Source organism: Phocoena phocoena, chromosome 19 (genome assembly GCF_963924675.1).
Source record: "Phocoena phocoena chromosome 19, mPhoPho1.1, whole genome shotgun sequence".
NCBI classification, from domain to species: Eukaryota; Metazoa; Chordata; class Mammalia; order Artiodactyla; family Phocoenidae; genus Phocoena; species Phocoena phocoena.
The window spans coordinates 46526420-46587367 of record NC_089237.1 but is presented as its reverse complement, the minus strand read 5'-3'; the positions used below and the strand labels follow the sequence as shown (position 1 = coordinate 46587367).

The window sequence follows — 60948 nt, the reverse complement described above, 5'->3', positions numbered from 1 at the left end:
CTCCGCGACGGGAGAAGCAGCAGCAGTGAGAGGCCCGCGTACCGCAAAAAAAAAAAAAAAAATCCTACTTGGTCTTTTAATTTTAATATGCTGCTGAATTTAGTTTGCTATTATTTTGTTGAAGATTTTTGCATCCGTATTCATAAAGGATATTGGCTTGTAGTTTTCTTTTCTTGTAGTGTTTTTGTCTGGCTTTGGTATTAGAGGCCAGGTAATGCTGGTCTAACTAAATGAAGTAGAAAGTTTTCTATTTTTTTGGAAGAGTTTAAGAAGGATTAGTGTTAATTGTTTATCGTGTTTTGTAGACACATTCACCAGTGAAGCCATATAGTCCTGGGATTTTCTTTGTTGGAAGATTTTTTTTTCTTTGATTGTGGTAAAGCATGCATAACATAAAATTTACTCTTTTAATAATTTTTTAGTGTATGGTTTAGTGGCATAAGTACATACATTCACATTGTTGTGCTGTTGGGAAGTTTGTTTTTTTTTTTTTTTTTTTTTTGCGGTACGCGGGCCTCTCACTGTTGTGGCCTCTCGCGTTGCGGAGCACAGGCTCCGGATGCGCAGGCTCAGCGGCCATGGCTCACAGGCCCAGCCGCTCTGTGGCATGTGGGATCTTCCCGGACCGGGGCACGAACCTGTGTCCCCTGCATCGGCAGGCGGACTCTCAACCACTGCGCCACCAGGGGAGACCGGTTGGGAAGTTTTTGATTACTGATTCAATCTCCTTATTTGTTATACATCAGTTCAGATTTTCTATTTCTTCTCGAGTCAGTTTTGGTAGTTTGTGTGTATAATAATCTGTTTTTACACACAACATTCCTGCTACCAAGTGTGTGTGTTTTCCACATCAAGCAGTTTTCCAATTCTCTGTGGATACCAACTGGGTGTTCTATAATTTAATTCATTTTTGACACTACCTGGAGTTAATACAACCAATTATACATTCAAATTAGGGGGAAAAAAAAGTGCTGCTGGAAAATGGCACCAGTAGACTTGCTTGATGCAGGGTTGCCACAAACCTTCAATTTGTAAAACAACCCACAGTATCGGGCTTCCCTGGTGGCGCAGTGGTTGAGAGTCTGCCTGCTGGTGCAGGAGACATGGGTTCGAGCCGTGGTCTGGGAAGATCCCACATGCCATGGAGCAACTAGGCCCGTGAGCCACAACTGCTGAGCCTGCTCGTCTGGAGCCTGTGCTCTGCAACAAGAGAGGCCGCGACAGTGAGAGACCCGCACACCGCGATGAGGAGTGGCCCCCGCTTGCCACAACTAGAGAAAGCCCTCGCACAGAAGCGAAGACCCAACACAGCAAAAATTAATTAATAAACAAACAAAACCACAGTATCTGCAAAGTGCAATAAAGTGAAGTGCAACAAGACAAAGTATGCCCGTACAAGAGTTTTAGGAGCTCTCTGTTAAGAACCAAGGACAAAGACCAAATATATATTTCTTATTGTATCATGATATCAGTGTGTTTCTAGGAATTTGTTCATTTCATTTGTTATCCAATTTATAAAACTCTTACACTCCTTATTTCGGTAAGGTTGGTGATAACGTCCTTACTTTCATTTCTAATTTTAATAATTTGAGTCTTCTTTTTTTCATAGTCAATCTAACTACAGGGTTTTCAGTTTTGTTAATCTTTTCAAAGAACCAACTCAGTTTGTTGATTTTCTTTTTTTTCTGTTTTCTATTTTACTTATCTCCACTTTAATATTTTTTATTTATTTCCTTATGTTGTACTTCTTGTAGTTCCTTAAGTTGTACAGTTAGGTTATCAATGTGAGAGCCTTCTTTTTAAAAATCTGTTTAACACATATATGTTTTAATTGAAGTATAGTTGATATACAATATTTCAGGTGTACAGCAAAGTGAATCAGTTACGTGTGTGTGTGTGTATATATATATATATATATATATATGTATTCAGATTCTTTTCCATTACAGGTTATTACAAGGTATTAAATATAGTTCCTTGTGCTATGTAGTAGGTCCTTGTTGTTTATCTGTTGGTTTTTTTTTTGGCTGCGCCACACGGCTTCTGGGATCTTAGTTCCCTGACCAGGGATTGAACCGGGCCCTCGGCAATGAAAGTAATGAGTCCTAACCACTGGACTGCCAGGGAATTCCCATTGTTTATCTGTTTTATATATAGTAGTGTGTATGTGTTAATTCCAAACCGAAATTCCCAATTTATACCCCCCCCACCGCTTTAACAAGTGTTTATTGAACACCGGAAGTGTGAGTGCTGAGATCTGATCCCCAACTCCTACCTCCTACGCCCTAATTGAGATATTTACTCCTCACTCCCTCAGGTTTCCTAAGGATGAGACTGCTCAGTGAGACTGACTGTACGTGCTGCATCACAAAGATCTACGCAGAGCACGATGGGCATGGGGGCTGAGGGAGGAACACCCATGTAGGCAGTGTGGATCTCACCAGGTATATTTATTCATGCCAGCAGGTCAGTGGCAGGTTCCCATCTGAGACAGCTTGCTGAAATCTACAGCCAGACTGACGTTCCCTCCAAGTAAAGCTGGTTAATGATGACCATGAGCAGGCGCAGGACTGCTCACAGTCATCATGAGCAGTCAAATTGCAAAGCTTTACTTCTTTTATCAGTACTCCTGATTTTGTTTGTTTTTTTTGCAGTACGCGGGCCTCTCACTGTTGTGGCCTCTCCCGTTGCGGAGCACAGGCTCCGGACGCACAGGCTCAGCGGCCATGGCTCACAGGCCCAGCTGCTCCGCGGCATGTGGGATCTTCCCGAACCGGGGCACGAACCCGTGTCCCCTGCATTGGCAGGCAGACTCTCAACCACTGCGCCACCAGGGAAGCCCAGTACTCCTGATTTTATAAATGAAGCCCACCAACTCCATTCCTACCCAAACGTCTTGGTAAACTTGTGTATAGCAGGGCTTCACAGGGATCCAAATATTTTTAATAAAGCTTTGAAGCATATGGGAGTAGGACCAAAGACTCAGGCTGACCCAACCTGCAAGATCCTCCTGCTTTTTAAAAATTTTTTTTAACATTTTTTTGTTTGTTTTTCTGCGTTGGGTCTTCATTGCTGTGCGTGGGCTTCCTCTAGTTGTGGCGAGCGGGGGCTACTCTTCGTTGCGGTGTGTGGTCTTTTTGTTGCTGTGGCTTCTCTTGTTGCGGAGCAGGGGCTCTAGGTGCATGGGCTTCAGTAGTTGCAGCATGTGGGCTCAGTAGTTGCGGCACGCAGGCTTAGTAGTTGTGGCTTGTGGGCTCTAGAGTGCAGGCTCAGTAGTTGCGGTGAACAGGCTTAGTTGCTCTGCGGCATGTGGGATTTTCCTGGACCAGAGATTGAACCCATGTCCCCTGTGTTGGCAGGTGGGTTCCTAACCACTGCGCCACCAGGGAAGTCCCCTTCTTTTTAATGTAGACATTTACAGCTATAAATTTCCCTTAGCAGGATTTTTGCTGCATCTCATAATTTTTGGTATAGTGTATTTTAATTTTTATTCATTTCAAGGTATTTTCTAATTTCCCTTGTATTTTCTTCTTTGACCCATCAGTTAGTTAACAGTGTTATTTAATTTCCACATATCTGCAGATTTTCCTAGTTTTCCTTCTCTTACTGATTTCCAACTTCATTCCTTTGTGACAAGAAAAGACACTTTGTATGATTTCAATCTTTTTTTTTTTTTGCGGTACGCGGGCCCGTCACTGCCATGGCCTCTCCTGTCGCAGAGCACAGGCTCCGGACACGCAGGCTCAGCGGCCATGGCTCACGGGCCCAGCCGCTCCGCAGCACGTGGGAACCTCCTGGACCGGGTCACGAACCCGCGCCCCCTGCACCAGCAGGTGGACTCTCAACCACTGTGCCACCAGGGAAGCCCTGATTTCAGTCTTTTAATATTAAGATTTGTTTTGTGGCCTAACATATGGTCTCCGGTTAACTTTACAGATGAACATGAAGCTCAGAGGTGAAATGACTTTCTGAAGGTCACACATTTGTTTAGTTATAGAATTAGGGCTAGAGCCCAGGTCTTTTGATTCTTAGTCATTTATCATTGACATTTGATAAGGTGTATTAAAAGTGTGAAGGGGCTTAAGGAGCCAAACTTTGCTGGCTCTTCTGCTTTCTCCTATCACTTGAAAGTAAGTATTCTCCAAGGTTTTGTTTGTCCACCTACCTCCACACATTCTCTAGCTGCTTCCATTGCAGCCTCCCTCCAGCTTGGAATGCCAGTCCCCTTTCCCAATTCCATGCCTGTTATTTCTACTTTAGTGATATGTGAGAACCTTAGAACCAACATGTGATAAAAGGAACTCACGTTTTTCTCTGCATTCCGTCGTCAAATTTTCCTAGCATTCCTTTTTTTGTTGTTAATGGTACTGCCACTCATTATCCCAGTGACTCAGGGTGGGAAGACTGAAGGTCAATTTTAATTTTTTTCCCTTCACAAGGTCTTCAAATCTGATTAGCCGGAAACTGTTGTGGTTTCCCTCTGTAGTACTATTCCTATGTATCCTTTCTTTCACATTTTCACTGCTATTCTATTACCTTTTGCCTGTATTATTGTAATAACCTGATAATTCATGCTGCTCTTTAATTACTGCTGTACAATATTTATAATCTTTTTAAAGAATAACTATGACGGTGTCATCCTCCTCGCAAAATCATCAAACAATAGCTTCCTTGCGCCCACTGAATAAGGTGCACACTGCTCAGCTTGCCATCCAGGGCTCCTCATAATTTTGTTCCAAGCTTTTTATTCCACATTTATTGCAGACTTTACCACACGGCATATGCTCTAATTACCTAAGCCTTAGTCTTGCAACACATACTGTACTGAGTACAAGGTGCTGCGAATCCACTGGGAAGCAAAACAGACCAGGTCCTTTCCCATTCTTGCCTCCTGGATCTCAGTCTGATCTTGGACATACTCTTCTGCACCTTGCACTCCAGACCAGGTTCCTCTAAGAACTTCCCTGTTCCTACCCATGGTGGGCCTAAAGGGAAAAAGGCGGCTGAGGGAGAGGAACAGGAAAAGACTGCAAAGTGCGAAGGTCAGGTGTGAAATCTGCAGCCCTCCTTCCCCTATCAACTACAGCAGGGCCCAACTCTTTACCCCGGAGTTAAACGAGTCTGAATAAGGGCCAGGACTGGGCTTGGCTGAGAAAACAGGGGCAATGGGAGAGAAGTTGGTTTCGGAGAGGAAAGCTTGCGATTTCAAAAACCGTTACAGCCTCTCGTTTCTCAGTCCGCAGTACAAGCTCTCCTGCTCACTCTCTCCTGGAGCAGTCCAAGCTGGCCTCACCTGGCCTCCCTCGCTCCCTCGTGGCGCTCTCCCTCCCCGCAGTCGTAGTTCCCGCCTAGAGCAGCCGCTGAGCCCACGGAGGAGGGGCGTCTAGCTGGTTCCAGCCTCTTCGGGCACTTAGCTCGCGGACCCGCCCCCCGCGCCAGTTGCCAGGGAGCGGTTGCCATAGAGCTGAGCAGTTGTCCGCGTGCGCAGGCGGAAGTCCCGGATTGAGGCGCCGCCATTTTTGCAGCCCGGGCGCTGAGCGAGAGGCTGAGAGTTGGAGACGCTATCCGCTTCCATCCGTCGCGCAGACCCTGCCGGAGCCGCTGCCGCTATGGATGATCGGGAGGATCTGGTGTACCAGGCGAAGCTGGCCGAGCAGGCTGAGCGATACGACGGTGAGTTGGCGGGGCAACGGGGGGCTGGAATTCTCGGACCCTCTGCCGCCGCCCACAGAGGCCGGGAGCAGGAGACAAAATGGCGGCATCGTCTCCAAGCCTAGCCCGGGGACGTGGATTCGGGAAGCAGGAAATGGCCTCTGGGCTCCCGGAGCGGTAGGAGGCTCCAGGCTCAGGAATTTGACCTGTTCGGAGTCCTCAGCTGCAGACATTCGCGAGCCGAGGAGACCAAGGCTGTAGGGTGGAGGAGTTGGTTGTAAAATGGCGGCTGGGGGGAGGGCGAGTCCCGGGGCGGGGGCGGGGGAGGAGATGGCGGGTGCTGTTTCCTGGCGAGCAGTCCCCAGGGGAGTTTCTGGGCCGGTTTTGGGACGTGGTGAACAATTTGGTGGCGTGATGAGGGAAGAAACACCCGCCACATGGGGGAGAGTGGCGACTCGGCGCTGTAGCGCGGGCGCCTTTCAGGGAAATATGGCGGGTGGGGGCGGTGGCTTTTCCCCGGAGGCCCAAAGTGGGGCGGCGGCTGTGGAGTCTCACAAAGGAGAACCCTTGCAAGCGGAGGGCTTCTCTGGTCTTGTGGTGGGGGGCCGTCTTGGATGAGGGTGGGGGAAGGGGGGAGAGAGTGGGAATCACTGCAGTTCATCCTTGGGCGGAGGCCAGCTGAGATGCTACGGTCGGATTTCCTTCCCGTAGGCCGGCACACCTTGTAGCGGGGTTTTTTAGGCTTTCCTTTCAACCTCGCTTTTTTCTAGGGAGGCCTAGAAAAATCTCTTTCACGTTCCCTGTCCTCAGACTTATCCCAGAGAGCTCGAAGTTTCTGTAATCATTTTCTGGCTCCATAAGTTGTGGGTTCTGCTGGATAGAACATTGAACAGGAAAAAAGGAGATCATGACTCTTAGTCTCTTTTCCATGCCTGTGCTTCAATCTACCGGTATTTAAAAATGATGACTTTCCTGTTTACACGCAGCGTTATGACAAATGGAAGGACCTGTTGAAAAATAAAGTTTTTTCAAATAACGTGTAGTAACTATTTTGGTTGACTCCCCTGGCTTGGAATGCGTGTTCGTACTTCATTGGGGATATTCAGTTATTCCAAAGCACTCAGCAGAGGCTTCGGTTTTTGTATTAAGAACATAAGGGATCCCAGCAGATCCTGTTTTCTTTTCTCCAGTTTTAATAGACGGCTTTATGTACAGATTGGAACAGTTCTTCTTTGTTCATTGCTCCTTTGTCCCTAAAGGTGCTATAGTCATTTTTCAGAACTTTATCGAAGTGGCCATTGTGTCTGTTTGCTCAGTCCCAAAGTGCTGCTTTTTTTAATTGCCCCTCCCGGCCTGGGTCCCTCCCTTCCCCCATTTTGGACCTAGGTATTTGAATTACCCCCACATCCTTTAAACTAGTATTATCAAAACAAAAAATCATATGTATGCTTTTTGTGTTTTTAATGCTGTTGTGGGGTGAAACATGGTTGGAATCAAGTGTCAGTGATCTTTAGATTTTGCTTCATTAAACCATTTATTTTTCAACATTCTGTGTGGGAACCTTGCTTTCCTTGAATGCCTGTTTGGTCATGTGAATAGCTTCAGGGCTAGTCCCAGTGTGTCATCATACCTTAGGATTCAGGAATTTGAAAATTAGGAGAAAAGACCTCGAACTCAAATTTAGGAAAGATCACTAAATTTCGTTTTGTAAATCCTTAAATTGCTGTTTGTATTGAACAAGATTTCTCTTGGGAGGAGGAGGGGAATAAGATGGGGAAATACAGCTCAAGGTCAGACTTGTCTTTATTTCAGTATTTAAAAGTCAAACAAATGTAGGTGTGCTTGTAATGGAAGTTGTTTTCTTCTTCCCCTCTCCTGCCCCAAATAGGTTCCCCTCTTAATCTACCAGTGCCCTTGGGAAGAAACTCTAAATTGTATTTGAATGTTTTTTGTTGTGTAGGGATTTAGGCTTTGAGTAAACCTGCTGTGATCACCAAAAAGGACATGGAGGAAGGTTTTTTTAAGAACTTATTTTAAAAACTGATTTGGAAGCTTGTGATTGTAGCTTCCAAGTAAGTGACAGTTTAGTGTGAAAATCATATTTTTGGAATTGGGTGTTGAGGATTTTTGACCAAAGGCTTAATTGGTTATTCATCACAGGACTATAGAGCCACATCCTTACTGTTGTTTAAACATTAGGGTTGTCCTTCAGGATCTAAGGGTGGGGGGTATATAGGATCTCCCAGGTGGACAGGATCTCTTGTGACTTTTGGGCACAAAATTGGGAGGGAGTCATTGGAAAGGAAGAAGAGGAAGACAGTCATTAGGAATCATCCTCTACCTTTGTCCACTCCTTTATTGGGTGCAAAAAATGACCCCATAGTTATAAGTTGCCAAACAATTTATCAGGTATGGGGAAGGTGAAGAGTGCTTTTGACGATTTGGTTTGGTGTAGTTGGATATACATATTGGCTTTTTTCCTTGTTCTTGCAGTACCTTTAGCTTTTATCTTGCATGTTATGTTGAACCTAGTACTTCAACTTTTTTGTGGCATCATTTAACTTTGTCCTGGTGAATTGGAATCAATTGATGCAGATTATTTAATGGTACTGGAGGACGAGCTAAGCTGTGTTCAGGAAAAGGACAGTTTGTGTTGCAGATGGGAAATATTGAAGTTTGGGGCTAGGACTGTTCACTTTGAAGATCAAATCTAGCATCTTATCATGTAACAACAGTAGTCTAAGGGATGGTTTTTATATCATTCATAACCATATTAAGCAACCCCATCATCTTTTAGCATTTCTGAAGTCTTAACTTCTCGTGTATATGAACCATATTAGTATGGGAAAGTGGGGAATATAGAGGGGGGAAAATGAGTACTTTCTACATTTTTTGAGAATAGAGCGGTCACCATAGGCTACATTTGGGTTGCGGGGTAGTGCTGGTTTTGGCCTGTTCTCACTTTTCTTCTCCATGTGATGATTAGCTCCACATGAGGTAGGGGTAACATTTTGATGGTCGAGTTTGATTCAGTCTGTGAACGGAACACCAGGAATGCATCTGTTCTGTGTCACTTGAGAGCTGTCCTTTTAAGACACCAGAGCCTCATCTCTGGCTTATTTTGGTAGTCAGTGAGGGGTGGGGGGCATGTTTTGAATTACCTCCTTAATATACATCTTGTTAGGGGAAAAAAAAAATGGATAAGAGTAAATTGACTTTAGTAATGAGTTTAAAAGCAAGGTTAATTATCAGTTCTTTGACTATAGGCCAGTAATAATTTTTATTGTTGCTATTTCACTTAAGGCTGAAATTGCTATTTCAGTTAATGGAGTTAAATTTATTGAATACATTTCTCCTATCTAAACATAAGCAGAGTTGGATAATGCAATTTAAAAATTCCTCCTACAAGTAGCTTTTAGTCTTTGTGTTTAAGGTAGATGCTCTTTTGTGTATATTTTAGTGCATATACACAATATATAGTTCAGTCTATTCTGTTGGCTTACAAAACTATAGAATATAATGAAATCATGAATCATTGCAATTTGAGGTGGTGATGGGGTAAATTCTTATTGTGGACATTTCTAGGCACCCTTTTCATCTTTGAATTCTAGTATGGGGAAGAACACAGATACTAAACTGAGCAAATTTTGGATTCATTAAGTACAAGCAAACCCACTGAAAGTCCATACAAATAAGCAGGCTTTTCATAATTGTTTTATAGCTTGGTCAAGGGAATATGAAATATTCAGAAAATTTCTTGACTTTAACCTGGTATATAGCAAGTGAAATTTCAGCACAGTGAATTAATGTATCTAATTTTACAAATGAATGTCAAATACTTTAAGAAGCTGATCTGAAAGCATGATTTTTTTTTTAAAGGGCTGTAAGGCTGATTTTCCAGCAATTTTTTAGCCTTATATTTAAGTAAAGTGTATTTAAACAGTAGTGACAGGCATAGGATATAGGTTAAAATTTTAAACTTTGTTATATAATTTCATATTTATATAGAACTTCACATTTCACAGACCACTTTCAGAAAATTTTTTACTTATTTCATGTGATATTGAAGTCGGTAGTGTTAATTCCATTTTATGGTTCAGGAAAGTGAGAAGATTTAGTGATTTTTTTGTTTTGTTTTGTTTTTTAATTTTCCTGTATCACATGACTAGTTGGCAAGTACATGGCAAAGCCAGAACTTGTCTGTCTGATGACCTTTAGACTGGTACTCTTATTTCTCCTGAGCCACTCACAAAAGACCCATGTGTAACTAAATCAGATGGTGCCTTGTGGGAGGAGGGGTATGCTTATTTTTTTAGCAGTTACTTCACATAATATGTTTTGGTATTTATGACTTGACTCGTATCCATTGTAAATAGGTAAGATATCTTCATACTTTTCTAGAGAAATCTCTTGTTTTCTTTCAAAAACAAGGCACAGTGAATGAAGTTAGAGTGATGAATTTTAGGTAGTCTCAGAGTGTGTTTATATTTAGGTTTTTTGCTTTATCACAATTTCTGTATTGGGATATAACTTAATGCCATGCATTTCTGTAAAGTACTTCTAAAACGTTTCTGCCCCTCACCTTAGTCTTAATGAATGCAGCCCTTAAATTAATGATATAGTCATAAAAATTTGGGGGGCAGGGAGGTTGGCAAATGATTCTCAAATGTTCCAGATAGTAGCCTAGCTAGCTGTTAAGCAGAATCTCTTAAGGGGTAGTGGGGAACAGAAACAAAATTGTTTTCACGGTTTTTGAAATGGTCAGTTAACAGTTTGATACAGTTAAATACAGATACATCCCAGTTGACAGATTGGTTTGCCAAGATAACATTACTTTGAGCTCATTAACTAAATATTCATGCAAGTCCTAGGAACAATTTCAGAAGCTCGTGTAAGTTTACTAAGTTGTAATAACAACTGCCATAATAATAGAAGGGTCATCATAATTTATTCAAGTCAGGATACCTTGAAGTGAACGGGTGCCAATTCATAATTGTGCTGAAACTGCAAATTTGCCCTATGGTCGTCCTACTTAAGACCATTTGTTGCTACTAGTTGTCTCATTTAGAAAGTTTCCTAAGCTTTGTCCATCCCTCTACCACCAAGATATCTTAGATCTGAATCCCCAGAATATTGGTTTTCTTCTTTCAAATGAAGTTATTATTTGGCAGAACATAAGATGGATCAAAGGCAAAGTGAAAACTTTCCTCCTCTCACTCCCCTTTCCCCCAAATGGGAGCTGGAAAAGTCAAGAATACAGTAGTTGCTGAAAATAGAGCTCGTACTGGCATACTAACTAGTCAATCAGACTGATAGTGTCAAAGCCAAGTATGTTTTATGTATGTTTACCTTGAGTTAGATCTGTGTTTAAAAATACTTGACTTAGGGCTTCCCTGGTGGCACAGTGGTTGGGGGTCTGCCTGCTGATGCAGGGGACACAGGTTCGTGCTCCGGTCCGGGAAGATCCCACATGCCGCGGAGCGGCTGGGCCTGTGCCCCATGGCCGCTGAGCCTGCGCTCCGCGGTGGGAGAGGCCACAGCGGCGAGAGGCCTGCGTACCGCAAAAAAAAAAGAAAAAAACTTAGGTGCAGACCCTTAGCAGCAGGGTCTGTCTTAAGTTTAGAACTTTCCAAATAATATTTTTAAAGTCTCACCCACGTCTTGTTATGATCATTATGTTTAGAACACTGAATCCTGAATAGTTTAGAAAACATATGATCATGATGCTGGTTTATCTTTTTGAAATTTAATCTTGAATTTATTGCCCTTCTTTCAGTGATCGATCCATCATAGTAGCTGGGCATATCTGTCATTGGTAGGCTTCATTTGTGATCAGGACAGGATTTTATCTAGCTAAAGCAATATGAAATGTGTTAAGCCCTTCTCTTCACATATAAAAATTTGGAGGAGACACGTTACTATGAGTAAGAATTAATGACTTTTGGACTTCCCTGGTGGCGCAGTGGTTAAGAATCCGCCTGCCAGTGCAGGGGACACATGTTCGACCCCTGGTCCGGGAAGATCCCACATGCCGCGGAGCAGCTAAGCCCGTGCGCCACAACTACTGAGCCTGCGTTGCGTTCTAGAGCCTGCGAGCCACCACTACTGAGCCCGTGTGCCATAACCACTGAAGCCCGTGCGCCTAGAGCCCGTGCTCCGCAACAAGAAGCCAGCGCAATGAGAAACCTGGGCACCTCAACGAAGAGTAGCCCCCGCTCACCGCAACTAGAGAAAGCTGGCGCGCTCAACGAAGACCCAACACAGCCAAAAATAAATAAATTTATAATAAATAATTACCTTGTTAAATTTGCTTGTTAGGAAGTCAGAATACTTTAAAAAATGACTTTCATACTTTGGTGGATGTAATGTAGTGCAAAGGCCTTGGAATCATTTGGATTCCTCATCTATAGAATGGGAATTAATGATATCTACCTTGCTTGCTAATTTCAAGGGTGGTTATGAAGTTGTGGGCTTTTGTAAACTGCAAAGTATAATTATCAGGTAGTAGTCTTAATTGTGAAAATTTCCTTTTACCCATTGTCAGAGATGAAGTAAATGTTTTTGCTGTTGATCTACATTCATATTAGAGGATAACGTACCTTTGTTTTTTTTGGGGGGGGTGGGTACGCGGGCCTCTCACCGCCGTGGCCTCTCCTGTTGCTGAGCACAGGCTCTGGATGCGCGGGCCCAGCCGCTCCGTGGCATGCGGGATCCTCCCGGACCGGGGCACGAATCCACGTCCCCCACATCGGCAGGCAGATTCTTAACCACTGCGCCACCAGGGAAGCCCTGACATACCTTTTTTGAGTTATTCTTAGCAAGTGTACTGTCATGGGTTTAGTGTCCAAGTTAGATTTGCATAAAGGTTAGTTCCCAAAACAAAATCCTTAATCTTAACTCATCTGTAAAATTGCATATCCAGAGGATGAAGGTTGTCCAAATTTATTCCCAAGCAGTTTAACCTATACTTTGGCCACGTTGAGGTATGTAGTACTTGATTTTTTTGGCTGCACCTTGTGGCATACAGGATCTTAGTTCCCTGACCAGGGATGGAACTTGCGCCCCCTGAAGTGGAAGCGCGGAGTCCTAACCAGTGGACCGCCAGGGAGTCCCTGGTATGTAGTTCTTCCTTTTTTCTTTTTAAATTTATTTAATTTATTTATTTTTGGTTGCATTGGGTCTTTGTTGCTGCATGCGGGCTTTCTCTAGTTGCGGCAAGCAGGGGCTACTCTTAGTTGCAGTGCATGGGCTTCTCATTGCAGTGGCTTCTCTTGTTGCAGAGCATGGGCTCTAGGCACGTGGGCTTCAGTAGTTCTGGCACTCGGGCTCAGTAGTTGTGGCTCTTGGGCTCTAGAGCGCAGGCTCAGTAGTTGTAGCACATGGGCTTAGTTGCTCCATGGCATGCAGTATCTTCCCGGACCAGGGCTTGAACCCATGTCCCCTGCATTGGCAGGCGGATTCTTAACCACTGCACCACGAGGGGAGTCCCTGTAGTTCTTTTGATATTAATTCCAGGTTAATATTCAGGAGGATATACTTATCTCCCTAGCAGATATAACACCTGATGTCTATGGGTTTGGGATGAAAGGTTCCATAGTACAAAAGCGTAAAAGTAAATCAGTGTTAAATATTTGCACGTTAGCAGTCTCAGGTTACTGACTAGGAAAAAATATTATGTGTAACCAGTATCGTGAGATGTGATTTTAAAGGCTTAGTGTAAGCCTTGGGCAGTGAATGGGTTCTGATTAAAGAAAGCTACCAATTATGAGCTTCCCTGGTAGGGCAGTGGTTAAGAATCCACCTGCCAGTGCAGGCGACATGGGTTCGAGCCCTGGTCCGAGAAGATCCCACATGCTGCAGAGCAACTAAGCCCATGCGCTACAACTACTGAAGCCTGCGCACCTAGAGCCCATGCTCCACAACAAGAGAAGCCACTGCAATGAGAAGCTCGCGCACCACAACAAAGAGTAGCCCCTGCTCGCCACAACTAGAGAAAGCCCACATGCAGCAATGAAAACCCAACGCAGCCAAAAACAAATAAAATAAATAAATTTGTATGAAAATAAGCTACCAATTAATACTACGTAGTCCTTGGTGGTTAGTCATTTGAAGATTTAAGGACCTTGGAATGGTGGTGGTGAATACTTTTGTGTTGTAGAAATGTGTCCTGCTTAAGAGTTTATGTGATTGATTGATTTTGTTTGCTCATAATGGGCTAAATCATAAATTAGTAAAAATTTATAATAGGATTACCATGAGAATTTCGACACATTTTTATGCCCTTTGACTATAAAATATCACTTAGGACAGTTATAATTTTGCTTTTATAAGTTTTTCAAAAGGTATTCATTAATACAAATTTTTTTTTGTGCAGAGTAAAGTTTTCCCTCCACAACTTTAAAATACGTTACTATGAAAGTGCTGCAATTTTGATGAGAGTTTCTTGGCTGTTCAAAGACTTAGGAAAATAAATCAGATTACTAAATCTGAATAAGAAGTATAACTCTTCTCCTGAATCAGTGCATGGGTTATTTCTTGTCATTTTACCTCTCATGTGCTCCAAAACAAAATTTTAAGGTTTTTTAATTTCAGTATCAAATTCTACAGAAATTATGAAAAGAGATTGACTTTAAGCTCTTTTTTTCCCACTCCCATATGTACCTTAGGTCATTTACTTCCCCAATCTTTTACATTTTTTTTGGTTCTAGTACAGGTAAACATGTTTGCATGCCTGAGGGAGTATCTTCGTAAATTCTAAGAGGAGAAATCTCCAGTTCTGATGGAGTAAGAGGGATCTTTTTTTCCCTCTCAGTATTGAGACTCGTGGGCGAGATACCTTTCTGGAGTCAAAATTGTAGAGTCGTTGTAAAAGGATGTCTGTTTTCTACCTATCAGAAGCTAATCAGGAACGTTTAAAAATTTTTTTTATATAAATTTATTTTTGGGTGTGTTGGGTCTTTGTTGCTGTGCGCGGGCTTCTCTAGTTGCGGCGAGCGGGAGCTACTCTTCGTTGGGGGCCGCGGGCTTCTCATTGCGGTGGCTTCTCTTGTTGTGGAGCACGGGCTCTAGGCGCGTGGGCTCCAGAGCGCAGGCTCAGTAGTTGTGGCGCACGGGCTTAGTTGCTCCGTGGCATGTGGGATCTTCTCGGACCAGGGATCGAACCCATGTCTCCTGCATTGGCAGGCGGATTCTTAACCACTGCTCTATCAGGGAAGCCCTAAAATTTTTTTAAGGCTAGATTTTTTTCTGGCCGGCTGAGCAGCTTGTGTTATCTTAGTTCCCCAACTACGGATCGAACCTGGGCCCTCAGCAGTGAAAGTGTGGAGTCCAAACCACTGGACCACCAGGGAATTCCCAAGGCTAAAAATTGTTTTACTCTTTTTTAAGGGAAGGTATGAGTTAATTTTAGAGTGAGAGGCTCCTCTGTTTAGGCTGGTGCATGAAGAAGAAAAATGGTACATATTTGAGTGTCAAGATTATTGTTTTGAAAAGCCTTAGTATTCAGAGTATGTACCAGGCACTGTTCTAAACAACTTGGGATTCACCAGTAAACAAAACAGACAAAAGTTCTGTTCAAGGAGCTTATTTTGCAGTGAATGCATAAATGCTTTTAGAATTACTCTTCTGTTAGTATGTGTAATTAAGAGTTAATTTGAGGGTGGGAGGGAGGGAGACGCAAGAGGGAAGCGATATGGGAACATATGTATATGTATAAATGATTCACTTTGTTATAAAGCAGAAACTAACCATTGTAAAGCAATTATACTCCAATAAAGATGTAAAAAAAAAAGAGTTAATTTGAATTAGTCAATAACAACAGTGGTGTTTGGTACAATGTAAGGCATTATACCTGGTGCTGGTCCCTGTCCCATATCAAATTCTTTCTTCATTGACTACTAGTGTTAAGTGGTATTAACAAACAAAAGTTTTCTCAAAAAATTATTTTCATTGACTCTGATAATAAAACCCTGTAACAGTACCATCTACAATTTATTGAAAACTATTCCAGGTGCTTAACATTCCCTCAATCCTCAAAAACAACCCTGCAGAGTAGGTACTTTTACAGATAAGGATTAAGAACTTTAGGAAAGGTGACCGCAGTAGGGATCACCGGGATTCAGTTAGTCTATTTCATTCCCATTAGTCCAAACCACTTGAAGCTCTATTTCTGTTCCTTACGTTAAAAAAAAAAGAAAAAAAAATTTTTTAATTTGTTTCTGGCTGTGTTGGGTCTTTGTTGTGGCATGTGGGCTTCTCTCTAGTTGTGGCGTGTAGCTTCTGTAGTTGTGACACGCGGGCTCACTAGTTGGGGCTTGTGGACTTAGTTGCCCTGCGGCATGTGGGATCTTAGCTCCCTGACCAGAGATCGAAGCCGAGCCCCCTCAATTGGAAGGTGGATTCTTAACCACTGGACCACCAGGGAAGTCCCTGTTTCTTAGTTTTTTTTTTTTAATATATATAAATTTATTTATTCTTATTTTAGTTTTTTGGCTGCACTGGGTCTTCACTGCTGTGCCGCGCGGGCTTTCTCTAGTTGCGGCGAGCGGGAGCTACTCTTCGTTGTTGTGCGTGGGCTTCTCATTGCGATGTCTTCTCTTGTTGCAGAGCACAGGCTCTAGGCACGTGGGCTTCAGTAGGTGCACCACGCAGGCTCAGTAGTTGTGGTGCATGGGCTTAGTTGCTCCGTGGCATGTGGGATCTTCCCGGACCAGGGCTTGAACCTGTGTCTCCTGCATTGGCACGCGAATTCTTAACCTCTGCGCCACCAGGGAAGCCTTGTTCTTTAGGTTTTAATTTTATAACTTAAAGGTTATTTTGAACAGTCTTTTGGCTTAATTTGTGTTTTCTTTCATATATGAATAAGGCAGAAGGGTATGTAGGTTTGAGTATATTTTTTATTGAAGAGAGAGATGAGATAGGAGAATGAGCACTGGACCAGAAATCATTAAATTTAGGGGAGGTCTTTCATGTCCATGTTTTATTTCTGATTACTGTCCCTTCAGACATGTAACTTAGTCTCAGGGCCTGTTTTTCTCATCTGTGTAATAGACTTCTTTTATTATTATTATTATTTTTTTAATTGGAGTATAATTGCTTTACAATGGTGTGTTAGTTTCTGCTTTGTAACAAAGTGAATCAGTTACACATATGTTCCCATATCTCTTCTCTCTTGTGTCTCCCTCCCACCCTCCCTATCCCACCCCTCTAGGTGGTCACAAAGCACCGAGCTGATGTCCCTGTGCTATGCGGCTGCTTCCCACTAGCTATCTGCCTTACGTTTGGTAGTGTATATATGTCCATGCCTCTCTCTCGCTTTGTCACAGCTTACCCTTCCCCCTCCCCATATCCTCAAGTCCATTCTCTAGTAGGTTTGTGTCTTTATTCCTGTCTTACCCCTAGGTTCTTCATGACATTTTTTTCCCCTTAAATTCCATATATATATGTGTTAGCATACGGTATTTGTCTTTCTCTTTCTGACTTACTTCACTCCGTATGACAGACTCTAGGTCTATCCACCTCATTACAAATAGCTCAATTTCGTTTCTTTTTATGGCTGAGTAATATTCCATTGTATATATGTGCGACATCTTTTTTATCCATTCATCTGATGATGGACACTTAGGTTGCTTCCTTCTCCGGGCCATTGTAAATAGAGCTGCAATGAACATTTTGGTACTATTATTATTATTATTACTATTATTTTTATTATCATTTTTAGGTCACGCTGTGGGGCATGCGGAATCTTAGTTCCCCAACCGGGGATCGATGCCCCCTGCATTGGGAACATGGAGTCTTAACCACTGGACCACCAGGGAAGTCCCTGTATAATAGACTTCTGAAAGCTGTATTATACAATTTGCAGGCAGAAACTTTAAAAAAAGTAATCTTTGCCTTGTGACCAGCAGAGTGGAGGGCTATGAAAGAAATCTAAATTCAGCTGTGGATTGTGTCTACAACTTTGGGTTTTACTCCAGTCAGCTAAGCTACTGGTTCATTTAATAGAGGAACTCCCATTTGCCAAGTTTTCATATATATTCCTGCTTGTGTTGAATGAATTACAAGGTTCAACTATATGAAATTGTCAATTTCAGCCATTTTTGACCTACAAAAATGATGATTTTATATGATTTAATGTAATGTTAAGTTGTGGTTGGAAGGTCTGGAAGATGAGGCTTCAGTATACCCCAAAAGGCATCAAGCTTTTAAGGAAGCACCAGGATTAATGAGGGACTGTGCCACGAATACTTTCCCTCAGAGGCTGGTTTAGCTTTTTTACTTACCTTGCTTGAGTTGACCTATTTTCACTTTGTAGGTCTGTTCTCTGTTTTTTGTTGGTTTTTCTTTTCTCAGAATAATGGATTCGCATTTGCTGTATTTGCAATTCTCTCTTTTTTTTTTGGCGGTACACGGGCCTCTCACAGTTGTGGCCTCTCCCGTTGCGGAGCACAGGCTCCGGGCGCGCAGGCTCAGCGGCCATGGCTCATGGGCCGAGCCGCTCCGCGGCATGTGGGATCTTCCCGGACCAGGGCACAAACCCGTGTCCCTTGCATCGACAGGCGGACTCTCAACCACTGCGCCACCAGGGAAGCCCTGCAATTCTTTTAATGCAGCACTTTCAGGGTCACTTTGGCATGATAAACTTCTCTTGGAACTGTGCAACATAGGGACCCCAGATACTTTGATCATTTTGGGGAAAAGGTGCTGCATAAAATACTGTTTTTTCTCCCGAATAACATGAATGGAATTTCATCCTGTTTTACTAGTTGTCAGGATAAAGAGAATGTACAAGGCTACTACCCTCATTGTTCTTTCCAGAGGAGAGTTGGTCTCAGTATTATACTTTACAGTTGGTAAAATGCAGTTGTAAGAAAATGTTTGGATTTATTAGATTATGTAGTATTAATATGGTTCCTTAAGTGTAACCAGTAGAATCCCACTTATTAATGTGGAATTTTTCTTACTGTTTTATATTTTAAATTACTGTTGTCTTTCTCCTTTCCCCTTACGCATTGTGAGATTCTTTGTTGCTTTCTAGCTTTGAAATCTTAACTAGTGCTTATTCCTAAACCCCCTGGCTTTTTCACATGGACATTGAAGATATTCACGTGTTATTTTATTTAATCAAGGAATAGAGAGATTATAGGACTTCCTTGGGGGCACAGTGGTTAAGAATCTGCCTGCCAGTGCAGGGGACACGGGTTTGAGCCCTGGTCCGGGAAGATCCCACATGCCACGGAGCAACTAAGCCCGTGTGCTACAACTACTGAGCCCGTGCTCTAGAGCCTGCGAGCCACAACTACTGAGCTCGTGTGCTGCATCTACTGAAGCCTGTGCGCCTAGGCCCCGTGCTCCACAATAAGAGAAGCAACCGCAATAAGAAGCCTGTGCACCACAACAAAGAGTAGTCCCCGCTCGCTGCAACTAGAGAAAGCCCGCATGCAGCAGTGAGACCCAACACAGCCATAAATAAATAAATTTTAAAAAAGGAATAGAGAGATTAAACAGTATTGAGCAGGAGAAAAATACCACTGTTTGTAATTTCTTATTTATTTTTGGCTGCAGTGGGTCTTCGTTGCTGCGTGTGGGCTTTCTCTGGTTGTGGTGAGCAGGGGCTAGTCTTCATTGCGGTGCGCAGGTTTCTCATTGCGGTGACTTCTCATTGCGGAGCACGGGCTCTAGGCGCGTGGGCTTCAGTAGTTGTGGCACATGGGCTCAGTAGTTGTAGCTCGTGAGCTCTAGAGCACAGGCTCAGTAGCTGTGGCACACGGGCTTAGTTGCTCCGTGGGATCTTCCCGGACCAAGGCTCAAACCCGTGTCCCCTGCATTGGCAGGTGGATTCCTAACCACTGTGCCACCAAGGAAGCTCTCCCCACTTTTCTAAGAAAAATACTTATTTTATATTTGGCTGCATCAGGTCTTAGTTGCGGCATGTGGGATCTTTCATTGCAGTGTGCGGACTTCTCTCTAGTTGTGGTGCGCGCGGGCTCTGTAGTTGCCCTGTGGCATGTGAGATCTTAGTTCCCTGAACTGGGATCGAATCTGCATCCCCTGCATTGGAAGGCAGATTCTTAACCACTGGACCACCAGGGAAGTCCACAATTTCCCCGATTCTTTTTTTTAACTACAGAAGTTAAAATTAAATGTAAAAAAGTTAAACAAGTACAGCCCTATCAAGTAAAATATTGACAGCTACTCCAACCTGCCGGATGTAACGATTGTTGACAGTTTGTGAATATACTTTTAGAACTTCGCTCAAGTGCCAATTTGTGTATTCACAAACATACCTTGTTTTATTGACTCTAATGTTATTGATATGCATCATACTAATACAGAAAAATGCTAACTGCATCATGACATGCCACTGACTAAGAGAAATCTGGGTTTCAGAGATGTTAATGTAAAAAAAAAAAAGTGTCCTAAAGATAGATACATATTTATAGTACATACATGTAATGTACTGCATTCTTTCGTAGAAATCACATTATATGTTATTCAGCCACATGCCTTTTTCCCTCAACAAAACATTGTGAATATAAAAAAGTATTTTTAAAAAAATTATTTATTTTTTATTTATTTTTGGCTGCGTTGGGTCTTTGTTGCTGCGCGTGGGCTTTCTCTAGTTGCAGCGAGCGGGGGCTACTCTTCGTTGTGGTGCGAGGGCTTCTCATTGCAGTGGCTTCTCCTGTTGTGGAGCACGGGCTCTAGGCGCGTAGGCTTCAGTAGTTGTGGCGCGTGGGCTCAGTAGTTGTGGCTCGCAGGCTCCAGAGTGCAGGCTCAGCAGTTGTGGCGCACAGGCTTAGGAGCTCTGCGGCATGTGGGATCTTCCTGGACCAGGGCTCGAACCCATGTCCCCTGCATTGGCAGGCGGATTCTTAACCGCTGTGCCACCAGGGAAGCCCTAACAAAGGTTTTTTAAAACAAAAATTGGGACTTCCCTGGTGGCGCAGCGGTTAAGAACCTGCCAATGCAGGAGACACGGGTTCAATTCCTGGTCTGGGAAGATCCCACATGCCGTGGAGCAGCGAAGCCCATGAGCCACAACTACTGAGCCCAGAAGCCACAACTACTTTGCCTGCGAGCCACAACTACTGAGCCCGCATGCCACAACTACTGAAGCCCCACGTACCTAGAGCCTGTGCGCCGCAACGAAGACCCAACACAGCCATAAATAAATAATTAAATTTATTTTAAAAAAATTGGACCATTTCAACCAGACTAACATAAAAACGTTTAAAATGTCTGGTTTGTTCACCTATGTCAGTCTACCTTTAAAGGAGGAAATCTTCCCAAGGGATTTTACTGTGCAGCCAGGGTTGAGAAACACGGGAATAGATCGTTTCTCAAACCCCTGACTAAGAGTTACTGAGGGTGCTTGTTAAAAATTAAGGCATTTGATCAGTACTCAAATTTAATACATATCTCCGGGTATACAGCTAGATTTGACTAGACGACCTTGTAGAGCTCCCTTCTTAGAGGCTGTCTCAGCTGTTTTTTCAGCAGTGACTTGCCAGAGACCCTGAGTTGGAGAATATGAGAAATTCTGTGGCAATATTGCATAGTTTTTTGTCCAGTTGTTTAAAAAACATGATCAGTTAACTCTTGTTTTTGAGTGGTGCTGCATACTTTGAGTATGGACCTCTTACTATTTTTTCCCTTCATTTACGTAGTTTATTGATTTCTGTCGCTTTTCCCTGTATCTACCTCTGTATTTTCATATTATGTTTTTTAAAAAATTTATTTATGGTGCGTTGGGTCTTTGTTGCTGCATGCAGGCTTTCCTCTAGTTGCGGCGAACGGGGTCTATTCTTTGTTGAAGTGTGCAGGCTTCTCATTGTGGTGTCTTCTCTTGTTGCAGAGCACGGGCTATAGGCGTGTGGGCTTCAGTAGTTGTGGCGCGTGGGCTCAGTAGTTGTGGTTCGTGGGCTCTAGAGCACAGGATCAGTAGTTGTGGCACGTGGGCTTAGTTGCTTCGCAGCATGTGGGATCTTCCCAGACCAGGGCTCGAACCTGTATCCCCTGCATTGGCAGGCAGATTCTTAACCACTGCCCCACCAGGGAAACCCCCCAGATGTCGTCTTTAAGTAGAGATTATAACAGGAGGGTTGTGATGGTGCCTGGGATTTCTGCTTTTTCGTTAAGCCCCCAGGTGATGTTTGATGTTCCTGGTCTGTAGACTACACTTCCTGTAGCAAGGATTGTAGACTATGTTTTTCAGCCGCAACTGTGTCTTAGCTTGAGTTTCCTTAGAAGTGGACCCTAAAGCAAAGATTCAGGAGCCAGTGATTTACTTTGTTGGGGAAGGAAACATCAGTTGGGGAGTGAGGGCCAGCAGATAGTCAATAAAGGTGTATTATCAGGCTAACTACCACTGTGGGCAACTGTAACTGAATGACCCTGGAGGAACTTTGAGAGCCATTGTCAAACATATGTTTCATAGCCTTCTACTGGAAAAAGATCCCATCTGTGACTTTCATAGCTAGAGAGAAGTCAGTGCCTGGCTTAAAAGCTTCAAAGAACAGGCTGACACTCTTATTAGGTGCTAATGCAGCTGGTGATTTAAAGTTGAAGCCAATGCTCATTTATTGATTTTTTTCCTTAAATTTTATGTATTTATGTATTTATTTTTGGCTGCGTTGGGTCTTTGTTGCTGCGCGCACGTTTTCTGTAGTTGCGGCGAGTGGGGGCTACTCTTCGTTGGCGGTGCATGGGCTTCTCATTGCAGTGGCTTCTCTTGTTGTGGAGCACGGGCTCTAGGCGTGTGGTCTCAGTAGTTGTGGCGCTCGGGCTTAGTTGCTCTGTGGCATGTGGGAACTTCCCAGACCAGGGCTCGAACCCATGTCCCCTGCACTGGCAGGCGAATTCTTAACCACTGCACCCCCAGGGAAGCCCCACATTTATTGATCTCTGAAAATCCTAGGACCCTTAAAAATTATGCTAAATTTACTCAGCCTGAGCTCTGTAAATGGAACAAAGCCTGGATGACAGCACATCTGTTTACAACATGGTTTATTGAATATTTTAAGCCCACTGTTGAGATCTACTGCTCAGAAAAAAAGATTCCTTTCAAAATATTGCTGCTTATTCACAATGCACCTGATCACCCAAGAGCTCTGATAAGAGATGTACAATGAGATTAATGCTGTTTTCATGCCTGCTAACACAACATCCATTCTGCAGCCCATGGATCAAGGAGTAATTTCAACTTTCAAGTCTTACTATTTATGAAACATATTTTGTAAGGCTGTAGCTTCCATAGTTAGTGATTCCTCTGGTGGATCTGAGCAAAGTAAATTGAAAACCATTTGGAAAGGATTCAACATTCTAGATGCCATTAAGACTAAGTTCACTGTTCTTTATTTAGCTTATTACTGCTTCAAGCACAGTGTTAACACTTCTCTAAGTGCTTACATCTTCCTGGATTCCTGTATGTTTTTAAGTCTTAAAAGAGGCAAGCAGGGCTTCCCTGGTGGCACAGTGGTTGAGAGTCCACCTGCCAATGCAGGGGACGCAGGTTCGTGCCCTGGTCCGGGAAGATCCCACATGCCGCGGAGCCTGCGCGTACGGAGCCTGTGCTCCGCAACGGGAGAGGCCACAACAGTGAGAGGCCCGTGTACAGCAAAAAAAAAAAAAAAAGAGGCAAGCAAATAAAAGGATTTTAACATATTGTTGAGTTCCTATTATGTGCCAGGGAGTTTGCGATGCAATATCATTTTAACTCTCATAACCCAGTGAGTGATGGGGTATCTTCCAAGTTGTAAGTGAGGAAACAAGTTCATAGAGGTTAAGTGACATAGGTCAAATAGCATGTAAGTGAATATCTAAGCCAGAATGAAAATCTAATGTGCATCATTCTGGCTATAAATGTGGTTTCCTACCATGCTGTTTCCCAAAGTGTGTGTGTCTTTTGGTCCACCTAGTAACAGTACAAGTGGTATGTAGATATGACAAGAATAGTAAAAATGTTACTGGAATAAAATAAGACCTCTTTAGAGAGGCTTCCCAGATCTCCTGTTTTGTTTCAGCATCCTATTCATTTCATATAGTACTCAACACAAACTGTATTTAGATGTCAGATTTATTCTGTCAACTTTAAGCCATTTAAACTTTTGCTTAAAGAAGAATCCCAGGGACTTCCCTGGTGGCACAGTGGTTAAGAATCCGCTTGCCAATGCAGGGGATACGGGTTCTATCCCTGGTCCGGGAAGATCCCACGTGCTGTGGGGCAGCTAAGCCTGTGCACCACAACTACTGAAGCCTGCGCATCCTAGAGCCTGCACGCCGCAACTACTGAGCCCACGTGCTTAGGGCCCATGCTCCACAACAAGAGAAGCCACTGCAGTGAGAAGCCCGCACACTGCAACTAGAGAAAGCCTGCACGTGCCACAACAAAGACCCAACACAGCCAAAAATAAATAAAATATTAAAAAAAAAACACCCAGGGCTTCCCTGGTGGCGCGGTGGTTGGGGGTCCGCCTGCCGATGCAGGGGGCGCGGGTTCATGCCCCGGTCCAGGAGGGTCCCGCGTGCCGCGGAGTGGCTGGGCCCGTGAGCCATGGCCGCTGGGCCTGTGCGTCCGGAGCCTGTGCTCCGCAGTGGGAGAGGCCACAGCAGTGAGAGGCCCCCATACCGCAAAAAAAAAAAAAAAAAAAAAAAAAAAAAAAAAACACCCAGGAGTGGCTTCTAAATCTTGGCCAAACTGTTTACTCAGATTGCTTTTTTTTTTTTTTCAGATTGCTTTTTAAAATAAGTCATCTTAACATATGTAAGATACATCTCAATATTTTGTTGGTTTTAACAAAATATAACTGGTGATTACTATAGCTTTTTATCTCTCTAGGAAAATATAAGTGATATAAGTCTCCTAAAGCTACAAACATCAGCTTTTAATTGTATTTTTAGATCCTTTCCACATTATTTACTGTTGGAATTAAAGTAGTTACGAATTTTTATTTATTTATTTTGGCTGCGCCGCATGGCTTGTGAGATCTTAGTTCCCCAGCCAGGATTGAACGTGGACCCTTGGCAGTGAAAGCACCGAGTCCTAACCACTGGACCACCAGGGGATTCCCAGTTAAGAATTTTTTAATAGATTGACTTACAATTTTGAGTAATGTAAAATCTTAAATTGTGTTTTCGCACCTCAGAACTCTTCAGTGATTTGGAAGCACACTCACACAGGTGCAAAAAACATTTCAAAGTGATGGCATCACAAACTTTGTGCAGACTTAGGCAGCTGAATTATTAGTGATGAAACTAAATTGTCGAATTTGGCAGGGATTTAATGTTCAGCAGCCAATTTAAGTCACGTTAGTTTTCTGAGAATGTTTTGTAACCAGCTTAATCTGATGGGCTTATGAGAGTATAGCTCTGTCAAAAATCATGTTCCATAGGGAATCATACTGAATTTCTTTTATGGTTAGCTGACAATACCTGCCCTTAAAATTGTCCAAATAAAATTTCTTTTCCATGCCTTATGGTACAGAATTATTGGTGCCAGTAGAATATTCATCAGTGTGACAGAGAAAATGCATAGTTTTAGAAAAAATTTGGCTCTTACCTGTATATTCCTAAATATTAACAGTCATTGCTACCAAGAGATACGACTCTTAGAAATCTGTAAGACAGGATGGTGATTGACATTGGATTATCCATATGAATTGATTATGTTTAGTGGTTGTACAAATTTTGCTTAGCTGGTAATTTCACTCATTTCTTGGAGGTTGTCTAAGTCCATCAGATCATCTGAAAGCAGCATAACACCTGGACATTCACATAGGTAACTTCCTGTAGAAATGCTCTCATTGATTTCATGAGATCAGAAGTGTCTGAGTAAAGACTGCTTCTCTTGTGTAAATCTAGTCAAACGTTTTCTGTGACTCTTTTTACGTAAAGATCCATATGGTAAATTCCTCTTAAATTTAGTACCTTGGAAATTTTTCCTCCAACAAACTTGCATACTTCTTGTTATCAAATACAGGAACAAAATTCAGCTTGGGACATTTTTTTTTTAACTTCTTTTTTTTTTGGAATTTTAAAAATATTTATTTTTGGCTGCACTGGGTCTTTGTTGCTGCGTGTGGGCTTTCTCTAGTTGCGACGAGTGGGGGCTACTCTTTGTTGCGGTGCGCGGGTTTGTCATTGTGGTGGCTTGTTGTGGAGCACGAGCTCTAGGCGTGCGGGCTTCAGTAGTTGTGGCTCGTGGGCTCTAGAGCGCAGGCTGAGTAGTTGTGGCACATGGGCTTAGTTGCTCCGTGGCATGTGGGATCTTCCTGGACCAGGGCTCGAACCCGTGTTCCCTGCATTTCAGGTGGATTCTTAACCACTGTGCCACCAGGGAAGTCCAGCTTGGGACATTTTAAGTTGTTGCTTCAATTGTCATTAACCATAGACAAAATTCGTGGTCTGTGTTAATTAATTGCCCATAATTCCTATGCGTATCTGTGACCTTATAAGTAATGTCTGGCTTGATAGCCTTATTTTTTTTTTTAAATAAATCTTAGTGTGGTTTCATTGGTTTTTTTTTTTAAGCTATATTGAGACACTGTAGTGCGCTCTTCCCCCTTCTTCCAGCTTCTTGTACTTGGGCAGCAGCAGGGTCATGTGAGCTGTTTGGCCAGTGCAGTGTGAGCAGAAATTGTATGTGTAACTGTGTACAGTAAGTCCCTTACATACGAACTTGTTCTGTTCCAAGAGCGCGTTTTTAAGCCCAATTTGTTACTAAGCCCAACGAAGTTAGCCTAGGCACCCAACTAACACAATCTGCTATATAATACTGTACTATAATAGGTTTATAATACTTTTCACAGAAATAATACATAAAGAAAACAGTACTTTGAAAAGCACAGTAGTGCAGTACAACAGCTGGCATACAAGGGCTGGCATCGAGTGAACAGGCAAGAAGAGTTACTGGCTGGAGGAGAGAGAGGAGGTGGGAGATGGTAGAGCTGAAGGATTGTCAGCAATAGGAGACAGAGGGCAAGCTGCAGTTTCACTCACACCTGACGTTGATGGCACAGGTTCTGGTTCCTTGATGGATTCAATTCTACCTACCCTCTTGAGAAAACGATCCAGTCATGTCTGGGTAATAGCTCTTTTTTTTCTCGTCATAAATGACACTGTAGGACTGGATTGCAGTCTGAACGGCTGCTGCAGTACCGTTCTACATTTAGGTCCTGTGCCTCAAAAAACTAAAATCCTCAAGTAAAATCTCTGCCATTTCCCACGTTGTGAGTCTCTTTGATTCTTCAGTTACTACTACTTTTGTCTCTCTTCGTCTTTTCCGTGCATCTCCTATTCCATCAGGTCTTCATTAGTAAGCTCCTCATGTTGCACAGCAAGGAGTTCAGTGAAGTCATTCTCTTGCAGACCTAGCTTGAAATAAAGACACTATACTATTGTACTCTATACAGTACTGTAAAGTACACAAAAGCACAACCACTTGTAAAGGATGCATGCACATGACAGTGTACTCCAGACAGGTGAACTGACTCAGGTGATCGGACATGCTAACGCATGTTCGTATCTTTGAAAGTTCACAGCTTGAAGGTTCGTATGTAGGGGACTTAACAGAGACAGTGACGAGCCCTTTCCTGATTCTTCTGTTTCTTCCCTTGCTTCCTTGACTAGAGAAACCTCAAGTACCGAACCATACAGCCTCAAGATGGTGGACTCTCACAAACATTTGAGTGAAAAAGAAACCTTTGTTGTGTCAAGGCTCTGAAATTTGATGAATAATTTGGTTCCCAAGCTCACCTGTCCTTTGGGAATACAGAATTATCAGTCACAATTCAGAATAAGTTGAAAACATGTTTACTGTCTCTTGTAAACTTTCAAAAGTTTCAATTTTGAAACTTTCAAACTTTCAATTTTGAAACTTTCAAAAGTTTCAAAACTTTCAATTTTGAGATATTAAATAGATTGCATCTAGGCCTCTGCTTTCCAGAATCTTAGGGGAGGCAGAGCTGTCTCAAAATTATATGCCAGCTTCTCTAAAGGTCATCCTTTGGCTGGTATGTTAAATATGTGCATGCTATATGAAGGACATTTTGCTTTCATGGCATGCCTCAATATGAATGAATCATTAAAGGGCATAACACTTCCCCCTTCTCTGCACACTAAGTCTCTGGTGGATTTCCTTTTTTTCATTCCTTAATTTCTAAACCGTATCTCTTCAGAAATAAGTATTGAGATTTTAAGGGAGATATTCATCACATTAAGCTCTCTGGCCAGGCTGAGCTCTTTCATCTTAAGCCTTTTAGTTCTCCCTTTGGTCCTCAATCTAGCTATTCTCTCCTGTTTCTGGCACAAGTCTGGTTTTCTGCTTTTTATTCATTTGGGAACTCCCCCACCCCCCTACCCCAACCCATGCCAAACATCAGGTTTTCCTTTGCTGCTGTACTTATCTTCCCCACTTTTGACTCAGAAAACACAAATATTTTTTCTGTGTATGGTACAAGAGGTATCACCTTCATACATCCCAGCTTTCAGTGTTAAGTTTCTCTGATAATCATAAGATGGAAATGTTCCCAAAATTTAAACTTTTGAAACTGGGACATTCCCTGGTGGTCCAGTGGTTAGGCCTCCATGCTTTCACTGCAGGGGGTGCGGGGTTGATCCCTGGTGGGAGATCCCGTATGTGGTGCGGTGCTACCGAAAGAAAAAAAAAAAAACACTTTTTTCTTCAGCAACTGGGAAAATACTTCAAGATATTTGTTCTCTTCCTTTTGCTATTCTCTTCTAGTGCAGAATGGCTTTCTGTGATGGTGATTCTTTTCTCTTTATTATCTTATTATCCTTATTTGAGGTTTTTAGTTATTTTGTAAAGTGTCTCTAAGATAATAGTCATCATGTGATAAAGTGAAAAACTCAGTGTGAGGGGAAAATGGTTTTTATTTTATTTTGTTATATTGAAAAGTATAGTTTTTACACTTCTATTTTAACAATAGATCTTTCTGTTTTGAGGAAGTACTCCCATTTGATAGAAATATTAATATGTCTTAGGGGAGGGGTAAAGACTTCTCTATATGTCAGTCCAGATGTATGCATATAAAATATATTCTGGGACTTCCCTGGTGGTGCAGTGGTTAAGAATCTGCCTGCCAATGCAGGGGACATGGGTTTGATCCCTGGTCCCAGAAGATCCCACATGCTGCGGAGCAGCTAAGCCCGTGTGCCACAACTACGGAGCCTGCACTCTACAGCCTGTGAGCCACAACTACTGAAGCATGTGCACTCTAGAGCCTGTGCTCCACAAGAGAAGCCACTGCAATGAGGAGTCTGTGCACCACAACGAAGAGTAGCCCCTGCTCAACACAACCAGAGAAAGCCCGCGGACAGCAATGAAAACCCAGCGCAGGCAATACACACACACACACACACACACACACACACGTATGTATGTATGTATGTATGTATGTATGTATGTACTGGGACTTGCCTGGTGGCACACTGGATAAGACTGCACTCCCAACGCAGGGGGCCTGGGTTTGATCCCTGGTCAGGGAACTAAATCCCACATGCATGCCACAACTAAGAGTTTGCATGCCACAACTAAGGAGCCCACATGCTGCAACTATGGAGCTTGTGAGTCGCAACTAAGGAGCCCACCTGCTGCAACTAAGACGTGGTGTAAACAAATAAATAAATATTAAAAGAAATATTGTAACAAATTCAATAAAGACTAAAAAAATGGTCCCCATCCAGGGCTTACCTGGTGGTGCAGTGGTTGAGAGTCCGCCTGCCGATGCAGAGGGACACGGGTTTGTGCCCCAGTCCGGGAAGATCCCACATGCCGCGGAGTGGCTGGGCCCGTGAGCCATGGCCGCTGAGCCTGCGCATCTGGAGCCTGTGCTCTGCAACGGGAGAGACCACAACAGTGAGAGGCCCGCATACAGCAAAAAAAGAAAAAAAAAAAAAGGTCCCCATCCAAAAGAAATTAAAAAAAATATATATATATATATATTCTGATCCCAAACTAACAATTTCAAACAACCATGCCTGATAACTAATAATTGGTCTAGAGAGATTTTCACTGAGGTGATTTTTATTATTTCAACAAGGTGAATTTTACAGAGAGTTTTATACAATTTACAGAGGTACCTTGGTTTTTTCCCCCTGGCTTTTCCCATGGTAGTTCTCCATCACTCCTGAGATAACTTTGCATTCTTTCCATTTGACATAATGATTTGGGAAGCTTGCCTTCATGCAAGCCAGAAATAAATGTATTGTCTTAAGTTTCTTCTCATGTTGGGTCTTTGGAGGAGTTTCTTTTCAACAGTCCCTAGTTAACTGAAGATTTTATCAATACTATCATCATCATGTCTGTCATCTGGATTACTTTTCATTGAGAAGGGGAGACTACAGAGTTTGGGACAGAGCTACTTCATCTTCGTCGTGTGTGTGTGAGAAAATACACATAACAAAATTTACCACGTTGATCATTATTTTTAAACAGTGATATATATTTTTTAAAAATTATTTATTTATTTGGCTGTGCTGGATGTTGGTTGCGTTATGTGGGATCTTTGTTGCGGCATGTGAGATGTAGTTCCCTGACCAGGATCGAACCCTGGTCCCCTGCATTGGGAGCTCAGCGTCTTAACCACTGGATCACCAGGGAAGTCCCACCATGTTGATCATTTTTTAGTATATAGTTCAGTGGTGTTAAATACATTCACATTTTTGTGAAGCCATTACCATCCATCCCCCTGATTCTTTCCATCTTGTAAAACCGAAACTATCCATTAAACAGTAACTTCCCATTGTCCCCTTAGCCCCTGGAAACTAACATTATACTTTCTTTATGACTAATTCAAGTATCTCATATAAGTGGAATCATGCAATATTTGTGTTTTTTTGTGACTGGTTTCTTTCACTTAGTATAGTGTCCTTAAGGTTCATCTATGTCGTAGCATATTGCAGAATTTCCTTTTTAATATTCCATTGCATGTATATACCTACCTTTTGCTTATCTCTCCACACGTCAATGGACACTTGGTTGCGTCCATGTTGTAGCTATCATGAATAATGCTGCTATGAAAATATCCAGATATATCTGTTCAAGATCCTGCTTTCAATTCTTTTTGGTATATACTCAGAAGTGGAATTGCTGGGTCATATGGTAATTCTGTTTTCAGAATTTTTCGAGGAACTACCATACTGGTTTACGCAGCAAATGTACCATTTTACATGCCCACCAACAGGGCATGGGGTCCGATTTCTCCACATTCTTGCCAACACCTGTTTTCTGGTTTCTTGATAGTGGCCATCCTAATGGGTGTGAAGTGGTAGACGATCTTAGTCTTTTAAATAAAGGAAAGAGCTAGATTTTTCCCCCCTTGATTGTCTTACTCTGAATGCACCCTAGGAGGCTCTTGATTGGGAATCAAATCTGGTAATTATTTAAAATGGCACTTTTGTATCCTCTGTTATAGATTGCTTTGATGGGCTTATTTCCTGCCCTCTCCTTTTTTTTTTTTTTAAACAATCAACCAGCCACTTTTCCATATAAAAGACAAGTTATAACCCTTCACATTCTTTGTGCCTTTTCTTGATAATCTATAGCAGATGAATTGGGAAGCCTTCTAGACTACAGTATACCCAGTTCTCAGAATAACTCCAAATGCCTTGACTTTTTGTATTATGAAAGAGTTTTGGTCTTCTTTAGTCATTTCATGTACAGAATTCAAGATCAGATCATATAATACTAGATACTTCATAAGTCCCTAAGATGCCATGGTCTTGTTAATTGGGTATATTATTTGAATGTACTATAGGCATTTAGCTAAAGTTGATAACATAGGACACCTATACTAAATTCCCCTTTATGTATTTAATGAACAGAATTCAGACCTTCAGGATGATTCTTTGGGTCTCAGATACTTCTTTAGGGGCAGATACATAGCTAAATTTTCAACAAAATAAAATGGGCTGCAGAAAAAGGGCCTATTGAAATTGCTGAGAAGGGACTATAGAATCTCTTGTTCTATCTAGGAGGGGGGGATCCTTAAATAGGTTTCATTTATCTGTGATATAGTCAGGCCCACCAGAATATATTTCTCAATCTCTGTTAACATAGTTCAGTTTACATTCTTCATTCTTTCATCAAATGTTTGTGTGCCATTTATATCATTAGATACTGTGCTTTTCTGGGAATAGATAGATAAAGACACAGTTAATGCCCTTTTAGGATGGTAGTATCTGATGGGAAGAAAAACACTGATCCTCAACACAGAAAGAAGTATGAACATGGGTTGGAGAGCACAGTAAGGCTTTGCAGAATAAGAACTTGATCCAGAGGGATGAATAGTTTCCTAGACAAAGAGGAAAGGTCATGGGTCAACTGATCAATCTTACATAAAGCAAACCCAAGACCTCTCCAGAACCTTGAGTGACAGAACCTTTTTAAGGCAGTGTTTGATTCTGTGGCCCTTTCTGTCCTTGGGGTGTTTGCCGTTAGTGTTTTTGGACTTAAGAATTTGTTTCTATGAGCACACTACTTGGAAAGTTAGTTGAATGTGGTGGTTAAGAGGGAGCTCAGGCACTTAAGTTAAATTGTCTGGGTTCGAATTCTGGTTTTATCACTTAATAGCTGTGTGACTTTAGGCAAGTTACTTTTTCAGTTTTTTGTCTTTAAAGTCAGAATTATGTGTTCTGACAGCCGGCAGACATTTTTTTCCATGTTCAGAGAAATTATGGTTATGACCCTGTATACTTTGGTAGGAGGTACATGAGTCCCATCATCCAATACACAGCCTGCTTGTTTTCCTGTGACTGATTCTGAACAGTTTGCTTCCATCCTGAATCTGGCTCTTACTAGAAACTGTAGGCCCCCCTTTAGATTTTGTACTCTGTCTTTATAAAATTAAGATGATTGGACCTCAGCAGAGACCTGTTTTACCATCTGGCAGGGACAGTCTTGGGAGAATCAAGTTTACTGGGATGTTTACTACTAGGCATTGGCAATTAAGGTTTTTTTTAGATGTTGGGGGTAAGAGTTAATTAATTAATTTTTGCTGTGTTGGGTCTTTGTTTATGTGCGAGGGCTTTCTCTAGTTGTGGCAAATGGGGGCCACTCTTCATCGCGGTGCGCGGGCCTCTCACTCTCGCTGCCTCTCTTGTTGCGGAGCACAGGCTTCAGACGCACAGGCTCAGTAGTTGTGGCTCACAGGCCCTGTTACTCCGCGGCATGTGGGATCTTCCCAGAACCAGGGTTTGAACCCATGTTCTCTGCATTAGCAGGCAGATTCTCAACCACTGTGCCACCAGGGAAGCCCGGCAGTTAAAGGTTTTTGAAGATAATGTTCTTGGAGGTTAACTTGTAGGTGGAAGAAGATGTAGGCAGGAATAAACCACATTTTAATGTATTAAGCATGTATGTCTGTTGTCATTGAAATCATTTATCTTGCATCTATTCTTATAAAAGCAAACGAAAGGATCCCCATACAGATGAATTCAAATAAATGTTCAAATCTGAGAAAATATGATTAAATCAGAGCATGACTGTGGAGTCAGAGTGCCTGTTGTAATCCACTGAATTTGTGATTTTGAGCAAGTTTCACCCCCACAGTTTTTCGTTTCCTTTTATAAAATGGGGATAATACTGGTACCTACTTCAAAGGTCTGTTCAGATTCAGTGCATTCAGATTCAGTGTCTGTTCCGGTGCAAAGCATTTGGAACAGTGCCTACCGTGAGGTGTTTTATTTGTGAATCAGTTTATTGAAGGAATGTGTAAATAGTTCAGAGAGCAAAAACCAAGAACCAAAGCTAAATTAAAGTTGGGGTGCAAAACATTTGACTCTCCTGGCAGGATAGTCAGTAACAAAAAGAAGTAAGCTGGTTTAATGTAATGGATGTCTAACTAGGCTATTACCACTCAATGAAGGAGAAATGACCTGGAACAAAACAAGCTTAGTATTTGGTTAAGATGTCCTTGGAGTTGTGAGGATTATAATGTTTCAGAGTTTCTGTAACAGTGGTGATTTTCAGTCAGCTACCCGTTGTCCCCAAACTATCAAGAGTCCCAGAAATGATATTTTATTGCCCAAAACTCATGTACCAAACTGCGCATCCACAAGTAGTGATTTGACCATGAGATGCAGTTCTCTGGTTCATAAATTGTGATCATATCTACTGCAGATAGATTTGACAGTCTTCTGCCATCTGAGAAATGCTGAGATCGCATTGATAAAATAGTTGCTGCAATAATGATTTCATGAAATACTAGTGGTTGAGAAGGTTGTGTGAATATAACTGGTGTTAGTCCTCTGCTGATGGAGGTTTTAAGGTTGTGACTAGTCTAGAGTTTTGGATGAATTAGGGTTTTCACATACTTTTGGGGTATATTATACTTAGGATTGTGTTTCTGTTGCTGGTGTAAAAAAAAAAGGATAAGGATGACACCAGTGTTATGGGAATTTCTCTATAGTCATAATTTGTACAAATTGGTACAAAGCCTGGTTGTAGAACTTTTAGCTCTTTTCTCTTCTGCTTCGTGCTACTACTATCCCTTAATCTAGTTCCTTCGCGAGTGAAGAAATTTCTGAAGATAAAGGGCTATGAGGAGTAGTTTGGCTTTTAAAAGTAACTACTATAACTCCGTAATAAAAAGGCAGATAACTCAAAAATTGTCATAACATCTGAATGGTATTTTCCAGAGAGCATACAGAAATGGCCAGTTAGCATATGAAAAGATGCTCAACATCATTAGCCATCAAGGAAATGCGAATCAAAGTCAGAGATACCACTTCACGCCCACTAGGATGACTATTAAAAAAAAAAAGGGAACAAGTGTTGGTGAGAGTATGGAGGAATTAGACTCCTCCTCTATTGCTGGTGGAATGTAAAAATGGTGCAGCCCCTGTTAAAAAGTTCAGCAGTTCCTTCCTCAGAAAGTTATCACAGTTCCACTCCTTAAGTATATATTCAAGAGATTTGAATGCATACTTACATGAATGTTCATAGCAGCATTTTTCATAATAGCCAAAAAGTGGAAAGTCAACTCAAATGTCCATTAACTGATGAACGGATAAGTAAAATGTGGTATACACCTGTAGACATTCAGTAAATGAAGTATCGATAGATGCTGCACTATGGCTGAACCTTGAAACATGCTAAGTGAAAGAAGCCAGTTACAGAAGACAACATACTATATAGTTCCATTTATATGAAATGTCCAAATAGGTAAATCCATAGAGATGGAAAGTGGATTGGTGGTTGCCTAGGACTGAGGGATTTGGGGGTAAATGGGGAATGACTGCTAATGTGTATGGAGCTTTTCTTTTTCGAATGATGAAAAATGTTCTAAAATAGATTATAGTAATGGTTGTGCAAATTCTGTGAATATAACCACCATTGAATTGTATGCTTTAAATAGGTGAGTTGTATGTGAATTATAGATCAGTAAAGCTGTTATTTAATAATAACAGATAACTGCTACTTTTGTATTTGTACCACAGTCTTTTGTGCATTGTTTTGTGGCTTTTTCAATGAAGGGAATTGTATACTTACTTGAAGCTGGGATAGTAGAATATCATTGAGTATTTAAAATATATTTCTCCCCTCACATTGTAAAACTATTATATGATCATTGTTGAAAATTTCTAGAGCACAGAAAAATAAAAAAAATCTGTCATCTGGAATAGTACCCAGAGACATACCATTGTTAAATTTTTAGTGGTATTAGATATTTGGGTACAGTTTTTCCATATATAATGTTGCAGAGCGCTACAGTTTAAAAGAATTATGGTCTTTTTTTGGTGTAGCTACGTTACTTTTTAAATTGCTTTGTTGTTGGAACAACTTAGATGAATTACTGGTTCACTTCTGAGGCGTGTTTAATTTGTTGTTAGTTTTTGAGAACTAGTATGGCAGTGAGCTTGAAATGATACCCTCTTTACTCCACTGCCACTAAATTTAGGCTTTTTTACATGGCTGTGGTTAAAAAAAAAAAATGGATGTTTCAAATGAATGTGCTCAGGCTCCCACAGATGGTCTTAAATATGCCTTAATACTTTTTTTTTAATGCTTCAGGATTGCATTTAAAAAATTCAGCTGTATTGAGGTAAAATTTATAATACGTTACTTATACACATAAAATTCATTGTTTTTTTAAAAATTATTTTTGGCTGAGTTGGGTCTTCGTTGCTGCGTGTGGGCTTTCTCTAGTTGCGGCGAGCGGGGTCTACTCTTCGTTGCGGTGCGTGGGCTTCTCAAATTGTGGTGGCTTCTCTTGTTGCGGAGTGCAGGCTCTAGGTGCGTGGGCTTCAGTAGTTGTGGCTCATGGTCTCTAGAGCGCAGGCTCCGTAGTTGTGGCGTGCGGGCTTAGTTGCTCCACGGCATGTGGGATCTTCCTGGACCAGGGCTCGAACCCGCGTCCCCTGAATTGGCAGGCGGATTCTTAACCACTGTGCCACCAGGGAAGTCCCAAATTCATTGTTTTGATAAATGTATTCAGTTGTGTAACCACCACGGTAGAACAATTCTGTTACCCCCCAAATTTCCCTTGTACTCCTTTGCTCACAAGCCTTTCACTTCACCCCCATATCTTGGTAACCACTTACTTGCTTTCTGCCTTTATAGTTTTGCATTTTCTATAACTTGATTTAAATGGAATCATAGTCCTTTTTGGTCTGGCTTTTTCCTTTTGTTTTTAAAAATACCTTTATGGGAGTATAATTGCTTTACAATGTTGTGTTAGTTTCTGTTGTACAACAAAGTGAGTCAGCTATAAGTATACATATATCCCCATATCCCCTCTCTCTTGAGCCTCCCTCCCTGGTCTGGCTTTTTTCAATTAGCATGTTTTTTGAAATTCATCCATGTTGTTACTTGTATCAATAGTTCATTCTTGAGTAGTATTCCATTGTATGGATGGACATTTGGGTTGTTCTCACCTTTTGGCTATTATGAATAAAATTGCTGTGGACAGGTATGTAAAAAAGTCTGTGAAGATTATGTTCGTATCTCTTGGGTAATACCTAGGAGTGGGCTTGCTTAGTCTTACAGTGTTGAACTCTGTAAGAAACTACTGAATTGTTTTCTAAAGATCATACCATCTTAATATTTCTATCTAACTTCTGTTTTTAAAAAATATTTATTTGGCTGGGTCAGGTCTTGGTTGAAGAACATGGGATCTTCTTTGCAGCATGCAGGATCTTTCGTTGCAGTGCGTGGGCTCTTTGTTGCGGCACACTTGCTTTTCTTTAGTTGTGGTGCGCGGGCTCCAGAGTGCGTGGGCTCGGTAGTTGTGGCATGTAGGTTCTCTAGTGTGGCTTGCGGGCTCAGTAGTTGCAGCACGCGGGCTCAGTAGTTGTGACACTTGGGCTTAGTTGCCCCCGCAGCATGTGGGATCTTAGTTCCCCGACCGGGGGCTGAACCCGAGTCCCCTGCATTGGAAGGTGGATTCTTAACCACTACACCACCAGGGAACTCCCCCCACTATGTAACTTCTTGATATTCCTGAAAGGATAATTTTTGGAAACATATCATTTCCTGGGATTACACATAATTTATCATATCATTAAGCAGTGTTTCATAAAGTCACCATCTGCATTGTACTTTAAGGTATGCTTATGCTTAGAATGTGTGCTAAGGGTGCTTGTTAAAACGCAGATCCTTGGGTCTCATCACCAAAAATTCTGACACAGTAAAAGTTGGAGAGCCACATGCTAATATGGCACTTAGTCTTTTCTAAAAGCATAGTTTTCATTAATATATTTATTCAGTTAGTGTTTATTGAGCTGTTTTTGGCTCTTCCTTTGCATTCACGTGCATTTTATTAACTATTTTTTCCTATATGTGGGATCACCCAAGGTTTATCTGGGCCCCTTTCTTTGCTCGCCACCTAGTGGTGACAAGTAAGAGCCATACAAAACTTTACTGATGAATGAATGCATAGGAGGTGGACAGTGCCCTTCTAAAGGAGGAAGGATTGCAAATACCCAAAGATAAGTTTGTGTTTGTGACTAGCCAAATGCTCAGTATATGCTTGCTATATGAATGAATTCCCTTTTTTCCAGTGACTGCTTTTTGGGGAAGTTCAATTTATTTGTATTTAATTGGGGAATAATTTGAGAGAAAATGCATTTTAGAGCCTGTAAATTTAAAACTTTTGTTTTAAACTGCCAGCTGAATTATTTTTACTGGGAAACGGATAGGTGTGCGCTCCTAGTTCTCTTAATATGGGAGAGATGCCTCCAAGCCATACTGAATTATACTTGATACTGTATGAAGTCATTTTGGTTCCATACAATTTATATTCTAGATACTATGTTTTCTGGGCTCTTAATTTACTTTATCTTTTTACATGGTTTTAGTTTTTTACTCATACTAGTTTTGATGATTGTGAAGTTATTTTGTTAAAAATTTTTTTCTTTGCTTTACATTAGCTTGACAGCAAAAAGATCTACTGTGATAAGGATGTTACAGGGCTTCCCTGGTGGCGCAGTGGTTGAGAGTCTGCCTGCTGATGCAGGGGACGTGGGCTCGTGCCCCGGTCCGGGAGGATCCCGCATGCTGCGGAGCAGCTGGGCCCGTGAGCCATGGCCGCTGAGCCTGCACGTCCGGAGCCTGTGCTCCGCAACGGGAGAGGCCACAACAGTGAGAGGCCCACGTACTGCAAAAAAAAAAAGAATGTTTCAACAAAACATAGTTTGTACGGTCTCATTTTATTTTCACTTATAGAAATGGTGGAATCAATGAAGAAAGTAGCAGGGATGGATGTGGAGTTGACAGTTGAAGAAAGAAACCTCCTATCTGTTGCATATAAAAATGTGATTGGAGCTAGAAGAGCTTCCTGGAGGATAATCAGCAGCATTGAACAGAAAGAAGAAAACAAGGGAGGAGAAGACAAACTAAAAATGATTCGGGAATATCGGCAAATGGTGAGATTGTCATATCCTAGACAAGTTTAAAGAATGGTGTCTTAGGTGGTGGACTGTTTAAATCATAGCCTAGTACACACATTGTTGTATACCTGTGTAATGTATATTTTACATTTTAATGTATTTACATCTTTCACCCACCTGGATTGGGAATTGTAGGCTATACAGTATTTCAGGACAGAGGAGAAGAACTTTTTTCCCTTGGAAGCTGCAGAGAGTAGTGTTGAGCACCACACAAGTAAAGAACTAATTTAATCTCTGTTTTTATTGTGGTAACTACAAAATACTTCCTTGAGTGACTTGAAATTACCATTCAGGACAATGTAACAAATATTTGTGTGCCTGTTATGTGCCACACCAGTTGCTAGGTGTTACGTGCAAAGTTGAGGCAGTTACAGTTAGTATCTTTATGGAAGATCAGTCTAGTCATTGTTTTTTTAATAGAATAGAAAGTATCAGAGGGCATTGGACGTTATTTCATAAAGTTATTGTTTCATATATTACATGTGGGTATATACGGATATGTAATGTTTTTATTGTGGGTTTTGGTCAAAAAAGTTTGATCTAGTGCAGTGGTTCTCAACCAGAGGTAACTTTGCTCCTCAGAGGACATTTGGCAATGTCTAGAGGCATTTTGGATTGTCACAACTTGACAGTTCTGCTGGTATTTTAGTGGGTGGAAATGAGGATACTGCTGAGCATCCTGTTATGCATAGAATAGCCCCCCACTGTTGAGAAACTGATTCTAGTGGAACTGATTCTCAACACACTCTTAAGAGTACAGTGAGGGAAATAACAGAAGCAGTCACAAAGTTAGCATGGGGAGTAGTAAATTTGGTAGGGGGAGGGAAAAGGGAAACGTTTACTGACTAACATGGGGAGATATTTGTAATATATATAATTGTGCAAGGTACTGTATTTAATCTTCAAATGACCGTGTAAAGGGTATTTCTCCAGTTCATAGATGGGAAAACAGAGGTGTTCTGAGTGATTAAGTAACATGCCTGGGGTTACAGAGAAGGTGGTTAGCTGGTACCAGTGTGACCATTACTTTCAAATATGTTGAAAAAAGAATATGGATTGTCGGTAGACAAGTTTGGTGTCTCAGAGGGATGAGGAAATGAGCAAGTGTTAAAGAGGTAAGTCTGTGAACTAGATTGTGGGATTTGGGATAAGTAGGAAAGGAAGCAGGAAGCAAAGAGAGGAACTGATAAATTGGGAGAAGATGAAAGAGTCAAGAGGCTGGAATTTAAGACTTCCAGGATAGAACAGCACAGTTAGGAGTATGGACAAGTGAGGGTCATGGAGTTGAGATGAAGGAACTGTGTTGAAAGGAACATGATAATACCTTGGTGTGATACCCGGAACTGGAGAGGTAAGCTGTAGATACTCAGTGAATGTGGGTGAAGAGCCTGCGGAGATCTACTGATAACAGAAATTGAGAAATTAAAACATAGTGGATGAGCTTCCAAGGAGGAAGGGTTTGGAGTATTAGGAGAGCAGTCATACTGAGTCAGTGAGGAGTTAAGAGAGTCAGAAATCATCCTTCTCTTAGAGCAGTCTGTCTTTACTTGAAAAGCCATAAAGAAGATAGTTCATTCAGGAGAAAGCTGGTTTTACTTAGGATTAGAAAGAGATTATAGGAGAAGAGAGAGTGGGCAAATTATTTACAGTGGGAAGGAGGAGGTTCCAGAGGGCATGAAATGAATTTGGAAAGGTTGAACAATGTCACTGTAGTAATAGAAAATGGAAAGCAGACTGTGTATACATGTGGAGGAGTAGTGTGCGTTTTGGGCATGATAAACGAATTGGGACGAGTGGCAGTATTTCCTTTAGTTTACAGATTTTTGGTGTTGTAACTGGCTATGGATCTACCACTCAGGTGGTTGGCTGTTGAGCATAGTAGTGGTTAGAAATGGTGAGCCTTGGAAGCAGAATACCTTCGTTTGAATTTTTATTCCATCCCTTACAAACTGTGACTAACCATGCAACCTTACCTGGGTTCAAGTTCTCACTCTGCCTCTAAGTTCTTTAAGTTAGTGATCTTTGGACGAATATAGTAATCTTTGTTTTCCCATTAAGTGGAGACAATAGTTGCTACCTTGTTAAAGAAGCTACTTAATATAAATGTGCTGCACTTAGTAAGTAGTAATCACTGTTCTGTAGTTGAACTGTGAGGTTTTTTTTAAGCACTTAAGTAATGGCACTTAGGAAGAAAGACTTTCCATAAACCGGACACAGCTTGTCTCTGCTTTTTTATCAAGAGAGGGAAGGGGGTTTGGAGAGGGAGGAGTATGAATGTTCTCTTCTCCAAAACCAGAGATACAATGTGATAATTTATATATAATTTCTTAAACAATTTTTTTGACTTTATTTTCAGGTTGAGACTGAGCTAAAGTTAATCTGTTGTGACATTCTGGATGTACTGGACAAACACCTCATTCCAGCAGCTAACACTGGCGAGTCCAAGGTTTTCTATTATAAAATGTAGGTTCTATACTAGAAGGGAAAATGTCAGATTAAATGTTGGCTCTCTTAGAATCATCACTTTTTAATGTAGATTTACAACATTTTATTTAATGTTGGAAAGATAGTTACGGGAGGAGTGAGTCTCAAGAATTAAATGAATTTTTGAATACTCATTTGCAGATTCACTGCTAAGAATCAATAGTACTGCATTTAAGGTGGTCAGACTATTACTGTAAAAATGTGCTAAGTTTCGCTTTACCTATTCATAGTCATTTGCTTGTGTGGGACTGCCCCCCTAGCTACAAGCAGTGCATTACACAGTTCAGTCTTTTTATTTTTTTTTGCGGTATGCGGGCCTCTCACCGCTGCGGCCCCTCCCGCCGCGGAGCACAGGCTCTGGACGCGCAGGCCCAGCGGCCATGGCTCACAGGCCCAGCCACTCCGCAGCACGAACCCGCGTCCCCCGCATCGGCAGGCGGACCCCCAACCACTGTGCCACCAGGGAAGCCCCACAGTTCAGTCTTAACAATTTATATGGAAGTTTTATTTCATGATTAACAAACTGTTGTGCCATTCTTTGGAACCACTTTTTATATTTAATTCTCATCAAGTGATAAATTTGTTTTTTGAGCCTTTTCAGTTAATTTCTCTAGGATTTGGCTTATATTTGGCAGTGTGAAATCTCTGAGGAGGAAAACTAAATAGATGAGTCAGTCATTCCTGAAAGAGGCTTTTTGAAATTATTGAAGTATACCGGTTTCATATTTTTGTCACATATGTGATCTTATGTAATACAGAAAACTTTTAACAACTTATTTAAAAAGCATTATTCCTAATTCTGTGTTTTGTTTTTGTTTTGTTTTAGGAAAGGGGACTACCACAGGTATCTGGCTGAATTTGCCACAGGAAATGACAGGAAGGAAGCTGCGGAGAACAGCCTAGTGGCTTATAAAGCTGCTAGTGATATTGCAATGACAGAACTTCCACCAACACATCCCATTCGCTTAGGTCTTGCTCTCAATTTTTCCGTATTCTACTATGAAATTCTTAATTCCCCTGACCGTGCCTGCAGGTAGGTAATGAAGGAGAACAAACGCTCTCACTATGAAAGTAAAAAAGGGTTACAAAGGAGAATAGTAACTTGTTTTTTGTCTTGTTCCTTGGGACTGCCTTCATTGGCTTGGCCCTGTAATAAAGAATTATTCTGGCTTTTAATGCAGCTGTTTTGAATGATATAAAGACAGACCTATCTCATTTCACTAGGATAGCAGTTAGGATAATTATGTTGATGGGGAAAAAATTGATTGGTAGATTGAAAAGAATCTTGTTACAGAGTAAGAGGAAGGAATGAGGAATTTTCATAATAGAATTATCTTCATTTCTGTATATTAGCTTTCAGTCTTTATAGCATGTGTTTAATATAGTTATGCTCTTAGTGTACATGTCATTTTGTATTTTCTATCATAAAATTTGGCATCCTATTGACGTATGTAAAAGTACTCCCCCATTTATACTTCAGATTGTTCCCTTTTTTTCTTTTTTTTGGGGGGGGGGTACGCAGGCCTCTCACTGTTGTGGCCTCTCCCATTGCGGAGCACAGGCTCCGGACGCGCAGGCTTAGCGGCCATGGCTCAAGGGCCCAGCCGCTCCACAGCATGTGGGATCTTCCCGGACCGGGCCACGAACCCATGTCCCCTGCATCGGCAGGCGGACTCTCAACCACTGCGCCACCAGGGAAGCCCTGTTCCCAATTTTTGATACGCATATAAATTTAAGGAATATCTTTATGTACATAGCTTTTTACTTTTTAAATATACATAACATGAAGTTTAGCTTTTTTTTTTTTTAATTAATTAATTTATTGGCTGCATTGGGTCTTCATTGCGGTGTGTGGGCTTCTCGTTGCGGTGGCTTCTTTTGTTGCGGAGCACGGGCTCTAGGTGCGTGGGTTTCAGTAGTTGTGGCTTGCGGGCTCTAGAGCACAGGCTCAGTAGTTGTAGCACATGGGCTTAGTTGCTCTGCAGCATGTGGGATCTTCCCGGACCAGGGCTCGAACCCCTGTCCCCTGCATTGGCAGGCGGATTCTTAACCACTGTGCCATCAGGGAAGCCCTAGCATTTTGTTTTTAAATGTGCAATTCAGTGGTATTAAGTACACACACAATATTGTCTGTCAACACTATTTCTAAAACTTTTTCATCACGTGAAACAAACAGATCACTAAACAATAACTCCATATTTCCTTCTGCCCCAGTCCCTGGTAATCTCTACTTCCTGTCTTTATGAGTTTGCCTATTTTAGATATCTCATATAATAGGAATAATATATTTGTTCTTTGTAACTTCAGTGTTCTTGAGTATGTAGGAATCAGATATTCCATGAAAGGAGAGATTTTCCTGATGTAAGGTGGATTCATTTGAATGCAAATAAATATTAATTTATCTGAAAATATTCTAAATGTTGCTAGTCGAGTTTGTCCAAACAGGTAATATGTCTTGTCTAATAAAGAAGCTATAGCTGTTTAGCTGATAGTACTGGTTGAATCTCTCGTTGCCATTCTCCAGGCTAGCTGTCCCACACGTAGCTTCAACTTAGTCCTTTCCATGCTTTTGCTTTAATCGGAAGTGTGCTATTTGTGCTCTTTTCCTACCCATTAATTAGTTCAAATATGACTTCCCCATTTGCTCCTCCTCTTGGGTCCCTAAAGTACTTTCTCCAGGATAGCACTTCATCCTCCTATTATAGTATTTATGTGTCAGTCCCTCTATTCTTAGATGTTTTAAAAAGTTCATTGTGGACCCAGGTTATGTCTCTCTTTCCTCTTTTCTTTTCCCCACCCGTGTCCATCGTCACTTGGTGTACATAGTACACAGTACTCAATAAGTGAATGTGAATTTTGTTTCATTTTAACTGTAGTAATTCGCTTATATGATCACATTTTTGTGAGTTTTAGATTGCCTAGTTTTCTTCCTTGCTCCATTAACATTAAATTCTGTTGGATTAAATTGTGATACTGTCTCAGAATTTTCTTTTTGCATTAAAACTTTGGTGAACTGTTGACTAGAATTTGGAAATACCTTTAATATGCATGTATTTTGGTGGTGAATTAGAATGGGATTAGGTCTGCTTGTCAAAAGCATAGTCATAAGTGGAACTCCAAAAGTTCCACTAGTTCCAAAGTTGCTGGATTACAAAATTAAAAAGGGAATTAATAGGAAGTTAATTTTCATCAGTTACATCTGCTTTTCCTTTATTTCAGTGCCTAAACCCAAGCATTCAGTGTCAATATTACTGTGTGATAACTGAAGAAAAGACTGAAATTTAACTTATGTCATTTCCAATTCTGGTTTTGGACTTTTTTAGTTTATTTTTGTAATACATTTATGTAAACACTTGTAGGTTGGCAAAAGCAGCTTTTGATGATGCAATTGCAGAACTGGATACGCTGAGTGAAGAAAGCTATAAGGACTCTACGCTTATCATGCAGTTGTTACGTGATAATCTGACACTATGGACTTCAGACATGCAGGGTGATGGTAAGGAGACTGAAGTTAAAGTGTTGTCTCTTTCAGTTGTTGGATCTGTTTACTCTTAGAAGTTGGAATTTCTTTACATTAAGCTACAATTCAGATTCAACAGCCTTTCCTCCAAACTATCAAATTTTGATTACTGCCTTTACCGGAAATGATATCAAAGTACAGTCTTCCATTTTGGTCTGTAAGATGATAAAAGACATGTTTGGGAAAGGGGATCTTTTGTTAATATTCAAAGATTGAAAGTTTTGCCTCTAATACTGTTTGGTAAACTTAGTTTACCTCTTCTCTCACACTGTGTTTTGAAAGATGGAGGGAGAGGAAGCAGTTCATATTATCATTCCTCAGATTCAATTTTAGGGGGTCTAAGGTTAATTGTATTTGATTGTCATGATCACTGCTTTGGCTGAGTGGTAATCCTCAGGTTAAAACTAGATGGTTAGGGGGAAGGGTAAGCTGTGACAAAGTGAGAGAGTGGCATGGACATATATACACTACCAAACGTAAAATAGCTAGTGGGAAGCAGCTGCATAGCACAGGGAGATCAGCTTGGTGCTTTGTGACCACCTAGAGGGGTGGGATAGGGAGGGTGGGAGGGAGGGAGACACAAGAGGGAAGAGATATGGGAATATATGTATATGTATAACTGATTCACTTTGTTATAAAGCAGAAACTAACACACCATTGTAAAGCAATTATACTTCAATAAAGATGTTAAAAGAAAACAAAAACAACTAGATGGTTATAAGCAGATGTTTATGAAGCATCTTTTCTGTGTGGAAATCTTTTATCTAAAAAAAGAACTAGTGTTACCTCTGTATTCTACACAACAAATGGCATGTCCTGCCCATAGGTCCTTATTTAAGAGGTCTGGTGTAGTGTCTTGTTTTCTAGCGTTGCAGTTGTAAATAGTTACTAGAATATTTTATAAAATTTAATCTTGTGATGGGCGGTGGGGTGGGGTGGGTGCTTAATGTTTCTTCCAGTTGTAAAAGGCCAAATTTGTCACGTTTCTTGATTTTAAAGGATATTTTATTCTGCCCATTTCTAAAGAATTGTTTTAATCCATGATACATCATTGAAGGAGGGGGGATGGGACAGGGAGATGGACACAGACTAGTGTGGCATGATAATTATGAGAGTTTTTGTAATTGGTGGTGGTGATATGGGGAGTGGAAATAAAGTTTCTTGTCATTTTCAGCTACAGATCCTTTAAGAGTGTATTACCCAAACTGAAGCATATGTTGTATTGCTTGAGGCTGGCTGTACTTTCCGTTGGTCAAACCAACATGTTGTACTGTATTTGGAAGCATACTTTTAAAAGATGTATTTGAAAATGGGTGTCAGGGCATGTAGGTTGGCAGTGGAAGGATAGAGTCAGATTTTAGAATTACCTTGAGTCATGGTACTGAAGTGAGAATTAGGTGACTCAGCTTCTAAAGTGCACCAGCTTGATGAACTATTTAGAAACTTGACTAGGGTTGGCATGAGATATGTGGCACATGTGACCTACTTGCGCACTTTACTGACAAAGCCAGATGGAGTCACAGATGACTTTTCATTCAACACAGCACTTGAGGGGCAACCAGTACCAGTCTGTGGGACTCAAAACCAATTTAACTATCTCTGAACTAATGACTAAGGTTCCTTCCAGCTTTAAATTCTATTGTATTCTAACAATAACTACTAAGAAGAATGGCCAAATAGCTGTGGACTCTTCACAGTCACCCCCAGCTCAGAGAAGACTAATATCTCTGCCTGTTTGAGGGGATAAAAGGAAAGCATGTGGAGAGTTTGGTAAGCGGTTATTGACCTCTAAGTAAGCTCTATACCCCTTTGACCTCTGGGGATGTTTTTTTGAGGGTGAAAAGTAACAAAAAGAAGGTGACTTTGAAAAGCAATTTTTTTTAGACATTTGATGCCAGCTCTTATAACTAAGTTGCTAGACTACAAAAATAAAGTATATTTTTCATTATCACTCATAACCAGGAATTGATTGAGGGTAGACTGTATGTCACTCCATTTTTATACAGAACCAAAGATATGCTTTTTCTTGGTTATCGAGCATTGTTTTATGAAATGGATCATTTAAAAATAGGGTATCTTTAGATTTGTTATGTTTTCATAATTGGGAAGGTTCTTTGTACAAAATGTTTTATTACATTTTAGGGTAGATTTCTCTTTGATCCTAAAAGACTTAAAAATCTAGTGAAATTCAGTTGCCTCAGTTCCTTTTCATTTTGTAAATTGACCAATTAATTAAATTTGGTTGAAACAGATTGATTTTCATTTAAGAGGTTTGTCACAAAATATTTGGAATTAAGAAGCAGTTTAATGTGAAAAATTCAAGTGGTCTATCTTGAAATTTTAGCAATATTAAGCTATCTGAATTTACAAATCGTTGTCGGTACTAGGAAATTATTTGCCAGTTTTGCTAAAAGGTAGAGTATTACATGTTTCATTAAATTGCTTTTGTGATTTAGAATCAATGCTGAATGTAGAAGAATTTTGGTCATGAAATTGGTCAGGATGTTACTTGCATTTATTTTAAGGATTATTTAGATGGTTTTCTCCTTTTTTACTTTAAATATGAAAAATGGTGTCAAAAACCTTTTGAATTGAGGGTTTCTAAAGGAAGAAGTATATATTCACAAGCCTTTACTTACACGTTTATATGTTATTAACAGCAGAGTATGTTAATGTCTGTCTGGGCCTTTTGAAACATAATTCTTTAAAGGGAGCACCACTTTTTCTCATCAAGCGATTTCAGTCCTTTTCTCTTAACCTGTGGTCAGAGGACTGTTAAATACACAAGTCCATAGAGAGGAAATGTGTTCGCTCTGCCAGTTCCCCTCCTCCCCTCCAAATCTAGAAACTGGGCAAAGAAATATGTATCTGAAGAACCCTTTTTGCCCCCCTTCTGTATACCTTTTAAGAGGATATTATTACATCCTCTTAAAAAGGAACAGATTATTTCTTAGAGTGAAGTTCATACAAAGTAAAAGGATCAAAATCTGACTCCCCTAAATCATTGATGTTTCCTTTGTCCTGCTCTTGGTTTATTTTTCTTGTAATGTTGCTTTCATATGATTGTTCTCCTTCCCTTTCTCCTTGCAATATAGATTCCTAAAGGAAAATCCAACTCTTCCTTTCCTAAAAACTCTACTTTGTAAGTCATTATCATGGCACAGTGAATTCTGCTTTTAGTTTTGGTTCTTCACTAATCATGCCTGCATATCATCATCTTGTCGCTTAAAAAACTGCCTGTTCTACATTCCAGGATGTGAAACCTTCTAAGACATTTATGATCTGCTACCCCTGTCTACCTCTGTTTGGGTGTGACTTATGTGACAGTATTTTTATGCCAAAGTTACTTGGAACTTTTGGCAAATCTAATGGTTGCTTATGAGTAAATTAGAGTGTGCTCTGTTGTTGTATGTTAACCATATTTTGGCAGTGTATGGCTGTTAAAAATGAGAGTGAACGTTCCTATCATTTCCTAAGTTTGAATACATTATTCTTTGGGGGAACAGTTGGGTGGACCATCATTTTTCCCCTCAGTAAATAGTTACTTTTGTCTTTCTTTGCACGTCTTTTTCTAAATGTGATTCAAAAATCTTTATGTACATTAAGTACTTTTACACAATGTCAAATATTTTTATCACAAAAATGTTAAAATGACTGAAACTATCTTTACTTAACCCTTATTGCCATGACAGCATTTATTGTATCAAGGTCTTTAAGACTGTTTAAAAGCATTCCTCAGAGTTTTGCTTTATGTCTGTAGGCAGCTGGTCTTAGTGTCATTTGTCCATTCTAATTAAGTAATTTAACAAGCACTATGAATGGATGGGTTGTCTGAACTATCATATAATGATTGTTGGGTTAGTTCATTGATTTTCATTTATTTTGATCAAACTAGTAACTACATAGGAATTACAAGTGGTTTGTTAAGAAGAATGTAACTTTTACACGTTTATTTTTTGGCAGAAGCCTGCATGCTTCCTTATTATGGCTGACTTATTTAATGCTTATTAATAGGTAGATGATTCTCTGGTAAATAGGCTGGCTTTCTGTTGCATGTCATAGTGCAGTTGAAACTCCTCAGGCTAATCATCGTGTTCAAAGGGAAAAGAAAAGTGGCATGAGAGAACTGGTCCAAATGCCCTTCTTTAATAACCTCAGTGGTCTGGTTTACTTTGAGCATGCTGTTCCACTCTGGAGTGAGAAATTGTGATTATGGTTTGGTGTGACTGTCCAGGATACAAAATGTGTAAAATATTCGTTTACAAAAGCAGAATCCTCCCTCTAAAACTATAGAACTCCTTTGAAGAATTTTACTGCTCAGTTCTCTTACTGAAACATTTCTACTAATGGGGCCTGCAGAAAAATTAGATTTTGCAAAAAATTATAACATACTCTTGGTTCTTGAAGAGGTGAGGTTATTGAGAAAGAGTATTTTGACTCAAGGTATACATGAAAGCTTGAAAATCATTTTAACAATATGGTTACCTGGCTGTCTGTCTAAGAGCTTTTTTAGCATAAAAACACTGACTTTTACTATGCATCAGTTTTTTTTCATCCTGTTGATCATTCAGGACCTTGATCCAGCAGCACCTCTTGGCTTAGGCATCTCAGGTGTCAAGGTAGAAATCCTTTGCCTGTCTGTGTTTAAACCAATTGTAGCAAATATAAGGAGTCTTTATGCTTGGAATGATACCTTTGTGACCACAACAGCCTAGTTTAGTCATTATGAAATAATTAACTGTCATTCTTCTTTGCAGGTGAAGAGCAGAATAAAGAAGCGCTGCAGGATGTGGAAGATGAAAATCAGTGAGACATAAAAGCCAACAAGAGAAACCATCTCTGACCACCCCACACGTTCCCATCCCACCCCTCTTGGAAATTCCCCCATTGTCACTGAGAACCACCAAATCTGACTTTTACATTTGGTCTCAGAATTTAGGTTCCTGCCCTGTTGGTTTTTTTTTTTTTTTTTTTTTTTTTCAAAAAAAAAAAAAAACAGTTTTCAAAAGTTCTTAAAGGCAAGAGTGAATTTCTGTGGATTTTACTGGTCCCAGCTTTTAGGTTCTTTAAGACACTAACAGGACTGCATAGAGGCTTTTTCAGCATTACTGTATTGTCTCCTGCCAGATGTGGCAAGATCACCATTAGAAATGGAAATTACATTTGAAAGCCATTAGACTTTTAGGTGATGCAAGCATCTAAGAGAAAAGTTAATCACACTATAGAGGTGTATGTGGTATCATTTTCCCTTTTTCTAATTGTTTAAATTGAACTTTATACCAATGTTTAAAATTAATTGGATGTTAGCTTGAGGTGGTTAAGGTTGTTTGAGGAGTTTGTTGTAATGGTTTTGCTGTAAAAAGTGTTTCAAACTCTGCTGAAATGTTGCTGAAAAGCATGGTGCTGGTAACAGTTCAACAATCCGTGGCTGCTCATTCTTGCCTACTTTACTCTCCCTCTGAAGCAGGTTAGCATTGAAGGTGGTAATGGAAAAGCCTGCATGCGTGTTCAATTCTTTGTTTCTTCTCCTTCCCTCTCCCCCTGGGCCCCGCCCCTCCCCTCCTTCGCTCGCTCAACCTCTTTTGTTCAGTATGTGTAACTTGAAGCTAATTTGTACTACTGGATATCTGACTGGAGCCACAGATACAGAATCTGTATTGTTCTTACTGAAACACAGCATGGATTAACATTAAACTTAAATAAAACAAACCTAAATTAAAAATGCCAAACATCATTGCGCCTCCATCCTTTATCCTTCTAAAATAAAATCTCTAGTCTGAACATATTGTTTGCCTGAATGTGAAAAAGATCCCATTTATTTTTTTCCTTCCGTAAATCACTTGTCTGTTTCCCAAAAATGATGTATATTTCTGGGGGGAAAATACCTGTAACCTGGTTGTGAAGAACAAGTATAAGTAGTGCAAGTATCCTGTCTTCTAAACCAGATAACAACACAATGTTTATTTTAATCATTAAAGTGCAAGTGTGTATTTATAATACAAGGTGTAATTGTGGATCATCTAGCATGGACTTTTTGGGGTTGTGCAACGAAAGGCTGAATATGTGAATGTGTCAGAATAATCCTTCTTAGGCTGAGGGAAAAAAACCCCCCGCCCCAATCAGTGACAGGAGCAGAGAAGAATGATTAAATTCATTCCCAGTAGTACACGTACATATGGTAAAAGAATAGTATGGTAGTCCCCTTTATTAGAAACACTCAATGTAAGTAATATCTTCCAGAGATCATATACATCACTGTATATAGATATTTAGTTAGTATAGATCATTGTCAGGCATTGAGATCTGTCTCATTCAAATGACTGCCTCACATCCATGTACTCCTGATTTTTGGAAAAAAAAAACCAGTTGACTACTTTTGGACATTCAGATTATTTCCAGCCTTGCTGTTGTAAACGGTGCTGCAGTAAATGCATGTGTATCTGTATGATACATTTCTAGATTTCCTGTGTTAGAAAACATATACTTTTCAATTGGTAAATACTATCTCCCTCCAAGAATTGTTCGACATTATAGCCCCATCAACAGTGTATGAGACTACTAGCTTCACCACACTTGACTTGTTGCTAAATGAGATGTTGACACCAAAAGTATAACTTGGGCTTGAGTTCTTCGTAGTAAAGACTTGGGAAATCAGTAGATTAGTGATGTACTAGTAGTTCTTACTAAAATAAGTGTATGTAGAATAAACAATGTTTTCGTGAATTGCTTTTCTGTCAGATAATTGGAGACGATTGTATATAAATTGTACTCTTTGGAGCTACCTTCAAGAGATAATCAGATTTGTTTTTTTTTCCAGCAGTAATGTTGCCAAGTGTTGTCTGCTGCATCTCAGTCCAAAACTAGAGGAATTTGTTGAGCTCTATCACAGATTTTTAAAGAAACTGCTAATAGATTAGATTCAGGGTTTTGCGGGCCGCTCCCACACTAAACACTAATGTGTGAATGCCTGGACTTGGAAGAGTTTGAATGAACACGTAGGTAATCTTTTTACAAAATAATCTGGTTTGTGGAGGTGATTCTGCCAAGTTGGGTTGTCACATGAATTTGTTTAGTGAAAGAGTTTCTTAGTTGACTATGTAGACTTCTATTTGTGTTCAGCAAATTCAGGATGCCATGAGCATTTTCAGTGGTGTGGCAATCTTGGTATGGAGAAAAAAGGACTTGCCATCCAAAGAAATTAATGAAGGCACTTAGGAAGGACAGTGGTGATCAGTACAGGTCTTTAGAAAGATCCCTATCAAAGATTGGAAGACAGCGAGCGAAGACTGCAGAAAGGTGACAGCCCTGTGAGGACAGTGTTACTTCACTTCCTGTATCTGTTGTCTGGGAGGTGGAGTGTTTGTTTCAGCTCCTGGTTTAGTCATCTGTGAGGATCAGTTGATTTTGATAGAAACTTGAGTTACCATTACAACTTGAATGCAGTTGTTTTGATTTTTTGGTAATTGCTTTGAAAAAGGTTTTAAATTCAAAGGTTTTCTAAAATGTTAGGAGCAGCAATAAATGGGTTTATACCCATACTTGGGTTCTGTGATGGGTGACCAGAAAGGAAGATCTCCAAAATTATATTTTGCTGCTTTCTAGGAAGACGAGAATTGTAAGTTAGATCATAGTAAGGGCGTGTTGATGGAATAATATAAACAGTGACTCCTGCTCCCGACGAATGCCACTTGAGAGTTTTACAAAACAAAATCCCATATTAGTTGCTATGCTGTTGATCCTAGGACAGTAGAAGAGTGGTCATGCTGAAAAAATTGCATAAAGATGAATCTTGTTTTGTTTTGAAATTTTTAACAAGTTCACAGGGATCTCTGGTAAAATTCTGGGATGCTTCATTAAAATAATTGATTTTCCTTCTTTGATTTGGATTTAAAGTTTTATTTTCCCCCTTGAAATTTTTTTAAAAATTGAGGTCTAGTTGATTTGTAATGTTAATGAGTTTCAGGTGTACAACAGTTTTTAAAGGTTATACTCCATTTATAGTTAAAATGTTGGCTATATGTATAGTTTACCTCTTAATTCCCTACCTGTATCATGCCCCTTCCCCCTTCCTCTGCCTACTGAAAAGGAATTGCGAGCTTTTAGAGGAAGTGGTGATACTGGATCCAACCCAGATCAGCAAAATTAAACCGTCTGACAAGATAAGACATATCTCTCATTTCTTTGAGTTCCTAGACTTGTGATTGGTATTGACAACTAATAGCTAACATTGAGTATCAGCTATGTACCAGGCACTGTGCTCATTAGGCAGTGTCTAGCACATAGGTGCTTGATAATTAGGTAAGTTTTCCATCTGCGTTTTTTAAATTGGAAAACTGGGATGGGAGAAGCTGAGGTACTTGTCCAAAGCCACAAAGCTAGTAGTATTCAAACAGGATTCAGAGTTGGGTTTGTATGACTGAAGAGCGCATGCTCTTAACCATTAAGCATTCTCTTTCTTTTAGGCTGTTAGTGTTTTATTGAAATATATTTTCCCTACCCTAAAGTGATCATCTAAAAAATACATTTTAACATTTCTGAGATCAGTATATGGTTTACAATCGATATATGCCTTTTTGAAAAGCTATAGTAGACATTAAGCTGTAGTATAAATAATTCATATTAGAATTGAGGAAATAGAATATAAATGATAAATATATTTAGGGCTCTTCAGTGGCTGCTGTCTAAAAAGAGGATTACTGCCTAGATTAATTTTTTTGGCAGTTTGTTTCTTAATCTGTAGCTTAATTTAGAAATTTAAAAATCAGTTTTTTTTTTTAACAGGTGGAGCAGTTCTTCCAATTTAAAACAGTTTAGCTTGGACAAGTAGAGCCATAATCCAAATAGATAACCAGTGATTATGGATTGTCAAGTTGCTGCAGTGCTGTGACTGAGTTTTCCAGATAACCTAAGTCTTACTGTTCTTAAAAAGTTCTTGGGTTTTGGACATTTGTTTCTCACATAATTGATGTTAAGAATGTGTACTTACACAACCCATGTGGTATGAGTCATGTCCAGGAGCTTTCTTCCTCTGGCTAAAGCTATCATTGACCATTTTTTTCAGTTGTGATGAAAAGTCTTGGAACTCATGCTTCCATCCCATATTGCTTGTTTCTGAGTCTTCCATGAAGACCCTTTTCCATTTAGAATTCTGGAGCTATAGGGTTGTGGTAGGGCTTATTTCAGCACCTAAGGCTTCTTTCCCATTAATTAGTGGTACATTTGTGTAGCATTAACAGGCCACAATAACTGCTGAACTCCCCAGAATTTGCTTTCAGCAGAGTTCAAGTAATAAACGTTTAAAAACTTTTTTTCTTCACTTAACCTCATTCGTCATTGAGGATATGTAAGCCAAAACAAGAGACGCTAATTTCACCTTGTCTAAGATTATAATTATAGTTAGCAGTGATTAGATTTATAGAATACTTTGTTGTGGTGAGGATGTAGAGAAATACATAAGACTATTGTTGGTATTTTTTTTAAGTAAAGTTTTTATTCAAGTATAAAAAATACATCAAAGGTGTACATCTTAGAATCTTTACAAAGGGAACACACCATTTAACCACCACTCATATCAAGAAATAGAACAGGACCAACATCGTAGAGCACTCCATGCCCTCTTTATCAATTTACCCCCTTACCCCTACAACTGGAACCAGTATCTTGATATTGCCATTGATTAATTTTGCTTAGTTTTTGAACTTGATGTAAATGGCACATACACATAAATGGCTTGTTTTTTTTCCTCTTAACATTAGGTTTGTGGGATTAGTCCGTATGATTGCCTGTAATAATAGTGTATTTTTATGGCTATGTAGTAGTCTGTTGCATTAGTATACCACTACTTGTTCTATGGATGGACATTGGATTATTTTCAAATTTTGGATGTTACAAATAATGTTGCTGTGGCCATTCTTTTACATGTCTTTTGGTATATACATGTATGAATTAATGTTGCATATATATCTAAGAATGGAATTGCTGGGTCATAGGGAATACATGTATTCAGCTTAGTAGATACTGCAAAACAGTTTTCCAAAGTGGTTGTACTGTTTTACAGTCCTACCAGCAGTGTATTAGAATCCCAGTTGCTCTACTCCTCACTAGCATTTGGTATGGTCACTGTTTTTAGTTGTAGCCTTCTGGTGGGTGTGTACTGATATCTCATTCTGGATTTAATTTGTGTTTTCCTGATGACTAAGGAGACAGTACTTTTTAATATGTTTATGGACCTTTGGATAGCTTCTTTTGCCTGTTTTTCTGTAGGTTGTCATTTTACTGATTTGTAGGACATCTTAATATATTTAAGAATAGAGTGTGTCTTTGTAGTTATTGCAATTATCTTCTCCCATTCTGTCCTGCTTTTTTATTAATGATGTCTTTTGATGAGCAGGAGTTCTTAATTTTAATATAGTCCAGTATATCTGTACTTTCCTTTAAGGTAAGTGCTTTATGTATGCTATTTAAGAAGTATTTGTCTACCCCAAGATTGTTAATCTTTTGTTTTTCTAGAAGCATTGTTTAACCTATCATATCTAGATCTAGAATCATCTAGAATCTATTTTGTGCATGGTAATAGGGAGACGTTAAAAGTAACATTTTTCCATATGGATATTCAGTCGACCCAGCAACATTTATTGTTCCATTGGTCTATTTGTCCTAGTGCCAATGCAACACTGTAGGAATAAAATAATTCAATATTCAATATCTGGTAATGTAAGTCCTCCAGTTTTTTTGTTGTTCACGATTGTACTGATTATTCTTGGCTCTTTGCATTTCCATATACACCTTAGAATCAGCTTGTTAATTTCAATAATAGAACAACAACAACAAAAACCTGCTGGGATTTTGATTAGGATTTTACTGAATCTATAAATTTGGGAGTATTAACAGTCTTTACACAATTATGTTCTTTTAATCCATGAACATAGTGTATTCTTCCATTTATTTAGATCTTTAATTTTTTCCAATATTTTTTTCTTTTTTTTTTTTTGTGGCCGTGCTGTGTGGCTTGCGGGATATTAGTTCCTCGACCAGGGATCCAACCCAGCCCGCAGCAGTGAAAGCACCAAATCCTAACCACTGGACCACCAGGAAATTCCTGTGTTTTGTGGTTTTCTATGTAGAGGTCTGGTACTTTTTATTGGACAAATTTCTAGTATTTGATTTTTTTGTGTGTGTTATTTTAAATAGTATTTTTTTTTCATTTTCCGGTTGTTACTACTTATAGTAATACTATATACTGACCTTGTTTTCCATGACCTTGCTAAATTAACTTATTAATTCTAATAGTTCCATGTAGATCCTGAGACAGGACAATATAAATGAAAGTTTTAAATGAATGCACCCTTTGCTTGTGTGTGTATGCTTACGAATAAATGTAAAATACGTTCACTTTGGCATTATAATAGCAAATTAGAAATAACCTAAATGCCCATCAATTTTGGTTCACCCTTACTATGTATATACTATGTTGCTGTTTTAAAAAAATGAGGCTGAAACATTTCTACTAATGTTGTAAGTTGTTTGTGTACAATGTTAGATGAGAATAGTAAGATACATAACATTGCATAATCTTATGTGTATAAAACAGGAAAATATTCTGTGTGTGTATTAGCCTGTCTTTAGGAAATTTCTGAAAGATACAACTTCTTTTCATAAAACAGTTTTGACTTAAAAAGTCATGTATGTAAACTATACAGTTTGAGAAGTTTTGGGATATGTATGCACTTGTAAAACCATCATCATAATCAAGATAGTCAATATAGCCTTCAACCTCAAAAGTTTCCTTGTTGTACTTTGTAATTTCCTCCCTCCTGTTTCCCCTTTCTTTCATCCCCAAGCAACCACTAATCTGCTTTTTGTTATTTTACATTAGTTTGCATTGTCTAGAGTTTTATATAAATGGAATCATATAATTCATGTACTCTTTTTTTTTAGGGGGGAGATGGTCTGGCTTCTTTCAGCATAATTGTTTTGAGATTCGTCCATGTTGCATGTGTCAGTAGTTTATTCCTTTTATTGCTGGGAAGTATTCCACTGTTAACGACATACCACAGTTTGTTTATTCACCTATTGATGGACATTTGGGTTGTTTCCAGTTTTTGTCTGTTACTAATAAAGCTGCTATGAATGTGACAAGTCTTTATGTGGGCATACATTTCCTTTTTTCTGTGGATAAATAGGAATGGAATGGTTGGATAGTATGGTAGGTGTGTATTTCGTTTCTTAAGAAACTGCCAAACTGTTTTACAAAATGATTTTACATTTCCACCAGCAGTGTCTGAAATCTCCTGTTCCTCCACATCCTCTGCAGCACTTGGTATAGTTAGTCTTTTTGCAAGTCCAACGCACTATCCATTGTACTGTAGAGCTGGCTTAGTCTTTTTAATTTTTCCATTCTAGTAGGTGGTTTTTTATTTGTATTTTCCTAATGACTAATGATGTTGAGCATCTTTTTACGTGCTTATCTGCCATCTGTATATTTTCTTTAGTGAGGTGTGTATTCTAATAACAATATTGAGTCTTCTGATCCATGAGTAAGGTATATCTCTCTAATAGTTTAGGCCTTTTAAAATTCCAGCAGTGTTTTATACTGTTCAGTGTACAGGTCTTTCACTTCTTTTGTCATATTTGTCCCTAAGTATTTCATAATCTTTAATGTTTTTGTATACTTTTTAAAATTCAATTTTTGATTGCTCATTGCTAGTGTATAGAAATAACATTGGTATTTGTGTAATGATCTCGTACCCTGCAGCCTTGCTAAACTCATTTAGTTTTAGTAGTAGTGTTTTGTTGTTTTTGTAGATGTCATCAGATTTTCTTCATAGACAATTATATTTTCTGTTAATATAAAGTTTTAACTTCTTTTCTTCTCCTGCTCTTATTTGTTTATCTTGCCCAATTGCACTGGCTGGAACCTCCAGCACAATGTTATATAGAAATGGTAAGAGCAGACATATTTGTATTGTTTCTGATCTTACAGAGAAAACCATTCTTTCACCATTAAATATGATGTTAGCTGTAAGTTTTTCATAGGTGTTCTTTATTAGGTTGAGGAGTTCATTTCTATTCCTCGTTTGCTGAGAGTTTTTATCAGGAATGGATGGATGTTGGATTTGTCAGATGCCTTTTCTTCATTTATTGAGAAGAGCATGTGTGTTTTCTTTTTAAGTTTAATATAAAGAATTATAATGCATATAATGAATTACAATGATTGCTTTTTAAATACCAAACAAACCCTGCATCCCTGGTATAAACCCCAGTTGTTATGTATTGTCCTTTAAAAATAGTTTTGGATTTGCATTGCTAAAATTAAAAATTTTTTTTTTTGCATTTATGTTCATGAGCCTGAAAGTTCTGGAGTGATGAAATGTAAATAGCACCAAAAGTTTTTCTTCTGTGGCATTAAGGACAAAATGGAAGAGATGGATGGTCCTAATAGATCTTCAAGAAGGAATGGAAGAACACTTGAAATGGTAATATGAAGGTACGTTATAAAAGACTTATTTCTCACTTTCTTTGAAAATCTTACAAGTGTTTAAAGCAAAATTATAACTATATTGTGGGATTGATTATGTAGGCGCATCATACATATGGTAACTATAGCATTAAGAGTCAGCCAAGGGATGGTAAATGGATACATTTTATTGTAAATTCCTTATATTTTACTTGAAGTGATATAATATGAATTCTCAGAAGACCTTGAGAGGTTGAGAATATATATGATAATACTTAGGGCAAGCACTATATAGAAATAATGCAAAGAGGTATAGCTAAAAGTCAGTAGATAACAAAGATGGAATTCTAAAAATTATTTAATCCAAAAGAAAGCAGGAGAGGACGAGAGCAGTTGTGCTCCCAAGTCTTCTCTCAGGGAGAGGGTGAAAGCTCAGTAAGACTTAATTTTGAGATTTGGGAACTTGTATTAGGTGTTTGTTTTGTTTTGTTTTGTTTTTTTAATGGCTGGAAAATTCTCAGCAGTGTTGACATTTGGAAATGAATCTTCTGAGGAATTCACAGAATTGTTCTGCAGATTATATTATGTTGTGCTTGAAATGTTAAAGTCAGCTTTTAAAAATATGCCCAGGGCTTCCCTGGTGGCGCAGTGGTTGAGAGTCCGCCTGCCGATGCAGGGGACGTGGGTTCGTGCCCTGGTCCGGGAAGATCCCACATGCCGCGGAGCGGCTGGGCCCGTGAGCCGTGGCCGCTGAGCCTGCGTGTCCGGAGCCTGTGCTCCGCAACGGGAGAGGCCACAGCAGTGAGAGGCCCGCATACCGCAAAAAAAAACAAAAAACAAAAAACAAAAAAAACCCAATAATTTTCTCATTTAAAAGTCTCCTTGCTGACTGAACTGACATTTTGGCTGCCACCCATTGCTAGTGAGACAATTTGCAATTTGATTTCAGTTGGGTAACTGCCTGATAAAAATTAATAGTCTTCAGAGGAACATGACAATCTAGAGTCCCATTCTTTATAATAACATGGATACAATCCAAAACTACTCAGCACATGAAAAAACAGGTAAACGTGACCCATACTCAGGAGAAAATCAATAGAGATTATCCCTGAGAAGACCCAGATAAGTAAATTAGCAAAGTCTTACTGTTGTTCTTCCACCATAGCAGATAAGAATTTTAAAGCTTCTAGTGTAACTGTGTTCAAAGATGAAAGGGAAAATATGTTTGTGCAAATTAAAAGAGGAAATTTCAGTAGAAATACTGTAATTATAATAAAGAACCAAGTGGACGTTTTGGAACTATAAAAAATACAATGTCTTGGGAAAAAATAAAAGTTAAAAGGGAATTCCCTGGTGGTCCAGTAGTTAGGAATCGGCGCTTCCACTGCCTGGGGCCCAGGTTCAATCCCTGGTCAGGGAACTAAGATCCCACAAGCTGCACAGTGCAGCCATAAAAAAGAAAAGAAAGTTAAAAAATACAATATCTGAAATAAAAATTCACTGGATGGGCTTCACAGCAGAATAAGGAAAATAACAGAAGGATTCGTGAACCTGAAGTTAACTCAATAGAAAGCAAAAGATTGAAAAAAAAAAAAAAGTACAGCCTCAGGGGAACCTGTGAGATAGTATACACGTCAAAAGGTCTCGCATATGTGTAAATGTAGTTGCAGAAGGAGAGAAGAGAAGAGAAAAAAATGGGATGGGAGGGAATTCCTTGGTTGTTCAGTGGTTTGAACTGTGCGTTCTCACTGCCAAGGGCCAAGGTTTGTTTCCTGGTCGGGGAACTAAAATCCCACAGGCTGTATGGTGTGGCCAAAAAAAAAAACAAGAGAAAAGAAAAAAATGGGATGGGAAAAGTATGCAAAGAATGACTACAATTTTTTCACATTTTGTGGAAGACAAATATATAACAAGTCCAGTGAAAATAAGAAAAATAAATACAAAGAAAATGAGTACTTGCTCACATTATAATCACACTGCTGAAAAACCGAAAAACATTGAAAACGGCATACATGTATGCTGACAAATGGACAAATCATATACAAGTGAGTATCACTTCAAATCACTGACTTTTCATTCGAAATAACAGAAGCCAGAGAACAGCAATATTAAAGTGCTCAAAGAAGAAAAAAGACAGCCCAGAATTCTATACTGCTGAAAACATCTGTCAAGAATGAAAGTGAAATAAAGATATTTTCAGATAAAAGAAAACTAAAAATTATTTGGGAGCAGATTTTAACAGTAGGGAATGCTGAATAAAGTTCTTCAGGCTGAGAGGAGATGATATCAGAAGTGAAGATATTTAAGGAGTGAGTGTTTAAAAGAGTAATATAGAAATATTACTTCTTGAAGAGAGCATATGACTGTTGAAAGCAAAAATTGTAACATTGTACTTTGGGGTTAATAGCATGTAGCTGTAATAAATATGACACCAATAGCATAAGTATAAGAACTGATACACTGGAAGGGTTCAACAGAAGGTTTGAGCAGGCAGGAGAAACAATGAACTTTTGAAGATAAGGCAATTAAAATTATTTAGTCTTCCCTGGTGGTGCAGTGGTTAAGAATCTATCAATCAATGCAGGGGACATGGGTTCGAGCCCTGGCCTGGGAAGATCCCACATGCTGTGGAGCAGCTAAGCCTGTGTACCACAGCTACTAAGCCCGCGTGCTACAACTACTGAAGCCTGCGCACCTAGAGCCCGTGCTTTGCAACAAGAGAAGCCACCGCAATGAGAAGCCTGCACACAGCAACGAAGAGTAGCTCCCACTCGCCGCAACTAGAGAAAGCCCGTGTGCAGCAACGAAGACCCAATGCAGCCATAAAAAAATAAATTTATATATAAAAAAAAGTATTCAGTCTTAGGAGCATATAGAAAAAAGAATGAAGAAAAATTAGTAGAGCTTGAGGGACATGTGGGATACCATC

At 40.0% G+C, this 60948-nt stretch overlaps 1 protein-coding gene across 1 annotated transcript; it reads left to right on the top strand.

Annotated features, from left to right (window-relative positions):
• Positions 1 to 5524: 5524 nt before the first annotated feature.
• YWHAE (tyrosine 3-monooxygenase/tryptophan 5-monooxygenase activation protein epsilon) lies at positions 5525 to 50292 on the top strand. Its single transcript, XM_065898123.1, has 6 exons — positions 5525 to 5673; positions 38336 to 38535; positions 40916 to 41022; positions 41870 to 42076; positions 44403 to 44539; positions 49321 to 50292. The coding sequence occupies exons 1-6, from the start codon at positions 5610 to 5612 to the stop codon at positions 49371 to 49373; spliced, it is 768 nt and encodes a 255-aa protein (XP_065754195.1). The 5' UTR covers positions 5525 to 5609; the 3' UTR covers positions 49374 to 50292.
• Positions 50293 to 60948: the final 10656 nt, after the last annotated feature.

Coding starts and splice junctions, on each gene's coding strand:
- YWHAE (XM_065898123.1), top strand. CDS start 5,610: ATGGATGATCGGGAGGATCTGGTGTACCAGGCGAAGCTGGCCGAGCAG. Junction 41,023..41,869: donor AAGGTTTTCTATTATAAAAT/GTAGGTTCTATA, acceptor GTTTTGTTTTAG/GAAAGGGGACTACCACAGGT. Junction 44,540..49,320: donor TTCAGACATGCAGGGTGATG/GTAAGGAGACTG, acceptor TCTTCTTTGCAG/GTGAAGAGCAGAATAAAGAA.